At 40.2% G+C, this 72,089-nt stretch overlaps 1 protein-coding gene and 1 pseudogene across 1 annotated transcript; one reads left to right on the forward strand and one right to left on the reverse strand.

The window, feature by feature from the left end:
- Positions 1–1,186: 1,186 nt before the first annotated feature.
- Positions 1,187–7,001, reverse strand: LOC127535516 (cysteine and glycine-rich protein 1-like). The gene is made up of 6 exons (XM_051953755.1): positions 6,858–7,001; positions 5,947–6,056; positions 4,203–4,371; positions 3,119–3,248; positions 2,935–3,028; positions 1,187–2,422 (listed from the first exon to the last, which is right to left on the reverse strand). Exons 2-6 carry the CDS (start codon positions 6,053–6,055, stop codon positions 2,346–2,348), a joined length of 579 nt encoding a protein of 192 aa, XP_051809715.1. The 5' UTR covers position 6,056; positions 6,858–7,001; the 3' UTR covers positions 1,187–2,345.
- Positions 7,002–10,111: 3,110 nt separating this feature from the next.
- On the forward strand, positions 10,112–12,058 carry LOC127535015 (centromere protein P-like; annotated as a pseudogene).
- The last annotated feature ends 60,031 nt before the right edge of the window (positions 12,059–72,089 follow it).

The raw sequence follows: 72,089 nt of genomic DNA on the forward strand, positions 1-72,089 counted from the left end.
CCATGTTTGAAACGTCTCCAGGAAACTCTACACTCATCCAGGCGTCCACATGCCAGAAGATTAGTTTACACCACAGTAGTCTTCAGAACTGACACTTTGCTGTAAGGCGTATTAAAGTGTATTGTTTAAAGATAAGTTCGGCTGAAGAACTTCAAACTCTGAACTGATTATTTAACATGTAGTGTCCGGTATGAAACTAATTTGTGCTTCCACTAAGACTGTGAAGCACAGACAAATTTACCACTTGATTTCAGATAGAGGTAGACAGAAACACACTCTTGTTTTGTCCAATTTGTCAGCTGTCACTGTAACCATGACAACAAGTGAACGCTGCATCAGCTGCCTGCTGATGATCACATGATTGTGATTCTACTGCTGACTTATCAGGAGTTGGACGTCAGAAATGATACAAGAAATGACTGATTATACTGTGGGGGTGTTTCTCAGTTTTCCTTCCATCCTTAAGTGAATTTTCAGACTTTTCGATAGTTTCTTCCTTGTGTCAAGACACCGCTTCTTAGATAAACACTTCCTGTGCTGCGGGAATGCGCCAAAAATAAAAGCCCGTAAATAAAAAAGTACACCTTCAAAATAAAAGCATGGAGGGAACGGTTATTTTAACACTTGCAAAAAAAAGGCTTCCAAAAAAGTGATGCACTGATCAACAGACCTTTATAAGAGTAATTTACACATATGTAGGCCACATGATTCAGTATCCTAACACGCATACAAGGACGCATCTATTTTAAATGAACACATTCTATGTTGAAGTTACTTCTGATCATCAGTAATAACAATAATGATAAAATGCTGCATTTCTGACAACGCCATATGTGGGAATGGACAGCCTCGGAGGAGTGCTGCGCTGTCTGAGGGCTTTTCTTGTTAGTTTTGGATTTTAAAGGTCAAGCTGTGTCACATAGAACATTTAGCATTGGGCTCCAAAGCAAACAGCTGCCCGGCTCTCTGGTCAACGTGCCAACTCCTCGGTGCAGCCAGAGACGGGGCTGAGCACTACGACTCCGTTGTCCACCACAACAGCTGGCAGTTTGCTCAGTTCCGTGATGACCAGGAGGAATAACAAGCACGCCTGAGAAGAGCGTGTAAACAGAGCCGCTGATTTCATCAGATCAGAGCCACAGAAAGAACAACAGCGGTTGCATCACAAGAAATAACAAAACTCCTATTGTGTGCTTTTTGCATGATATTTATTTTGGGTCACAGCAACAAAATAAAGCATATTTCAGGGCAATATATACACCATTTGACATGTAAGGCAGTAAGAATGATTTCCTCCTTCTGTTGTGCTGCGGGTCAAAATTGACCCGTTTTAAAGTTTGAAAATGTGGAAAAAAAATATTTTCACAGTGAAACTTCCGATGTCCACATTTTCAATGTTACTGGGAAATTTTTGAACATTTTTTGGTGGAAAAAAGAAATGTTAAAAATGTTTCTTTAAGAACATTCACATAAAAATCGAAATTCGCTGGATTTTGGTTGGTTTTTATGTGAATGTTCTTAAAGAAAACAACAGAAGTTTTACTGATATACGTATATGTAATCACTTTACATATTTTGGGGTTTTTTTGGAAGATTTTTACTCATTTTTTGAAAATATTTACAAGAATTTTCTTGCCACATTTGGGGGATTTTTTTTTTAAATTAAGGAATTATTGGAATTTTCTTCCTGAAGGTTTTGCAAATTTAAAGTTTGAAAATGTGGGGAAAAATATATTTTCAGAGTGAAACTTCTGAAATAAAATAAATGCTAAAAAATGTTCCTTACCGAAATCCAGCGAATTAAGAAGTTTAGATATTTTTAGGATTTTTTAAAGATTTTTATTAATTTTTTGAAAATATTTACAAGGATTTTCTTGCTACATTTTGGGGATTATTATTAAATTAAAACTTCTCAGGAATTATTGAAATTTTCTTCCTGAAGGTTTTGCAAATTTTCTGAAATTTGAGGAATTTTTTTGCTGAATTTTTAGATTTTCTTCAGACAAGGAAACAATATTTTTCGGTGCCCGTAAATGAAGACAACAGGAGGGTTAAGGTTGTTTTTTTTCCCTCAGCTGTCAGACTGTTTTTTAGATGTTAATCAAACTCAGTATTTGTGTCTCCTTGTGTTGAAAATGGCCGTTTTGTTAAGTGCTTGGTTTAAACACACAAGAAGACAGAGTTAGAGCTCGGCGTTTTTAAATGTTTACACCTGATTCTGAAGCAACAATGTGTTTGGATGAACGTGTGCACAAACCTACATGTGGTGTGGCTGGAGTAAGAAGGGCAGCGCTAAACTTGACAGATATTGACTGAAAGATGCTGGAAGCTGATGGACTCCGGCTTCACTGGGCGTGAGAAAGAGCTCCTGCACCCTGACCGAAGCCAAAGCCCTTTGGACCAAAGTTCTTTGCATAGCAACCTGTGAATGAAATGACAGAGAATAAGAAATGTTTAATGTACAGCTTTTACCTTCACTCACAGAAACATACATTTAAAATGAATAAGAAAGCTTAGGAATATAAAGGCAGACCAAAGCAGGTGTTTAGATGCTCTACAGATGTTAATATTTAATGTAATGATAATATAATGTTAAAAAAGTTCTATATATTTATGTCTTCATGTGTGTACCTGCTGCATCGAACAAAGCTAGACTGATGAGCAACAAAAGAAGAAGAGGTGCCGGGGGGTGTTTGAGTCCCATCAATTCCTGCTACATATTTAGGTCACGTGATTCGGTATCCATACAGAACACACGCCTGTGCTCAGCGCAAGGTCATTTTGTTTGTGGGTACATCTGTATTAAATGGACACATTCTATGTCCCGTGAATTCTCCCGCTAATTTTTTTTTAAGATTTCATCCGTCAGAAATGATCCAACGACTGAGCGGCTGTTTCCGTTCTTTTTTTCAGTTGTAGCTGATGCACACGGACCTTTACAGTAGATCTCTCCGTCTCTGTCAGCGAGGGTCGTCGACTCGAGTCCTTTGCCACATTTGGCACAGCGAAAGCAGCCCTTATGCCATGACTGACGAGAGAGAGGCAGAATTTGTTGAGCAGAGCGCTAAAACTAAACAAAACCTCCTGCTGCAGCGTATTAATACAAACGGTTTCTTACATTGCCTCCGCCGACGACCTTCTCGGCTGCGTACACCGTTTTCTCACATCGAGGACACACGTCTGAGCCTCCTGGCGTCTTGGCAAACTTTGAGGCGTTGCGGTTGTTTGTAGGGCGATGTGGAGCATGTCTGTGGAGAAAAGTGTTGTTTAGATAAAACCAACTGAAGGTCACAGAAGAAACTAAGAAATATCTAAACTTTGCTTTCGTTTACAGAAGTTTTACCTGCAAACGTCCTTCCAGAACTTCAAACTCTTCACTATATGAAAGGCTAATTTTAAACACAAGTGAACTATTCTTCGTCATTCAGTCCCTCCAGGAATTCGCGATGTTGTGATCGCACGAATTCAACCAATCTTCGCGAATTCTGCGCAACCTTTTTCAATCACCGCAATTTTTCTGCAATTTTGGCCCTCCTCAACTGAGTTCCACCAATCATAGCAGTCCCCAGCGTAAACATAATGCACGTACGTCACCGAATTCACTTCCATGTTTTTGTTTTGAAGATGCAGACGTCCCATTCTGATGTCTCTCATTTAGCGCTAGGTCAGGTAATGAACAGTCTTGGTGGAATACTGTGCTCTCTGAATGTGTTTCTTGTTAATTGACGTGACGAGCTGTGAGTGTGTGTGAAATTAACTGTTCAAGCCACTGACAGATATGTCCAAACATGATTCAGATTTTCATTTTGTGCCTTAAATCTACCAACCACTCCATGTTAAACCAGTATCTGGCTGCTGCTAATGTCCCACTGTGGTGTGCCAGCTTTTATGTAAACGGGTTGGAGAATTAGATTCGGAATAAATATCGTTAATTACAATGTTGAAACGTGTTCTAAAAGCTGAAAAAAATGCAACTTCTTAGTAATCGCCTCTGTCTCCCACAATTTCATCGCAACAAATACGCTTAAAACATCGCAATTTTTTTAGAAACGCTGCCGCGAATTCAGGCATTTTAGGACGCAACAATCTGGAAAAACACCCGTGAAATCCTGGAGGGACTGGTCATTCTGCGAGCTAAATGTAACCCAGTGTGGAGCTGAACTGGGAGTTAAAATATCATGAGGACGTGACGTCTCGCTCACTCTTCAGGTTTGATTCCGAGTCCTTCTCCCGTGTCCATGCTCAGGACGCCGGCTCCTCCTCCGAAGCCGTAGCCTTTTGGCCCGTATTTCTTGCCGTAGCATGACTTGCAGTAGATCTCGTCCACGTGGACGGCCACTGTTGTGCTGTCTAAGTTCTTCTTGCAGACCACTAGCAAGAGAATGAAGGTAGAAAAGTTCAGCTCAGGCAGTGTTTCCTCTAGGATTTTCTTCAGCAGCGGCGGCGTAAAGAAATGACACTTGGCTGCATTTTTTTAACTTCTACAACCTATTTATTGAATGGCCAGGTGAAAATAGCCTTTTCAGGGTTTCTGCAGGGCATTAAAAAGCATTAATAGTCATGAAAATTAAGGCCTTAAATGGCATTAAAAATCATTACATTTGTTTCTCAGTGGCATTAAAAATTCTTTCTGCAGTTTTCAATAAAAATATTTGATGGTGATAATTGAATAAAGCATAATTATAGACTGCGATTGGTCAGATATGTGCATCTGCGTAAACATGCCGAAGCACAGCGATAATAGTTCCAGCCGGTCGGGCACAACTGCCAAAAACTGGACGTTTTTAAAGTGGCCTCCAGGCTGGACCAGGTGGGAAACGCGAATGCCAGCAAAAATGGCTAAAAAATGTGGAATTCAGAGAATGACTGCAGCCTGTGGGTGGTCAGGGGTGGGTTCCGGATTCAGAAAAAAAAAACAACAAACAAACCTGTGTAATTTATTCAGTTCACGGTCGTGGCATAAAATTTTTACAGTGTAGCATTAAAATGGCATTAAAAAGCCTTAAATTTGATTGGCTGATTTCTGCAGAAGCCCTGCTTTTAAAGGCCCAATGTAAAAATTAAAAGTAAAAAAAAAAAAAATGAAGAAAAAAAAATTTGAACAAGCTCATCTGAAAACACAGTCTGCAGTTACATCATGGAGTAGATGTTAGCTTAATGCTATCAATAGTTTGCTCACGTTAGGAGACTGAGTTGGCACCGGGCAAATTAACTGAAGCTACCGATATGTTACAGAACGTTAGCGGGACATCAGTACTTTGTGAATGTCCATTTAACTTGTAGAATCTATAATGAGTTATCTACAGCTATTAACTTTTCTCCGCTAAGTCGCTGCCCTGCTTTCCAAGACGACACTCCTCTCACTCTCTGACCCGGTGTCTGGATGCTTGACATGACGTCACTTTCAAGGTTGTATATTAACCTGACATAATAAAGAGTGAACAAGATAGTTATTTGTAGTTTACCTCAGTAGCCATGAGCATACAGTGCAGGACTCTGCTGTGAAGGTGGAGACATGTTGTGGTGTGTTTGCGACAATAAAAATAAAAAGAAGAAATTTGAAGGAGAGGCAGATAGGATTTAGGAATGGCGACCTGCCGCTGCTGAATGAATGTGGAGGAAACACTGGTTCAGGTCTCAAGCTTTCACAGCCAACAAGATGAGCTCATCTCATGACACGACCACAAACTATGTGTGACATTTTACAGAAGCTGCTCCTGATAAATACTCGTCTGGCTCTGGCATTTTCTCTGCATGCACCTTAAAAGGAAGACCCAACATTCGTCACACACTGGATCCAAATAAGGAGTGAGACGTCTGAGTGAAAACCTGCGGATGCTCTCTTTCCTACCCTGCCAAATACTCTGCATTCCTTTCCGGTACTTCCTACGACTTAAAGGAGCCCGCTAACCAAACACGGCGGTACCTGAGAACTTCAATACTTACTGCACAGAAAGCAGGACTTGTGCCAGCTCTTCCCCTCACACTGCACCTCCTCAGCGAAGTAGACAGTTTTCTGGCAGCAGCCGCACTTGTTTCCTCCTCCGAAAGGCATCCTGGACACACACAGAGGACAGCCCACTGTGTACACTTCTCATTTACTGTATATATAACATTCGGAGGGGTGTTGCTCGGCAGACGGAGGCCATCTGCAACACTTGAGGCCAGAAGCAACAATATCTATAAAAGGAGAAGCGCCGGTTTGCTGCGATGTTTCTTGACCTCGCTCAGACCTGCTGCTGGTTGTAAAATGCAAAGTACCTGCTAACCTCAGATAAAATGACTTTGGAAGCTTCTGTTAGGCATGTTTTAATGTCAGCACATCGTTTGGAACACCGTATGCACAAAAATACTGGAATAATCTATGAGATTGCTGTGGATAAACAGGAAATTCCCTTCATGTCGTTTTGTAAGCTCACATCCACTCCAACAAAGTAAGCAGATCTGAGGAGGTTTCTGAACGACATTAAAGACTTAACCATGAATAAAACTGTTGCTAAATTGAAGCCAAGTTTTCTAATATTGTGTATTTTAAAGTTTCCTTGAGGGTGTTCTTCTATACAGAACTCCTCCTGGGAGAGCAGTGGCAGATATCTCCTCTCTGATGCTTTCCCTACTGATGCTCAGGAAGACTTGCAGAAAAAAACCCTTCCCAGACAATAACAGGATATTTTCTTGCTTTAAAATGAGGCCTTTTAACGCTACAGTTAGTTGGTAAACACTGTTTCTTTCATATTATTACACTAAACTCTTGGTTTTAATCATATCTGTAACTTAAATAACTGCAATACAAAACTTAAAAGTTAATTATTAGTGCACAAAGTAGAAATACTCTTAAACGTGACCGTTCCTCTTACCTGAGACAGGTGGCAGGCGACTTTCTGCTCCGTCTCTGAGTCTGTTCGGCGAAACTACGACGGCTGACCTGAGAGGAGACACTTGTTGGATGAAGTGAAGCAGAATGAAGCTGAACTGAGGGAGGAGTCGGGACTCGGAGACAGATGGAGGGTGAGAGAACCAGGGAGGAAAAATCAGAGGAGAGACAGGGGGAGTAGTTGTTGATGGGAGAGACAGAGATAAAGGATGTTAGACTGTCTCATGGAGTAAAAATGAGCGAAAACTCCTCCAGAATACACTCAGAATTAGATGTTTAACCTGTCCTGCGGGTGAAATTGACCCGTTTTAAAGTTTTAAAATGTGGAAAAAAAAAATTTTCACAGAAGCTTCTGATGTCCACATTTTCAACATTTTGGGGAAATTTTTGAACATTTTTTGGTGGAAAAAACAGAAATGTTAAAAGATTTTTTTTTCTTAAAGAACATTCACCAAAAAAAATCTGATTTTTTTGTGAATGTTCTTAAATAAAATATTAGAAGTTTGACCAGGGCTGGAGTGGGACTCATTTTCAGCCCTGGACTTTCATGCCTCAGCCCGGCCCACTTTAGATCACGACCTATTACTATTAAAATCATGTAATTCTAGCCTTGTCTTGTAATTCAGTGTGTTTTTCTAAAATATTTCCAATTCAGTGCAAGTAAGGGTTGCTTCACAATGAGGATTTATTCCAACAAGAGTGCACATCTCCAATATTATTCTTTACAATATCATAATCTATATTCTGTTCAAATAAGTGTTCAAGGATATCCAAACCTTAAAAATGAAATAAAAGAAGAAATAAAAATATTAAATTTAAAAAAATAAAATAAAAGGTGTTGCACTTTCTAACAACACTATCATCTCTTTTTCCTCTGCAAGGAAACAGTTCCATCACTACTTCCATCCATCCATCCATCCTCTATACACCGCTTTATCTCACTAGGGTCGCGGGGAGCTGGAGCCTATCCCAGCTGACTCGGGCGAAGGCAGGGGACACCCTGGACCAGGGCCGGCCCTGAGCATAGGCGAACCAGGCGGTCGCCTCGGGCGCCATCTGCTGGAGGGAGCGCCCATAGACATTAATGTCTATGGGGACGCCAAGTTGCTGTTAAAAAAAATGCTTGCTATTTATGCTTATTTAATATGCCATGAGTTTTCTCGTAAATGATAAACAAATAATGTGAAATGTAAATATATATGAATTTATATATATTCGCAAAACTCTGTGAAAATGACCTCCTGGCGCCCCCTCATCACCTCTTCCTAACCTGACCAGCGGATGCTGCTCTTGTTGTTTACATTGCAAGGTGAGTGGGGCATCATGGGTAGCACATCACAAACGTTTTATTGGAGACAAATGGTCGTCGTCGTGGTTGTATTGACATTGTCAACAAATTTTTATTATGAAAAGGCATCCCAAGCTGTCAGGTGCTGCTTTCAGAAAGCGCAAAAATGAAGAGGAGGAAAAACGGGGGTGGGCCTGGGATCTTTCTGCATGGAGTTTGCATGTTCTCCCTGTGCATGCGTGGGTTTTCTTCGGGTACTCCGGCTTCCTCCCACAGTCCAAAAATATGCTGAGGTTAATTGGTCACTCTAAATTGCCCGTAGGTGTGAATGTGAAAGTGATTGTTTGTCTGTATATGTAGCCCTGTGACAGACTGGTGACCTGTCCAGGGCAGGGCCGGCCCTAGACCATCAGGTGCCCTAGGTGAAAATGTTCAATGACGCCCCCTGTCATTGAACATTTACAACCGGCTGTCTAGGGTCGCCGAGCAGCGACACAAAAACAGGACAAACGCTGGTTTCCAGGGGGTTAGGAGGCTAATTATTTGAAAGAGTAAGTTTACAACAACACAACATGTGAGCAGAAAAATCACAAAGTCTGTCTTTATTTCAGCTAAAAATATTAGTTATTGTCTTTTTTACTGACCAAACTTTTCAGGAAGTAGATGAAGAATAACTAAAGCTCTCATGTAGAAGTCCAGCTTATTTTGGATCCTTGTGGAGAGTTTAAGCTTGGAGTTTGTAAAGCTGTTGAGTTTTTAGAGTCACATGGATTGTTTTGACATTTAAGAGAGAGTTTAGTGTCTGATTGTAATTCTGTTCAGTGAATGGATAATTTAAGTTATTAAGATGTTTAGTTTTTGCTTCAGCACTTTTTATTGTTTAGTTGGCTGATGTGGTCAACTTGAAGCTGTTGAGTGCATTAAAATCCTCCAAGACAAATGTTACAAAGTGGTTGCTGGAGTTATTTCAATTATGCATATATTTATGGAAAATACTGAAATGTGTTGTGCACATCCAGACACAGAACTTTCATCCACATTTTACATGAAGAACCATTTTCAATACTGCCTGCCCTTGCTCTGTTTTTTTCAGATTTTTTTAAGCTCAGTGTTTTTTTTATTTTTATTATTATCCCTTAATGTTATCTCTATAATAAGATTTTAACAGGCAAAATGCTCATAAATTACACCAGAATGCAAGAAATAGGATCAGTAATTTTCAAAATTTTCTGGGGGAGGACCCCCAGACCCCCTGTCAGCATCCCACACAATCCAAATCTAATTCTAAGGTCTGGTCACAAGTTGGCAGCCCTACTCTCCATCCATTCCGCCTGAAGCTCCTCGCGATTACAAACAGAAACACACAGAATCCAAATGAACTCATATCTACATAAATCCACATTTAACTGATCTGATCTCTTGTTATCGTTAAATTACCGGTACACGAACAGAAAAAAAAAAATCAGACAGTCCTCTGTGTCACCGTCATCTCTGTCCGGGTTCGGATGCAGTCCTGCTCATATTTACTTCCGCACTTGTTTCCGCAGAATTGAAACGTTCCTAAGTGATTTGATTTAAAGTGAGTTCAACAAAAAGCTTCATAAAAACTCAAATAAGTGCAGACGCGTGTGTAAATGTAGCTATAGAACTATTTAGGCTAACAAATAAGCTAATATCCCGGTTAGCTTGATTAGCTCTTAATTAGTTACAGCTGCTACTTCCTTTGACTTACTTTGTAGAGGGGGATTCTCACTGATTGTTCTTCCGTTAGCTTTTTAAAAATGCTTTTGTGAAAAAAATAAAGCCCCGATATTAGTTTTCCAAAACTACATTTATATTAATATTTGCTGTATTTTTCCGCCACAGAGGGACATTTTTTGTTAAAATCTTCTTCGTAGAAACAATTGCTTCCCCCCTCCGACTCCTGATAAGTGGTAGATTCCAGAGGCGCGCGAGGCTCCAAACTGTTTAGGTTAAACGGACGTTAAACAGGTAAAAATAAAACGCCGAATTTTATCAATAAAACGGGAATAACGCGTTTTTAAGTCTTACGAATTTATTATTATAAAGCAACTTCTGTTCAAACAATTCGTCGTTTACGTTGAACGAACGCGTAAGTTCACTTTTCACGTGAGTTTGCCGAATTGTTTTGCCAGTTATCGTTGTTTAGCTTGTAGGATGTTCTTGTTGTAAGTTTGACAGCGAGTTTATTTAATATTTTAGACTATTAGCGCTCTTTAAGTGCATTTATACTGCTACCAATGTGAGAAAACTTCATTAAGTCAATGCTGGATGTTCTCATATTAAGTTTGGAACTCAGTCAGTTTCTCATCCTGTTTTTTTTCACGTTTTATAGTCAGCATTTCAGTTTTATAGGCCATAGATGGTGTAAAAAAAAAAATCCAGTTTCATTGTGTTATTTTTCTTAAAGACTTGGAGGTATTAAAGAAAAGCTGCTTTTCCTCTAACGCTCCTCAAAACCAGTCAGCATCCTAGTTTTTTTATAAACAAATCAGAATTTAATTGCTTTCTATGGACTCGCAGGGGTTCTATAATAAAAGATAAATCTGTTAAAAAATAAGGAAATGTGTAGATATAAAGAGGAATAAATAAAATAAATCTGTTAAAAATAAGGATATAAATGTGTAAATATAAAGAGGAATAAATAAAAATAGATGTTATAAATAAGCAAATAAATGTGTAAATAAAAAATGAAATAAGTAAGAGAATAAATAAAAATATAAATATGTTAAAAATGAGGAAACAAGTGTAGATATAGAGGAATAAATAAAATATAAATCTGTTAAAATAAGGAAATAAAGATGTAAATATAAAGAGGAATAAATAAAAAATGTGTTATAAACAAGGAAATAAATGTGTAAATAAAAAATGAAATAACTAAGAGAATAAATAAAAAAATAAATATATTAAAAAATGAGGAAATAAATGTATAGGATAATAAAGCGGAATAAATAAAAAAATAAATATAAAATATAGAAATATCAAGGTAAATTCTGTCTGTGTTTCCCTTTTCCTTTTCTTTTTTCATGTACATTAAGCAGCAGGAATCATCAACAACTCCTACAGTCTGTCTGAATTCTACATTTAAAGATGAGTGAGGAGAACATGGAGGAGGTGCAGATGTTGGAGGCTCAGATCGAGCATCTCCAGGCTGAAGTGGAAGCGTTGCAGCGGCAGCAGCAGAGCCAACCAGAAGGACATCACCTTCCAGTTCAGAGGACAGATGCAGGACGCCATGTCAGTTCAGCTTTCAAACGCCTGATGTGGAATTTTCTGTTTCAGCTCCTTTGAAGCTTTGTCCGTGTTGAATGTTTGTCTCCAGAGCGTCTCTGTGTGGACGAGGACCAGGAGGAGAGAAGGAGCGGGTTCTGTCCAGCCTGAAGGAGGAGGTGGAGGAGATGGAGGAGGATCTGAGGCGGCAGGCGCAGATGAACGGCATCAGTCTGAACGGCTGCAACGCCAGAACTCTGAGGAGCAGTAAGTCCTCTGAAACCACCTGGCTGTCGTCACTTTCTTCTCACATTTTACAAGTTCATTAGTTGGTTTATTCCTTGACAAAAGAGAAGAAACAAAAAACTCTTCAATGCCACACAAAAACAAGTTTCCAAACGTCTGAACGAAAGGGAGCAGAAAGAAGAATTAAACTTCCCCTTTATAACAAACGGTCATTTTAAAATGAGCCTTTAAAAACAAACAAAATGACTCTAAAAGATCAGAGGTTTTCTCCCATAACAAACACTATGATACTGATAATAATTTCTTTGTGTTTTAATAAGAACATGTTTGATCGAAGCACTTTTTCTTTGTTTTCACCATTAACTTTATGTGAAAAACAAATAAACTTGTGTTGTTTGCCAGGTGGCAGTAAAGTGGTGGCAGCAGCTCTGTTTATCCGGTCGCTGCTCTGAACTGGACTTCCAGGTGGAGTTTAAGCTCTCTGAGGTCAAAGTGAGTTCATTTTATTCACTTATATTTTTATTTTCCATCTTGAGTCTGGATTTTAGTGTTTCAGGCTGATGGACTGTTTAACCAGATTCTACTTTTATTTCTGCAACCACATCTCATTTACATCCAGTGTGAGTTTTGGGGGTATTTTGGACATCTTTTGACTCATTTCATAGTTTTTGTCATTTTGGGCAAAATATTGAGCAATTTAGGAGACATTTCTGGTCATTTTGAGTGAGTTTTGGACACTTTTTGCTCAATTTTTTAAGAAACTGGAGACAATGAAAGGATATTTTTACCCACATTTTATATGTTTTTGACAATTTTGGGTCATGTTAGGGAAGTTTTTGTCATTTTGGGCAAAATTTTTTAGCATTTTAGGAGAGGTTTTCTGAGCATTTTGGGTGAGTTTGGGGGTATTTTGAGTCATTTTGCAGAACTTTTGAGTCATTCTGGACACATTTAGGTTAATTTAAGAGACATTTTTGGGATGTTTTGGCCATTTTTGGACAATTTTGAGTCATTCTGGACAAATTCGGGGAAAAAAAACATTCTGGGGTAAACTTTCGAGGCTAATTGCAGCAATTTGGTCATTCTTGACATTTTTGGGTCATTTCTAAGAATTTTTGTCATTTGGGGCAACAATTGAGCAATTTAGGAGCTGTTTCTGATCATTTTGGGTGAGTTTGGGGGGTATTTGGATGTCTTGAGTCATTTTGCAGAACTTTTGAGTTATTTCTGGACACATTTAGGGGAAAAAGTGCATTCTGGGTAAACTTTCAAGGCTCATATCAACATGTGTGATAGGTGGTTGGTCAGAATAACTTGGAGACGATGAAAGGATCATTTTTATTTGACACAGGATCATCATCTGGACACGATTCTTTGCTTAAATTAATTTTTTATCCCCGAAAATGTCGTCACGTGTCTATCTGTTGTACTGATGAAGTTCTCAGAAATGATGGAAAAATAACTAAAAGAGCAAACTCTGGGGCCACCTTTAGTTACTTTAAGGGTCTGTAACTCTGAAAATATTCATAATATGAAGGTTAAACTGAAGTTATTGTAGAAAAGGATCGACTGAACGCTCATGAAGGATGAACATCTTTTTAACCAGCAGAGGGCGACAGAGTTCAATGGTTTCCTGCACAGTTTGGATTGAAGCAGCTTCTTCAGATCTCAGTGGAGCTCCTGATAGTCGAATCAGACATCAGATCAAACTGTGGTTTAAACCTCAGAGAGACAAACTGGTCCAGCAGCATTAAGTCATGTCTGTGCTGCTGACAACAGCAACCTCTGAGCTTTTCTGTGTGATCTCTTTAAAATAACAGCATTTTTTAAACAAGCTTTTTTATATTTATGATCACTTACACTTAAAGAAAGTTCAGAGAGAAGTATTAGATTTAACATGCCCTCTTTTATTCTTTAGTCCATGAAATCCGACAAAAGCCTCCTCCAAGTACCAAGAGAGATCAAACAGGAGATCTGAGGAAATGGATTCAGCAGTTCTAGAGCTGATTTGGTGCCTGGTTGCAGTAATATCATTAAATTTGATCTGTAACTTACTTTGAGAGTTTTTTTTTTTTGTCCACCAAAATGCCAAAATAAAAAGCATCATTTAATCATTTCTGAGCACTATTCCATCAGAAAGCTTAGAATCAATGATATTTCACTTTTATCAATAGATGTCACTTAAAAATTTCCCAAAGTAAACAGTAAAGTTTGCTTGAATCAGATTATGTAAAGTAGCGCAAAATGACCAGAAAATGGTAAAAAAGAAAATTGCCAGAAAGTGATGTAAAATGACTAAAAATTGTAAAACCGTCACAACATGGTGCAAAATGACCAGAAAATTATGCAAATCTACCAGAAAGTGGTTAAAAAATGACCAGAAAGTGTTAAAAAAATGACCCAAAAGTGATGCCATATGATCAGAAAGTGATGCAAAATGACAAAAAAAAGGAAAAACAATCAGAACATGGTGCAAAATGTCCAGAAAGTGACGCAAAATGTACAGAAAGTGATGGAAAATGTCCAGAAAGGGGAAAAAAATTGCCAGAAATGGACACAAATGACCAAAAATATAAAACAATCAGAAAGTGCGCAAAATGTCCAGAAAGTGGGGAAAAAAATCACCAGAAATTTACATAAAATGACCAAAAAATATCAAAAAATCAGAACATGGTGCAAAATGACCAGAAAGTGTTGGAAGAATGACCAGAAAATGATGCAAAATTACTAGGGCTGGACCCGAACATCTGAAATTCGGTCGTGGCGATGGTATCCAAATATTTATTCTGAGATCTGAATATTCGGCTCCCCCACCCCCTGTTGGACGATGTCTCTCGATCGGTGTTCGTCTCATCAATTCGCCTGACGTCGGACGTTACGATATGAACCGATCATATCCTGCTCGTTCCCGTTTATGCTGGGAGGTGGTGTGTTATTGTGATCTAAAACCTGCTTCATGTCAGTTTGTGTTTTTAATTGCGGCTAACGAAGCCCCAGAGCAGCTGGTTCCGTTGAATCGCTCATCAGGCCCGTTAAAACTCCACTTTCTGTGCTGAAGTTTCGACTGTTTTGATTCAGACGTTAATTGTTTGACCCGAGCAATTTGGCGAGAGTCGTTCTGTAACACAAACTCTCCTCCTTCTCTTTGTTACCGTGTGATTATTACCGTCTTTTATGTTGCAACCAATGTGAGCAGCTTTTGAGTTGTAGCCCGTTCAGAGCCAATCTAGAATTTATTTATTCCGTCCCCAAATATGGAACAGATATGAGTGCAGAGGATTAAAGCAGAGCAGCACAGGGTCAGGAACTGTGAGTAAAGTAATCCCAGTGCAGGTTGTTTTTATGAAGTCACTGATGTTGTTTTTCCTTCAGGAGGGTCAGAAATCTCAGAGAACCATCAGTGATCTGAACGTGGTTCTGGACTCCAATGACCTGGAAAACTTCAGCAGCTTTGTGTCGAGGTACGACCCGCAGCTCGCCTGGAAAAAATAACCGCAAAATGTCTTTATCCCTCTGTGAGCTGTCACTAAAAAATATCTCTATAAATTTATTTCAGAATAAAGTCCTGCTTCCTCTCTATGGAAACACGACGACTATAAAAAAAGTAAATAGGACTCAGAAATGTTTGTAATGTAGAAGGAGATGAGTAGAATGAGACAAAGCGATGACGATGCATAAATGGCACAAAGATGCAAAATGACATTAAAATGTGCAAAAACGACACAAATTGCAAAAAAGTGACACAAAACCGAGCTTAGAGGTGCAAAAATGACACAAAAAGGACACGAAAATGACGACAATCAAAAAGTAACAGACAAAAAGACACAGCAATTGGAAAAATATTAGGCAAAAATGAGACAAAAAGACACAAACGACACAATAATTCAAAAATAACAAGCATAAATCACACAAGATGCAACAAGATGCAAAAATGATAAAAAGACACAGAAATTGGAAAAAAATGACACAAATGAGTAAAAATGAGACAAAAAGACACCAAAATGACACACAAGATGCAAAAATCACAAAAAATGAGAATAAGGGCAGAATCCCTCTTCTTCTGTGCCCCGACTTTGCCCCTGAGAGCCTCAAACAATAAATCACATAAAATGATTGAAAAATGAAATGTTCATTACAGTGACCTTGACAGTGAGAGAAAAGCATGAGAGAGTGAGGCAAAATGACTGCATTTAAAAGAGGAGCAAACAGAAAGGGAACACAAATGTTCCCATCAGGGTGAATATCTTCTAATACTGCCTCTGCCGGGGGAAGATTATTGATAGCAAGTGTATGATTGGAGGTGGGGGGGTGGCATTAAAAATACTCTCACCAGTACAGCTTCTGCTGCACCGTCTCTCCTTCATTCCATTAAAGCTCACTGCTATAATATGCATCAGAATTGCTACTATGTGGTCATTCCTGTGCTTCAACAGGCAAGTGAAATCTAAAATCATTTGAACTTGAGGGTTGCGTCCTGGTGAGATATGACTTATTCATGGCATAGTGTACATACCAGGGGATGATTATCTACCCATGAGGCCGACCCTCCTACCAAGGACATTCTAAAGAAATGTTAACCTGTGGTATAGCACTTTATGTGCTGCCTGAAGCTTCTGTTCTCTCAAACATGGGGGGAAATTACATTTTAAAAGATTTTCAGAAGGTATTAAGCTTTGTTACAAGCTGATTCTGTCAAAGTACATTACTTACACACTGTTTGGAATGACACAGCGCAGCACAGCAGCCAAAATGAGTGTTAAAGGGCTACACCGGAAATTCAGAGTAAAGCTGCATGTAGGCACAGCAGTGCTTTGAGCTAAATGCTAACATCAGCGTGCTAAGAGGCTAAAAGTGACAACATGCTAGGACATTGATGTTAAGCAGACATAATGTTTATCATGTTAACCATCTTAGCGTGGAGGATTAGCATGCCCATTAGTGTTTAACAAACAAGGCTGTATAATATCATAGCTATTAAAGGTCCCATACGGTGTCACTTTTCAGTAAATTCATGAAAGTGTCACAGGTTCCCAGAGTAAGTCTTTCCATTTTCAAATTCTTCAATCAAGAGATTGTTAACATCACTGTAACTGTATAACTCCTAGTTTAGTGCTGTTCTAATCGAGTTGTTTCAGCATCTGTGGCACTAAATGCATCTGCACTACTGCTGTCCATGCCCCTTCAGGAAGAAAACTCTCTCTGCATCAGTAACTGACAGCATGGAGCAAAACAGCTGACTTCAGCCAAGTGATACAAGAATAAGTCTGGGAGATCAGGATGTTTTACTGTGTCTTCATGTCTTCAGATTTCCACAGCTTTGATTTTACAGTCTTAAGTTATTCAGACATGAAAAACTCAATAAAAATGAATTTTAAGGCAACATTTAAATTTTTCACAAATGCGATGATGATGCTGAATAAATAATTCTAATGGAATACAATTATTTAGATGGGTACATAAATGTTTAATCACACATTCAGTTTAATTGTTGGGGCTCTAGGGGATCACCAAAGCCATTAGTATACATCTGCATCAACAATATTCTGTACAAAATTCTACTACAGTTCTCCCAATAGTGGAGCTTTACAGACCAGCAGAACAGTGCTAACAACAGAATCATGCTGTTAACTGAATCAATATGATCTAACAAAATTGCTGAACAATACATTTCCCACAATAAACTAAACCGACAAAAAACAAATGCATATTTTTGTTAGATACTCTTTGCCTGGTAAAAAAAAACCACTGTCTCCTTTCTGTACAACTAAACTGCACTCTACATTTTGAAAGGAAAGTGTTTTCTGCCAGATTACATTTATTTGTAAAGCGTCACAAATACATTCCAAACCACCCTAACTTTGCCATTTATTTCATTACTTTACTGTTGATCCTTTTCAGCCAACCAATCCTATATTAGATGGGACCTGACTCATTGCCCAAGGGTAACCCAGAAAATGGAGGAGAAGCTTCAAATATGTTGTAAAAAGGTTTATTTTAACCTAAGCTGTGCTACTTTCAGAAACCTAATGAAGTACTTTTGATGCTTAAACTTAACTGAGATTTTCACAAGTAGTTGTTGTGACAGTGTCAAGGAAGGTGTGATATTTTCCTTAACTTACCAAAGTAGTTTTGGCGCCTTAAACTATCAAAGCATGAATGAAAACTGAAACCCAACAGCTAGTGAAAGCAAAACTTAAATTTAAGAACAATGGCTCACAGGATGGATGAAAGTGTTGTTGCCTCTGTCCTCCCCTTCAATCCTCCGACATTGATTTTATGCCCCTTTTGAATTAGAAACTTTTCCTACTAAATTACAAATGGGGAAATACCTTACCTCCAAAATTAGATTACTTTCAACCTGCAATTGAGAATGCAATTTAGTTCTATTAGGAATATAATTTTTCGGAGACAGAGCTGAAATAATTGACCTTATTCTGCCTCCAAGATACTCAGAATCATTGCTGCTTTCATTTTAGTTGCTCTGTGCCTCCACTTGATTTCTGTTTTGAATTTGCAGAATTGAAACAAAGAATCTCCCTCATAATGGAACTGTGCAAATTCACAGGCTGAGTAGTGCTCCCTGTGATAGCAAACTGGATCTTAGGTGAGTAATCGGCGGAGCAGTCTTTTGAAAAGGTGCAATGGTAATGAAATGCAAAGGAAACGAAATTATTCATTTTTCCAAGATTGAAGTTTAAACATTTCTAAGCCATGATGTCTGCTTTTGCATATTTGGTGTCTCGGAGTGTGAAGAGGTGACAATCCTAATGAATTGCAGATATTGCTGTGGGAAATTCACAAGCAGGGAAACTATCCAACTTTAACATTCACACAGACTCACACAGTGGAAAACATGGCAGAGTGAGACTGATCAGTGTGGAGAACAAGGGATTCACACTATAGCCTCTCTCTACAGTCCAAAGCTCCTCCTCGATGCCTGCTCAACCTCAGATCAAGATGACATGCAAGATCTTTTGAAAGTACACTAGAACTTTACACAGCCTTATCCAAGAAGACATAAGCATTAGTGTAGCTCAGGTACAGGATTGTGCACTCAGCACTCACTAAACATGACAGGAGTTTTTTTTTTTCTTCTAGAGACGACTACATGTGCAGCCTCAGCTAAGAAGACAACTACGCAGATGCATCCATGTGACAGCTATGAGGTGATACAGTTAATTGCACTTAATTGCATTCACCTGGAAACCCCAGGTGTAAAACAATTCCTGAATAGATTAAACTTCATCCTGTTACAATTAAAAGCAGCAGGGCTCTGTGTCCTGAGGCAGGACAAGTACTGCACAGATACTCCAGTTAGGGCTTTCTTGGATAATAACACAAACCTTGCCCGAAACTGCACACAAATACACTCACTCAAGCGCGTCCCTCATCATCGTGACACACTGAAAGTATTATGTATTGTATGTATATCCGTATCTGTGGTAATCCCAGCCAAGCGAGGCCAGGGAAACTGTGGGTAATGGTGGCACCTACTCCGGGGACAGCAACCATTTCATGGCTGGTCACTCTGGCCTCTCCGAGCACACTGGTGTGATCGATCCACACGCAACCCCTCTCTCTCTTCCTGCTTCTCCCAGCTTCCCTCCCTCTCCTCCTAGGACATTTTACGCTGGCTTACGCAGTGATGCATTTGATTGCACAGCACCCCACGAGGGCCAACTCATCAAAAACTTGATCCACCGAGTGGCAGGTGGGGAATAAGTTTGGTGAAGCTATCTCAAGTGGAAACCTGTGGATAAGATAAACTCTGTTTAAAACTTGAGAAACTACTAAGCAGAACATTTTCACAAATGACAAAATGTACTGCCTTACTGTAAGAGTGGTAGTCAGTATGAAATATGTACGGTATGTAGCAAAACATTTCCTACACTACATAAATAATCTTTAAGGAACATTTAAAGCACTGAAAAAGTGGGAGTTAAACACTAAGACACAACTTTATATACGAGCAACTTTTGTAGTTTGGCTTCACAGAAACAGCAGCACTCATGTTACAGTTACAGCCGCTGTACATCCACAACAACCCAACTACCCCATAGAGTCGGTGTCCTTCAGCTAGTCTTGTCACTGCATGAGACCAGCCATTAAATGATTCAGTGGGCTGTCCCAGCTCTTTACTTGTGCTTGTCACAGCTTTACACTTTATTATTGATGAGACACTGAGTGCAAGATACTCAGATATGCAAGATTTGCAAACTTCTGTCAGAGCGAACACTCTCCTGTGCCACTGCCTGTGCCGTCATCTGCTGTTGTCATGAAATTGAGAAACTGGGCATTAGACCATCGTGTGCGTGTGTGTCATGGTCTCCTCCACCCTGTGCTTGGCAAAGATGACACCCAATTATAGTTTGTATATCACCTTGGCTCAACCTCTGGCCTCAGGCGTAGCCAGTGGAACGCTGTACACTCCACAGTGACCATTACGAGCCTCCCCTCACACACTCAGGCAGCAATAGTAATTAGTCGTCCACTTAGGAAGTTTTTCAGGGTAGGTAGACCCTTTCTAAATCTGCTTGTTCACATTCATAACGGCAGGTAAATATAAGGAATCAGCAAGCTGTAAATCTGCCCGTGTTCACACCACAAAACCAGGCAGGGTGCTCTAAGCAGGATTTGGTTGAGCAAACAAGCTCTGTGAAATGAAATCTGTTTGCACAAATGCGAGACACTGTGCTTGAGTGTGTACAGCTCTTGGTGAGAGAGCCAGTGGAAAGTGACAAAATTACCTGTCCAATCCCTTTTGTAAAGGTCCAGTCAATCCTTTTGTGGTGTTCCTTGTCTGTTTTGCACATACTTGCTCTCCTTTCATTTCCTTTATCTTGGGCTCTGAGTGTATCTCAAGTCTTTTCTCTGCATCAAAGCTATTTTGTTTTATCTTGGTATTGAATCTCCTCAGTCACACACATGTATATATACGCATTGTGGCTTTCAGCTTGGAATGGCGGTGTTCCTTGCTTGAGGGAGCAGCCGGTCTAGATAAGGACAGAGACTTGATCCCTGAGATTCAATTCTCACACAGAGTTTTTGTTGAACTTACAGCACCGCACCGAGGTGACCGTCAGCCCCTGAACGGTGTCCCCTTGGTGTTATATACCAACACACAGCAAAAATAGGAAACAAGGGCATATACAAACACATTTTCCACATACAGGCTGGTGACAAATTTAAGGAATACCCAATATACAAGGGTACTTGAGAATGTTCTTGGCCTCATCAGAAAACCTCACAGGAGAATGACTGGTCCTGCATTATTTTTCAACATAGTCTCCTTTAACTTAAAAGCACTTGGGCCATTGATTATCAAGCTTTGTTGTTCCTTTACAGAGGCCAGGAACTATTTGAAGTACCCTTGTAAAGTGTCTTAGTAAAATGTTGGGCCACCATGTGCTGCCAGAACAGCTTCAGTGCACTATGGCATTGATTCTCCAAGTTTCTGGAACTGTACTAGAGGAATGAACAGCATTCTCCCTGCTAATACTCCCTCATTTGTTGTCTCGATGATGGTAGTGGAGTTTAACACATTGGTTCAATAACTCCCAGGACGGGATGAGATCTGGTGACTGTGAAGGAAATCATTCATATTTTCATACTCATGTCCGATGGATGGGAGCATTTTCTTCCTGGACGAAACCACCTCCATCAGGACAGAAATGTTTCATTATCAGATAAAGTTGATCACTGTATTAAACAGCTGGCCCCCATGTGGCTCCACACTATGGCATTAGACACCAGATACTTTCATTGTATGGGTCAGTGGTTCAGGTTTTCCTTTATTTGTCACTGAATACACCATCTCCAAAGAGTTTGTTCTCCCCACCGGACAACGTGTTTGATTGTTTGTCACCAAAATGGGTTCCACCTGGTCACTCAGGTACTGTTTGGTTGTTTGTCTCGTCGAACTGTCAGGTGCCAGTCTATACATTTCTTGCTTGACCAAAATGCATTAAACTCACAACCAAATTTTGAAAGTCTTGTTACCATGGCCAAGTGTAAGGGTGGAAAAGCTACTCTTTCAGAGTCTGAGATTCGTGCACAGGCCATTGCTCTTCAAAATGGAGGAAAAACTCATCACCTAGTAGCTCAAGCCCTTGGGAGAAGTATCTGCTGGGTGCAGAAGTGCTGGCAAAGGAACAACAAAGGAGGATCCTTCAGGACCTGCCTGGCTCAAATACATCCATCTGGCCTAACTGCAAGCACCAAGAATCTGTGAAAAAGGCCAGATCCTTTACACCAGTCAGTCCGGCAACTCAGTCAGAGGCTGAAAAATCTTGGAGAAGATGTTTCTAAGAGCACTGCACATCGTTATTTAACAGAAACATTGGGGCTGACAACTTACAAGAGGCAACACACCCTGCAAGTCACCAAACTGCAAAAAGAGAAGAGACCGGCTTTCGCAAAGTTGCAAACTACATAAGTCTGACTCCAGAAGACTGTGAGAATGCCCTCTCTAGATATTTCCAACACCTAACAGCCAAAATGACCATATCTATACAGATGATCAAGAAAAAGTACCATCTTCTGAGCAAATGAAATTCAGTGCTCATAGTATGGTTTGGGGGGCTTCGTCCGCTTCTGGTCTCTTGGAGCTATACGTTGTGCCTCAAGTTACCACTGTTAATGCACCACATTATAGAAAAGGTACTACTTCCAGTTTTGACTAGAGAGAAAATATTGGGGCCTGTGACCGAATGGAACATGTTTAACAGACACTCAGAACTGGCATTTATACAAGATGGTGCCCCTGCTCAAACTACCCGTATGACTCAGCAATGGTGTTCTGAGCATCTACCTGGCTTTCTGCATAAGGAGGAATGGCTACTAAACTCCCCTGACCTCAACCCAACTGAGAACCGTTGGGAAATCCTGAACAGTCACATCTTTACCAGTCCACCACCATCCACCATTAAACAGCTCAACTCTAGAGATGTGGGGGAGCGGGGGAAGATAGAACCATCCAAACTCAAGAACCTCGTACATTCCATGCCTGAAAGACTGAAAACTGTGATCAAAGTGAAAGGGGGGAACACTGGTTATTGAATAAATTGATCATATTGCATAATCAGTCTTTGAGCTTTGTTTTTCTGGGGAGAATGGATTTTTGGGACATGGCAAAGTCACTGAGTTGGTCCAATTTTGTGCTTTCATGCAGCATTTCTTTGTAACCACACATAGGTACATAGAATGAAAACAAATTATTATTTTCTAGTGTAGAATGCAAGAGAATTCTTATGTGATGACTCCAGCTTCAAGGGTTTACTGTTTTTCTTTGACATTATTGAATCTATACAAATCACAAAAGACATAGCTTAAGTAAAGCAGAAGAGTTCAAGAATTTCAATTGCCTACTTGAGGTCAGTATTAGAATGTCCTTAATGCTTTATTTTGCACATCAATGTATATATTCACAGAGGCTACACATTCATTGGTCATAGTCAGCATTGCTTTTACAAGAATTATTTTCTTTGAGCCTAGAAACAAGCTTGCAGCAACAGTGATGTGAAGTGAGAATCCATGTATCTTAACTCTTTACTGGTTTGTATAGCCAGTGAACTCCTCTTTCATGCTATGTGTATTATATCAGCGTTTTAAATAAAGAGTGAGTAAAGGGCAGAACACTATGAAAAAGCTAAGTGGTGATAGACAGACACCAAATCTGGTTGATGAAAGCTTCACCAAATAAGGTCATGGTCAAGAGAAATCGAAAAAGAAAAGGACTGAAATTCCTGTTTGTCCCTGAGAGAAAAGTTGTATCGATTCCCCAGAGCAGATTATTTGGCACTGGAGTTTTTCTTTTTTACTCGTAGCTGCTGATGTTATAGATGAGCTGGCTGGATAAAGGTTGACTCTGCCCATGATGATCAAATGAGAAGAAAAACAAAAAAAGATTTGCAAAGATGGGGAAAAAATTGCCCTCAAGAAAAGATCAGCTAATAATGGCCCAAGTGCAAATGCTCATACTTGTCAGATCGTACATACACAGTTCAACGAATCCATACATAAATGCACTGTTACACATTCCCTGAACAAACATTTACTCACTCATACATATAAATCCCTCTCATTTATAGCTTTTTAATTTATAAAATCACAAGCCACAAGCAATGAACAAAATACCAACAGAACTTTTCATTTCTCACCGCTGCTGACATTCCCTTCTTTCTCTTCAACTCTCCTTCCTCCCTGTGCGATTATCTCCACTTCTCTTACACCACAGATGAAGAAAATAGACGGTTTGAGCCAGAAAAATTTGACTTTGTGCGGAGGAGAGAATAAATTCGGTGTCTATGCATGTATTCAGATCCTTGTGTCTGTGTGTATATAGTTGTAAAGCCTCTTTTGTAATTTATGCAATTGGATTACAGCAGACCCGCTGTTTTCTGTGTAAGAATCTAGGAGGCTTTTCAGATCCACGGGCCTGTGATTGAATTAACTTTTGTTCTAAGTTGCCGCCTTACATGCTGCGGCAGGATGCAATGTAGGTGTCCAATGCACTGGATGCATATTGAAACACCCCGGCAGACTCCTCGGTGGGCCCGTGTGTTTGCAGCATGCGCAGTGCGGCCAAGCATGTAATTCCCCACTCAGGGTAGCTGCCAAAGGTTTAGCACGCTACCTTGGCTCCTGTAGCGGCGTGGTGTCACAACGCTGCATTTATGTTGATGTGCCATCTCCCTGCACTGCCGCAGAAAATTACTTATACTTCAGACACAAAAATGCCTCGGCAAAAAACGGGCCTAATGAAAACGTACACAAAGAACAGACTTTCCTTCATTTGTGATTCACACTGAATGTGTGTCAGCAACATCCATCAGGTGGATGCAAATTTACTAAATAAATTATAAAAGATAGAGAAAAAAGACTAACGCAAACTATATATAGAAAAACAATTTGGTAGAAAAGAATCTAACTGAAGAAAGTTGACTGCATTCAAACAGGAGGAACTAACCTCAGAATAAAAGTAACAGCACTGCTTTACAACTGAGAAACTACGTACCTGCTGTTAACAGATGAACTTTAAAGAAATGATCAGAAAAACTTAGTTGACATTTCACTTTTGCTTTTCTTTTCCCTGGAACACCTCTACTTTGAAAAAACACGGGACTTGTATAATGAAACATGAATCATCCAATGATGACATAAGAGACACCCTCTTAGCAAAGGTAACAGAAAAAGAATTTCCTTTCCTCTGAACAGTAATTATTCACATAATTACAGCAACAACTGTTACTAAGTGAAGGTTTTTTTTGAGTCTGTCTGGATCACAACTTTGTATCTAAAATTAAACGGTACCAAAGACTGTGTGATCCACAGAACACCACTGAAACAAAGGTGGTTACATAATATGACATTTAATTCTTTTTGCATGGCTCTATATCTCCCTGGTGATTTGGTGTTACGCTACCTACCCCCTGTGGTATGATTTTCCTGACATTAAAGCTATTTTGGAGGCTTTCTAACAGCAATTGCTAAATGAAAAAACAACATATTCCAAAACTGATTGAAGAGAGAGGAAAAAAAATCCTGTAACAGTCACTTCAGTGAGTACATGGTATTAAAAATCCTCAAAACCTTTACTGTAACATTTTTTTTTGTTTACATATGGCCTTGCCGTGATAATAAAGGCCCTTTTAATTGTTAAAAAAAACAACAGTTCCTTGGACTTTACTGTAGGACTTTCAAGTCGACATGTATCTCATCCAAAGAGAACCTAAAACTCATTTTAAAATCCAGCAAACACATTTTCTAACTACAATATTTGATGTCTTGGAAGAAACAGACGAATGAGTTTCAGTCTGCAGGGAAAGCAGATACTCAGAAAGCCTGTGAAATCATCATCATCATTATTTAGGTGTAGGTTCAGTTTGTATGATGATGGTTAAAGGGCTCCCTATATTCTCTACACTACTGCAGCACACGTCTATCCATCTGCAAAAGTTGCCTCACGGGCCCAATTGCTTTAAGTACACTTATCAGTTTTTGCTGAACTACTATCACCCCACTACTGATTTTTCTGTTTTGAATCAATAAATACATTTTACGCTCTCAAAATGATTGACTGGCTTGATGCTGCAACTACTCACAGCATACTGGAAATATGCAACAAGTAAAACACACTCATGTGAGTTATTTTGCTGAAAATATACTGACTGTGTTTCATGTCTTTTCATATTCTCCTCACAACAAAGAAAATTTATTTGCAAAAGACGTCAGGATGACTTTGCCATCTCTCGCCAAGCCGACAATTATTTATTTCACACATATATCTCAAGGCAGATGCTGTTTATTATGTGTTTTCACAAAAAGGGACACTATATCTTTGCATAGGTGACACCCTCACACTGAGGGTAACTAGTTGTAGTGGTGCTGGTGTGTGTGTGTTGAGTATGTGACCATTCTGTTATGGCAGACCCATTGCGGCTGTCCTTCAGTGATGCTGACGGGGGATATAAATTCATTACTCCATGAAGCAGACAAGCCATCATTCTCAACGCAGTGGTTCCACATTCATATACAGTGCACATTTGTGTGTGATAGTGTGCAACACCTCAGTGTGAGTGAATGTGTGCAGCACGCTGTGTGTGGGTGTGTGTTTCTGTTTGCACTCCGTAGTCTGGTGTGTGGGTGACAGAACTGGTGAAGGTCAACCAGATAGGTGGGGTCAGCTGACTGTTATTCAACAGCAATCGTAACAGAACCTGCCAAGAATATTGATTGACAGCATTTACAACAGACAGCTCTACCTGGCATGTCATTGACTCAAAATGTAAGACTTTATCACAGTCAAATAGCTCATAATTATCTGCCTGCATTTATCACACTTCCAGTTTATGCTGTTTTTAAGACTATGAGGTGACCACACAGCACATGTAAACATTGATCTAAATGGGCTATAGTGCGTATGAGTGTGTCCATTTATTGTACGCTCACCCTTTCACAGATGTCCCTGACCTTCCATGCCAAGAAAATGGATTACATGCAGACATCATCATCCACAAAAAATAGAAAAGTGAGAAAAAAACTGTAGCTGCACTAGCTATGCAGTCAGGCAGCTCTTAGACAGAGCACTGCTTTATTTGTTAAATGTCTCCACAATATAATGCTCACAGGCAGAAGACAAATATGTTGCTGCTGATGTATGTTTAGCAGCTATAATGGTCACGTGTCAGTGTAGCATGTTATCATGCTAAAATCTGCTCATTAGGACTAAATGCAAAGTACAGCTGAGGCTGATGAGAAAGCAATTGTCAGGATTTGCAGGATTTTTCATTAACAGAAAGACAAATTACATTTTTCAATCTGATCAGGAAACTGGAGGAAGAGTTTACAGATTGAAATCCTATTCAGACGGGGGATAACACTAACACTGCTGGCTTCACAATTCTGTCTATGTGCGATGAAAATCTAGCTCCTTTATGAAAAGTGAACTAAAAATAAAATAATAAATTAAATAAAAAGCAGCTGTGATGGGGTTTAAGACTCAACCTGAGGATATGAAACAACTGATTACGCTGCTAACTTCTAAACTTTTATTCTATGAAGAAAAGTACATAGTGTGCCTTGCTGTTAGATCCTAAAGGATCCTGTATCCATGTTGGGGACGATTTGTGTATTTATATGCGTTTCTAAATTATAAATGAGTAATTACTGAAGCCCTGCTGTTGTGCTGTGCATAAATACAAGTAGACCTTTCACTTTGGAGTCGCTGTACACAGCTGCTGCTGTTTGATGCTGTAGGTATTTAACAAACTCAGAGGAATGAGTCCTACGAACAGATGGAAGCAACAAACGACACTACAGCTTCCATTAACATTTGTCAAAACTTGAATTACATTTAATTATCTCATGAATGGATCTCTTTTGTCTTCACTGCAGTAAAAGTTTAAATTTTCAGGAATGTTTCGTTGTTTCATTGGTTTGTCATAGATATGAAATTGCAGGGCAAAGTGAGAAAGAAACTTAATTTGTGATTTTGGGACATAAACAGTCTTTTGGGTTCTCTGTGATGTGGCCACACCAATATTAGTGCTGAAATGAGGAAAAAAATCTTACCTAATTCACTTCACATGACTTGTGTGTTCCTGTTTGCTTAAACAGCAGTTTGCAGTACAGACAGACTTGTTAAAAATGTTCTGGATAGTTGTGAGATGGGACCCAGTCATATTGCTATTGTAACGCGGCATGAGTCCATCAGGCAGATGCTGAGATATTTCCATGGATAAATGATAAATTAGGCTTCACTAGTTGTTAGAATACAGTGAGGCTCATAAGTTTTGAGACAGAAACAGTTTTGCAATCTTGGCTCCATACACCACCACGATGGATTTGAAATGAAGCAATCATGTGTGATTGATAGGTTTTAACAAAAATAATGCATTAACTATTTTGGAATTACAGCCATTTTTCCACATAATCCCTCTATTTTCACAAGCTCAAAAGTAATTGGACAGCATATTTATGAATATAAGGATTATTTGTAATACTTGGATGCAAATTCTTTGCAGTCAATGATTGCCTGAAGTTTTTCTTTTATGAGGTTTGCCTTCATTGCAGCTAAATTCAGTTGCTGTTTGTTTGCAGGTCTTTCTGCCTTAAGTTTTTTTTTCTTGTTGGGTTGAGGTTGGTTGACTTTCTAGCTATCTGTTACCACTTGGGATGGTGCCAAAACTATGTGGAACAATGTGGGTTACCTATGCTTGTGTTTGAGTTGTTGTTGGTCCTTTTTGCTTTTTCCACTGCTCCAGAAGACACCAAAAACATAGCAGAGTATTTCGGAGTAAAACTGAGTGATAAAAATAATGGGTTGCCATCGGAAGCATTACTGGCAGGCCTATTGCATCAGCAGTCACAAGCAGTGCTTAGAAACATATATAGTCTTCATCATATCAAAAAGACCCTTTACCCTTTCAGTTTAAGCCAACCTTTCAACCAATTACCAATCGACCTATACATAGTGTTATCAGCCAGAGGCGACGTGTTGCTGGCTTGGTGGAGGGCTGCATGCAAGTGCGTCTCTATGGCCTCTGCATTGGTTGAATTCCCATAATCCTACTCTCTGCGTAGGTGGAGAGCTACGGAAACAGACACCAATGCAGAGCCATAAATCTATCTTGACTCGGCCATTTAAGAACATCACATATCTTCGCCTTAAGCAGCAGGTTGCTTTCATGGTACGTTTTGGGTCATTATCTGTCTGTACTGTGAAGTGCCGTCTTATCAGTTTTGCAGCGTTTGACTGAATCTGAGCAGAAGGTACAGCTCTATGCACTTCAGATTTCATCCGGCTCCTTTTATCAGCTGTCACATCATCAAAAAACACCAGTGACCCAGTTCGGTTGGCAACCATACGTGCCAATGCCATAACGCTGCCTCCACCATGTTTGACAGATGATGTGTTACGCTTTGGATCAAGAGCCGTTTCTTTCCTTCTCCATCCTCTTTTCTTTCTGTCATTCTCCCACAAGTTCTTCTTAGTTTCAAAGATTCTTGTTCCAGGACCAGGCAGCTTTCTTTCTTCTTTTTTACATGTCTTCTAGTAAGGTCTAATCTGGTATTTCAGTTCTTGAGGGTCACCAGTAGTTCCTGTCCATATCTATATTCATGAAGGCATCTCTTGATTGCAGATTTTAACAATAAGAGAGTTCTAGACTTGGCTGGATGTTGTGATGAGGTTGTTTTTCAGAAACAATTCTGCAATCATCCACTTTAGTTGTGTGTTGGGGTCTTCCAGGTCTTTGTGGTGTTGCTAATCTCTGCAGTACATTTCTTCCTTTTAAGAATTTGCCCTTTTCTGAAGTTACTTGAGCTTAATGGTGGTCTCCTTCACTTGCATCAACATTTCTTTGGACCACGTGTTGAGAGTGCCCATGCACAGCTACCAAATGCAAATTCGACACCTGGAATCAACTTGAGATCCTTTTATCTCCTTAATTTGTCATGAAATAATGAGAAAACTGGCCACACGTGCCCATACAACTGCTTATCAGTCAATTGTTAAATTACTTTTTAGCCTGTGAAAATAGAGGAATGATACAAGACAAAAAAAGTGTGTAATTCCTAAATCCGATATTTTTGTTAAACCCCTTGGACTAAAGCCGACAGACTACATTTCAATCACATCTGCACTGCTTCATTTAAAATCCACTGTGGATAATTTCTGAGGCAAAATTATGAAAACTATTCAAAAACTTAGCTGAAATCATGACCAAATAAGTAACTTCCTGGAACCATACTATTGGCTTAACACCAACAAACATATGAAAAAACATATACTGTAAGCACTTTTTAAAACAAACAGTCTCAGAGATATTTTAAAAGGCACCTAATCTTTTTTTTTTTTTTTTTTTTTCTCTTTTTTGTCTGCATTTATTCTCATTGTTTAACTCCATGAAAGGGGTGTCAACACTTTATGAGATTAATGCATATTTTAGTCTTGCAGCCAAATATCTTATTATTTGGTGCATGCGTGTGACCATCACCAGCCCTCCCTGAAAGCTAAGCTGACACTTTTTATTACATTACCCTGTTTAAGAGCCAGGGAGGGCAGTGCTACACCTCAGTGGTGATGTGAGGGGAAACAAAGGGGTGGACAGGACGAGAGGGGATGGACAGGGACAGGGTCTAGCAAGCAATGCTATTACATCTGAAGAATATCAGGTGTTGTGCTATTCCCAACTAATAATTACCCATCAATAAGACAAAAAAGCAAACACATACACAAGAGAACAGAAAACCAAACAAACAATAAATAAATAAATAAATGAAAGAATAATTAGCCAGACAGTACTAAACACCATAGTTGTGGGTGTCATGTTAGTATAGAGTGGAATAGGCCAGATGATACTAGAGGAAGATACTAGAGAAAAGGAGAGAGGGTTTAGTTTGAGATTAGACTCTGGAGAGAGTCTCAGCACATTCCGGCGGGTCCCATCACTGCTCAACAGCGGAACTCGACAGGAGCTGGTGGGACCTGAGCAAACATGCACATGCAAGTGTGAAAGACCCCGAAGCCCAGAACAGCCATCACAGCAGTGCAGTGCCAAGCCGACAGGGCACCCCCCCACAGGCCGAGGAGCCACGGGGCAGCGCCCCCAGAGAGCAACCGGGGCCACCATGTACCACACGGACCCCGAAGACAAGAGGGCGAAGCTACCAACACCCCCAGCACGCCGGAACCGGCCCAGGCAGCCCGGGGCAAGCGGACCCACCCGCCACCCAAACCCCAACCCCGCCCGCCCCAGCCCCCACCAAACCCCCAGTTCTAGACTTGGCTGGATGTTGTGATGAGGTTGTTTTTCAGAAACAATTCTGCAATCATCCACTTTAGTTGTGTGTTGGGGTCTTCCAGGTCTTTGTGGTGTTGCTAATCTCTGCAGTACATTTCTTCCTTTTAAGAATTTGCCCTTTTCTGAAGTTACTTGAGCTTAATGGTGGTCTCCTTCACTTGCATCAACATTTCTTTGGACCACGTGTTGAGAGTGCCCATGCACAGCTACCAAATGCAAATTCGACACCTGGAATCAACTTGAGATCCTTTTATCTCCTTAATTTGTCATGAAATAATGAGAAAACTGGCCACACGTGCCCATACAACTGCTTATCAGTCAATTGTTAAATTACTTTTTAGCCTGTGAAAATAGAGGAATGATACAAGACAAAAAAAGTGTGTAATTCCTAAATCCGATATTTTTGTTAAACCCCTTGGACTAAAGCCGACAGACTACATTTCAATCACATCTGCACTGCTTCATTTAAAATCCACTGTGGATAATTTCTGAGGCAAAATTATGAAAACTATTCAAAAACTTAGCTGAAATCATGACCAAATAAGTAACTTCCTGGAACCATACTATTGGCTTAACACCAACAAACATATGAAAAAACATATACTGTAAGCACTTTTTAAAACAAACAGTCTCAGAGATATTTTAAAAGGCACCTAATCTTAATTCAATCTCAATAAAGAGGGTGGCCACTGTCCCATTTTAGTTATTTGTACATTCTTTTCTTTCTCACCTTTTCCCCTCGTGATTTATGACTGGCTGAGGAATGAAGGAGATCCTTTTAAAAGCACCAAAAATGGCCCTTCCTCATCCACCCAATGAAGTTATTCAATTGCCACCCAATATGGCAGGGACAAATGACAGCCATTAGGGTGCAAAGCTTCCAGTTGCACTTTGGCCCGAGCCTCTCACCTTGTGATTATGCCGGGCATTCATCAGATAGAAGATGAAACTGACTCAAGGAGGTTCTGATCTCCAGCCAGAGTCTCTAAAAAGCTCATTATTTTCCTATTATAGCTACTAGAACAGCATTATAGTCTCTGGTCCTTGAAATTTCACTTCAGGACACGTAGTATAGTTCCTACATTGCACACAGACACACACACAAACATGAAAAAATTGTTTCAAACTTACGAATTTAGTTAGGTGAGTTACAGAAAAGTCCCAAGGTATTCAGGATCTGAAAAAGTTCTAAAAGGTTTGGAGAGGTCAAAGAATTAGGACAGAAACAAAGACACTGTGGTCTTTCCCCAAAATTCCATTGTCTTTGATGCTGCACACGGTCTGAAATGTCGAAAAAAAAAAAAAAACTCACTGGGAACTGGACAAAGAAAAGGAGGACTTTCAATTTCTCTCCGCCTCTGAATGTGAGACAGCAAAAGAGAGATATATAGATGAGGAAATTGGATTGAACATCTGAGTGGAACAGTGGACAAGAGAATAGAGGGTGGCAAGAAATTGAGATGAATGAAGTAAAGGGTATAAAGAGCATGTGAATAGAAGTGGGAGGAAAAGTAAAACTCTATCATCTGATCATCAAAGCCCACTGTCTATGGGAAAAAGGAAAGGCAAACCTTATCATGGCAGACAGACACATTGCTATTTTTATGACAATACATTATGCCCAGTAGAGACATTTTCCATTAATTTGGCATTTGGGCTATGCAGCAAAAGCATGAAGCCAAGAATGATTGGTATTTGTGCTTTTAGGGCTCTTTTTATGCTTTTTTCTCCTTGAACAGATACACAGTAGTGAATTTGATCTATGAGGCTGCTTTGACCATGATATTCTGCATCATGTCAAGCAGGAAAAGTGCCACATTTAGCTGTGATGTTCAACATAGCAGCAAAGAGGTCAAACTCACACATCGTTTGCCTGCACTGGAAGCAAACATTCGAGCGGCAAAGAGAGAACAGTGCCATCAGTAGCTGAAGGAGAAACGGCCTGAAGTCCACTTTCTACTTCAACCTAAAGTTCCACGAACAGGGGTGCTTCAAAAAGACCGTTTAGAGGATTAGATTTTAAATATTAGAATATTACCTGCATGCTTTCTTGGTTTCCAAGATGACATTATTAAAGCAATATTCTCCTTCTGCACCAGCAGATTTAATATGAGGAGCTACTAATGAAAACATCACCCTTTCACAATGATTAATATTTGATGAGTCTTTGTGTTGGTGGTTTGACTTTCTAGAACATTTAAAGCTTATTCATGCTGAATCACTGTGTGCTTTAAAACTGCCATGCAGAGATCTTGCAGTTTCACAACTAGGTCTGTAACAAAGATAACACAACCTTGTGACTGAACAGACTTCAACACATTTTCAGAATCTTCAGGATCATTTCTATGATCCCTGGATGAGAACAGCTGGATGAAATCATTTAAATCACTATCTCCACCTCGTTTTCTACTGCTTGCAAACTCTTCTTCTGCTATGGTGTAACAGCAGCAACAGTTTACCTCTTGGGTTTTAACTTCGAAAATTTGACCAACTGCATCTCAGTGAGCATCTTTTGACAATAATTTCATGAAATTAGTTGCAAACTAAAGCGCCACCATGAGTCATTCCATCTCATTTCAACAAATCTGAGGAAATTTTGTTGCATGACCTCCTCTGATCATCTCCAAACTTTTTTTTTAACTATCCCAACATAAGAATAGATTACTTGCAAAGTTTTAACATCATATGATTGCTATTTGCTAAGTTATAAAATATTTAAATCCCTATTTTTCCACTCGGAAATTGATATGTTAGGTAGAAAGGCTTGATTTAGGAAGATAATACTGGGAACTGACTGATGATATAGACTTACAAGTGATCTGAAGGGTTCAAACACCTTAACAATAGAGCAGGAAAAAAAAATTTGGAATGAATATACCCATTTCTCTGTGGTACAGGGCAATTTAAAAATTTGGCGAAAATGGCATTTTTCAAGAATTTAGGCATTTTTTTCACAAATTTTAATAAGTAACAAGGTTCATATGTTATAAAAATCTCAAAGTACCTTAAAAGTTCTCTCTAACCTAAAAATATCCAAGAGCTAGCTAGTCTCCTTAGACCTCAAAACGATGCCTATTTATGAAACAGACTGAAAAACACCATACATATATTGGCACAGAAACCAATGTGGGACATGGAGTAGAAACATGAAACTTTGTCTGTATAACAATAAACATCCGAATAATTGATATCTGAAGTATCAACATTGTTTCTTGAATCCTTCATGGCCAATTTAACCAAGAAATGCACTATGTTTTATAGGCGTTTTTTTAGGAATTCTAACTAATATATTGCAGTTAAAATGAGTTATATTGCCTTAGGTCCCATGTAAAACATGTAATTTGTCCCCAACTTATCACACCACTATTTCTGTCCTTTGAACTGCTTGAATTTCTCTGAAATCAGGCCATCATCTGCACCAGATATGTGGTACTGTCCACCACGGCGTGTTGAAGGAGCAGTGATTGGACAGAGGATGTGGGCTGTAGGCACCCACACTACGTCATCCTTTCTAGGCCATGTGAACTTCTTGCTGGGACCTTTTGGGTGCATGAATTTCACTTGCAAATCTTCAAATTCAGCTGATAAGTCAAATACGATACCGAGGCTGTCCTGAGAATGCAGTCTGGGAGTGATGCCATTTCTTCTTATTCAGTTACTGTATGAAAGAAAAAACAATGTCTATATAATAATTAACTTCAGATATGCCCTTTGTAACTTATACTACGATGCTGATGCTTCAGATTCATCTTTCATCTTTAGTTGGTCATGTAAATGGTTCCTAAAAACAAAAACGAGGATCAAAATGTATAGTAAATTGATTCAGCAGTTGCTCATCTTTGGCACAAGAAACAAATATGAAAGTAAGTTCACACATACTTCACACATACTAGTTCCTCCAAAAAAAATTTGAACCGCGTACCATGTATCCCACATGCACTTTTTAATGCCTAAAGTTAGGCTATTTTGGGTCTACACCTGAGTTCAACAGCCTATAAATCAATAAATAAGCTTTATTTTAATGTTTTAAAACTTTTACCTTATGCAACTTTCATTAGTAAAGAAGAAAATTCATTCTTTCAATGTCTTTTCACAAGAATAAGTCCTAAAATAGAGGCATGAAAAACCCAAAATAAAGTCGCCCATGAAATAATAAGGATATTTTGGGAAATTCCACAGTCCAGTATTTTTTTATTTTCATTCATTTCTATACTTTTCTCACCAGAAGGGTAAAAGTTTTGGAAGGGGAAAAAATTCTGACCATGTAAAAGGAGTATAAATTGCTTTTTTTAGTAGTTTAAAACCCTAAAATCATAGGCGAGGATTAAGTTTGGACTGACTATGGGTATTAGATTAGATCATTACTGCTTATACTGTATGTTTATAACCATAATACTTTGCATTTGTTCATAAAATTACCCAAATAAAGCCCAAAAAAATTTTTGGGAGGATCTGAGAAAGTGGTGCAACAAGCATTTGTTGAATTGACATGGAATGACTCCCATTTGGTTTCAAGTCAAATGAAAATGGGCAGTCTAGTAACTTGAACAAGGTGATTTTTGCAGCAAACGGGTGCCAATCAAAGGCATTAATATCACTAAATAAAAACTAAAAGCATAAAATACAGAGAAAAGTACAATCAAATCATGAGTCACAATTGTCTGAATGACAATTAATTGTCAACCAATTTTCCATGAGTGTGACAGGCAATAGAGATAAGATCTTTACTTGAACTCTGAATGCAATTTTCTACAGTAAATTTCAAGTAAGTGCTACTTTATTTTAATTTTATACAAACTGAATAGAAATGTCACTGTCTGTACCACAGGAAAAATGCCTTTCAAAACTTACTATTTTCTTTGGCAAATGGTCTCGAATTACAAAAAGCACACGTGATTTGTACTAAGGCGGCTAAGGACATGCATAAAAACCAGTCTAAGTCTTTCAGGTGCTGCATATTTGTGTGTGTAACACACACAAAGGCAAATCACAAAACTGCCTTCAAATAGATGAGCGGCAGGTGGTTTGACTGGCAGGCCCAGACCACACTTACAGGGAGTTCATTGCTCTTAATCTCATCCTATGTCTACCCGTGGCCACTAAATTACAAGATGTCACCTGCCAGGCCTTGTGAATCTACATTTTTAGCTGCAGAGGCACAGCACACAGACTGAGCCCCCCATCTGAGGTGAAATGGTAAAGTCAGTGAGATTCGTGTGCATTTGTGCATCTGCCCGTGTGTCTTTTCACTCAGCCCTATCCTTCAGTCTGCATTACATGGGGAAGGGATAAGGCACGCATTCAGCCAGGAAGAGAAAGCACACAATTAAGAAAGCCATAAAAGAGCACCTGCTTGCTTACCAAAGTGTGGTCAGGCTTCTGGTTTCACATTTGTGAAGCCATAAACCATGAAATATATGTAGCACCAACAAGAAGGGAGATTTTCCATCCACATTTTAAGAGGATTTTTCCTTCATTGCAAGTCAGCTGGGTTTTTGTTACAGCAAATTTGCTCAAGGTACCTGCAAATATCAAACTAGTACATTATTGTTTGTCAGTTTTTTTTTTCTACCTGTGCAGGCATTTAGAATAAAGTTTAAAGTGTGGAAATATGAACTAATATTTGTACAGAAGTCAAGTGAGTCACTCTTGGCACTCTTATTAGCAAAGACAAATGCACAAAGCATTCAGGTAGCAGCTTCAGACTCGTAGCTGGTGATGATCACTGCTGTTGCTGGTTAAAATGACAAACAGCACCTCGTAACAGTTGTTGGCAACGACTGGCTGAAATGAAACTTTTTTTGTTTGTTTTTGAGTTTGTGCCTCTGAAAGCCTCCGGGCCTCAACACAACATGTAATCTAGACTCCAAAGATTGTCTTGAGGGTAAAAGAAGCATCACTCTGTAACACCACGGCGCAGTCATGGCGTTTTTTTGTTTTTCTGTTACACCAACTCCTACAAAGTGAGATGATTTCTCCAGTGAAACTTTCAGCTCACTGCGACACAGTTTCAGCAGTCAGCATCTCCCAGTTAAAATTGCATTCTTGTCTGATCAATAAAAGAAGTGGATCAAACTCTAGTAGTGAACACAACCTGCAGTAATTGGTGTGAGCAGCTATTGGAGAATATCCTGCACCACACTCATTAGGCTGATTTTATCTCATTGTGTAAATGCATACTTGATCAACATTTCATCTCTTCTACTGGTGTGTATATATTCATTTTTACTGTCTATTCTGAGCATCTCTTGCAGAAAAGTTTCTTTAAGGTTCAGTTTTTCCTTCTCGCTTGCCTCCTTTATAGGTTGCAGCTTCAGATTGTGAACATTGATTGGGCTGACACTCAAAACCCAAGCTACGATTCTCCTCTTCATTTCAAATTTGTTAAGAAGCTAAATAAATTTGAATAGTTAAATAGAAGTAGGATCAATGAGAGGATTTAATACATTCAGATTAAATCCTAAAAGTGCATTTTACACCACAGTTAGCCATCACTCCCACCGGACAAAACCTGAGAAAAAGAGAGAGAGAGCAGAAAAAAAAACACAACCTGCCCTACCTACACACAAACACACCAAGGAACATAACTGTGACCGATACTTCACACTTGTGTATGCTACCCTTAGGCAATATTATTTTGAAACAGTGCATAAACTTTTACTGCTATGCAGATGACACTGAGATATATTTTTCTATGAAGCCAGATAAAATGAATTAGTTCCTCAAAAATTAAGCATGTCTTTACAACATAACTGCTTGAAGGATCTGTATTTTTTTTTCTTAATCAAAATTCAAACAGAATCCAGTTATGGTACCTGGCCCTAGACATCTCACAAACACACTGTGTACTCAGATATTTGGGAACGTATTGATCTGGGCTCCAGTACTACTGGGAGGAACCTTTGAGTTTTTGTTTTCTGTTTTGTTTTGTTTTTTTAACCAGGATATGTCCTTTAGCTCACACATAAAACAAGTCTCTAGGACAGCCTTCTTTCACCTGCACAATATTGTCTGGAACATTCTGTCTCAGAGTGATGCTGACAAACTAGTCCATGCATTTGTAACTTCTGGGCTGGATTAGTGCAATGTTTTATCATTAGAATGACTCTCTGGAAAAAACAAAAAACAAAACAGCTGAGTCAAAGTGCTGCACCTTCTCTTTGCTGGCTCCAGGTAAAATCCAGAATAGAATTTAAAATCATTTTCCTTACATACAAAGTTCCCAATCATCAAACTCCAGTGTATCTCAAAGACTTCATTGTACCATATTATCCCAACAAAGCACTTCACTCCCAGACTGCAGGTTTACTTGTGGTTCCCAGAGTTTCCAAAAAGAGAATGAGAAGCAGAGACTTCAGTTTTCAGGTTCTGTTGCTGTGGAATCAACTCCCAGTTCGAGTTCAGGAGGAAGACACCTTCTCTACTTTAAAGTCAGGCGTAAAACTTTTCTTTTCGATAAAGTTTATATTTACAGTTGGCTCAAGTGATCCCAAACTATCCCTTAGTTATGCTGCTTTGGGCCTGGACTGCTATCTGTCTGTCCGTCCGTTCGTTCATCCCCCCTGTGTCTTCTGGATGTTTCTTCTTTTGTTTAAAGGAAAGCAAAGAAAAAACAAATCTTTCTCAAAGGCAGTTGTTTGAATTTTTTTTTTCTCTGTAATATATTATTAGATCTTCATGTTACTATTTGAAGTACCTTGAGATGACCTACGTTATGCATTGGCGCTATATAAATAAAACTGTACCGAATAGAACAGAATTTCTGAATATTTTTAGTTCCCAAGTGCATCTATCTCCAAAATTCTTGTGTGGTCTTTCAGTTAACTCAAATATTAAGACATTATTGTCTATAAAAGTAAATGTAAGCATAGAGCCCTGCTGTGTAAATATATATGGCATGTAAGTGACAAGAAACGCCTCAGATAGCACCTTCACAAATTGGTTTGCAAGAAATATCGGGTACAGTTTCTGTGAAGATGAAGCTCATAACTGTAGGAGGTGGCATGACAGAAATTCTCCTAAAGGTATACAGAACTGGTGGCGTAGGAGGAGCATCAATTGATGGCATTATAGCATAGAGGAAAGGTCCGTTAGAGTTCATCAACAGGCCCCAGACAGTGGCCGTCGGCCAGACTCAGCAGCTTGGCGATGTGTGGCGTAACAACCTCGGATCCTCTGGGATCCCAATCCAGTGTCAGGTTGGATGATGTGCTTGGCTGGGCATGGTTTCCACATATGCCAGGGTAAAATGGGAAACTGCTTTTCAATCCAAAATATTAGGGCTCCAGATAATCAATACAGAATAGGAAAACAGAGCCAGATGGAGAACATTTCATTATCTTCACCCAGTTCTAAATTAAAGGGGATCAAAGGGGATATTTTTGCTCCTAAACTGCCTTCAGTTAAATCTCATTCAACCAAACACACGTGTGATGCATAAAGAACCCTGGATGAATGAATCAAGTATTCTAAAGTGGTTTATTATTTATATTTTTCATCTCTCACTGTTGCCTCTTCTCCTTTGATCCATCCATCATTTTCTCCTAATCTGTTCTCTAAATGTCTTTGTATCAAAAGTCATTCCTAAATTATCTTTCTTTCTGCTACATTGGTTTATGGTCTCATAAAAGAAAATCAAATCTGGAAAAGTCACTTAGGGTGACGCCAGCTACGACGCTACATTACTTGAACACAAATATATTTTAGCCCCATAAAAGCAATAAAACTGACAAAATGTGGGTAAGTAAATTAAGAACCAGAAAATGAATGAAGACAACAAATGGAGACACTGTAATGATGAAGAATTAAGTCTTTGTGTATCTTTTTCTTCTGTGTTGATGCCAAGCACTCTCTGTTTGTGAAGTTTTGTCAGCTCACTTATTTATTCACACTTTTTGTCTCTTGGCTTCTCCCTCTGATTGGCCTTTCTTATCACACTTCCTCTGATCCATCTTCTCCACTCTGTCTTTTCTTTGAGGCGCTTTATCGTCCACTTTCTGTCCCCCAACTCTTCCTGTTCCTTTTACAACTCCCGGCTCCCATAATGCTCAGACTTTTGAAGAGCTTAGCGAGCACAGTGAACAGTAAACATTTTACAACATTTTTGGGAACTATAAAAAGGAGTCGCTTTATCTGAGTCCTAAATATTTTTTTTTTTTATAATGTCAGTGACTCAGTGCAAAGAAGTACACCTCCTCCGTAGTGGGGATATTTACAAAGTCGCCTTGCTCTCTGCTGCATGCTGCACTGAACGATGTGTGTGGGTTGGTGCAGGGTTTACAGTGTGGGAACACTTGATCGCATTTAAAGGTGAAATGTTGAGGGTTTGTCAAGTGTGTGTGTGTGTGTGTGTGTGTGTGTGTGTGTGTGTGTGTGTGTGTGTGTGTGTGTGTGTGTGTGTGTGTGTGTGTGTGTATGTATCACTGTGTATTCATGTGCACGTATATCTATATTTTGAGCCGTATAGGTTTGTCTGCTACCACATCATTATTGTTTTTCTTAGCAATTATAGTATACTATAATTAACGTTCTAATGCTATAAATTATATCAGAGTTTTCACAGAAAACTTTGAATACCATCCACTATTGTTCAAAAATCAGACAGAGCTCTAACACCCCTTAATTAAGAGCTAGGACCATTTTTGAAACCCTCATGCCTCAGAAAATAGTTAGTTCCTTAACTTATAATAAATATAAATGGTTTGTATTAGGAATTTTGGTGTGTTGAAATGCCGGAAGGTAAGTAGCAGTATAGACAGCTGATGTATATTGGTCCTGCTGTTGGTTTTAGTTTTTTGAAACTAGGCCTGGCCGATAAAAAGACAGCAATATGTAATGACTACAGATACTTCAATAGCAATATGTAAATTGTTTGATAGAAGAATTGATAGTCTCAGTTAAATGGATTAGACACAAACTGACATGAAAGCATCAAGCAAAAACACAGAGTGCGGTTGTATGAACAAGCTTCTAAGTGAGTTCCCTCCGTGGCTCATTAACAGCTGATCATATTTTGATAATGGAGGCCCTTCACCCTCTGTTGCTCTCCCTGTGGCTGCTGTGCAGGTCTCCCAAGGGGCGCTAGTCTGTGCCTCTGGGTTTTACTCACTTGTTTTACTTGTATCAAGATGAGACAATTTCTTTATCCCTGTATAGCTTAATTTATGTCAGAAGATTTATTTCAGTGTGTTTTTCATGTTTGTGTAAATAATAAAAGTCCAGTGGCCAAAGAAATTAACTATTAAAAGAAAGGTCATTAAACATGACTCGTTCCTGATAGACAGAAACGGAACATTTTATCCTGATAAATGTTCCAGCTATGTTGCCCACTTACTTCAAACCCTGTGTCGTATAGAGGCACGGTGATAAATGTAAGCCTGGCAGTTCAGCCTCTCCTCTTCATATTTTAAAGGCCTCATTAACATCCCTAAAGACCAATAACAACAACAATTACATATATACAACATATCAGACTCCAGCTGTGAGTGATCTTAGCTGTTTGTGCAGAACGTAGCCCTAGTCTGTTTTGCAAGTAGCCGAATTAACATTGTGATTGTCAGACGATATTTTGCACAGTATTAAAACACACATCAACTCTAATTAGCATTCCATTTTTGCTATAATTGGCTGTAATGTTCTTGCACATCCCACTAAAGGAGCAAAATCAATTTTTTAATTTGTATTTTCAAAGCTCCTTTTTTTCGAGAGAGAGAGAGAAATGCTGAAAAAGGGAGACACCCTTACCACAATGTAAATTTGTTGTCCTGACTGACAATTAATTAATCTGAGTTTTAAAGGTCAGAGGTGGATGCTATAATAAATTACTACTGTCAGCGAGTAATGAAATCAGTGAAGGTTAATGATTAACAGATTTTTTTTTTCCTAATTAATGTGACCACAAATACTGATTTTGACTCCACAAGTGCATTTTACACATCATAAAGTAGAACATAAACGTTACATTTTAAGTAAATACTAGTTTTCAGAGAAGGGAACAGTATGTTCTGCAGGTAGGAATAGACTCTAAAAAGACAAAGACGTGCAGTGTACAGTGCGTTATATCATCGTAAAGTATTTCTCCCCAGACGACTGACCCTCAGCGTCTGTTTGTTTTTTTTTCCTTATCAACACTAATGAAACATCTGTCTGCTGTTTCTCCAACAGAGACGGCACAGTTAATTGCAAATAGATTAGCCTACTAATTATGTCACTTTTCAACGTCCATGTTTGTTGGTGAGAGCTTCTGAATGAAAAAGGGAGGTGGGACGCGTGTCTGCCTTGATTTTTCCTTTATCCACAACCATGTAAATGTGCCTTTGTGAACATTCTTATTCACTTGTGTGTTGGGATATGCAGGGTATGATCATCTGTGCATTAGTGAGTGCGCTCTGGGTGTCAGCTTGCATCCTTGCCCAGTGTGCTCTGCTGTCTGACTGCATTCTTAACTATCAACCTTGGTAAGAAATAATGGGCTTTGAAAGCTTCGTGTGACCCCTGTCTTTCTTGCTATTTTCTTGATAAGTAATGCTGTCTTCCCCGTGGCGCTTTCTTTCATGAAATGTTTTACTTCTTCTTACAAGCTCAAGCTCGTGTCCCTCGTTTAGAGGGCAACACTTTGCCCCAATTGAGGAATCCTCAATAAGGCCATTAAGATCTGCCTCATTCTCATTTTTCTCTTTTTCTCTACGTGTGCGCATGTTTGTTGTGGAGGGACGATCCCTTAAGGCAGGCAGGGCAGGACAGCGGACTGCTTTCAAGGCCTTCACCTTTCACTCCTCCCTCAGCATAAACAGAGGAAAGAAGAAAGAGATCACAGGGAAGCAGAAAAGGTGATTTTGAAATACTTGTTTCCCAAATGTGAAAGAGGCAAAGGTAAAGATGCTACATAGTGGTGGGAAGTGAAGTGACAGAGAACATGAAACAGGAAGAGGTCAAGAGGTCGGGATTGACAAGCTGGGAAAATGAAGGAGCAGATGTAATGAGACACGCAGTGGTTCACAGATTCAGACCTTTCCCGGCTGGAGAAAAAAGTAAGGATGGAAGAGTGAGAATGATGGACAGAGATGCTAATGTAAACTTCAAACAGCACTTCAAATCTGGTAGATAGAGGATGAGCACTAGTACCTACAAACAAAGTAAGTTGAAATACAGTAACGTGAAATGAATGCTAATGAAAGATGATGAAAGAGGGCGAGCAAAGACAAAATAAAAAAGGAACATGAGAGAGGGAAGACGGAGAAGTGGTGGGAGGTGGTGTGACAGAAACATTCCAAACTTGACATAATCAGAAGGGAAAGTGGTTAGTGATTCCATAGTAAGCTATATGGGAAGGTGACCCTGCTGCCCCTGTGGGTATGTAAGTAGGCGTTCATGGAGCAGCCCAGAGGCGCTCAAGGGATGCAAAGCTGTTCCGAGGTCAGCACCAAAGGCACCGGCATGGTGCCTTTGCATTTAAAGGACTGGCAAATCCCCAGGCCCCAGATCAGATGAAATTAAAAATGCAAGCAGGAATACATCCTCCTCCAAGGGTTGGCCTTAGCGTACATGGGAGTAAGACAAAGGAAGGAATGAAGGAAAACTGGAATGAAAAAGGAGACGTGTGGTGAAACAGAGTGCCATCTAAAGGGGATCATGAATATGCTGAGACATAATAACTTTCATACATACACTTTACATCTTTCCAGTTACTTCTAGGATCATTCTGATGGAGAGTGGGAGGCTGGTCTATAAAAAGATAGACGGTAAGATGTGATCACCTCAAGCATCCCTGGCAAGAACAATAATTATCTCTGCTCATAAACATGGTGAGACACCAATAAACATTTATTTTTCTGTTTGAAACTTATAAATTACTGAAACTTTTGCTAGCTGTGAGTGTTTTCTATTTTACAATAACCTGTGAGATATTTCAGGAGGTGAAAGAGCTTAAATTCAGGAAGAGAGTGAACAAAAACAATTGTACATATGTGCAATCAAGTATAAATTTCTTTTTGAGTATGTTTTCCATCCACTCTATTTCCATAAATCAGATTTCATTTGAGAAACAAATTAAAGTGATTGCTGTCAAATACTGTTTTATAAAAACATGACATACAGAACTGATGCTATGAGGAAGGCAAAGAGAGAATCAGAAATGAATGTTAAATTAAATGGTGTGTGCTTGTACGAAACCTTCACTAGAAGTTTAGCAACACAGTTTAAAATTTTCTAAACCACAGACTTACATGGCAGAATAATCACTGCATGTCTACTTTCTAGAGTTTAGGAGATAGTAACATGATATAAATCTCCATCACATGCTAAAATCTGTTCCACGCACAAAATCTTATGAGTGAACCTCGACACATCCTGATTCAAGATTTCAAAGTGGCCGCGAAGCTCTACCTGAAGAAGGCACTAAAGGTCTGAGTTTCTGCATGTAATCTATGATGCACTTATGCATCTGCTTGTAGACAGCCAATCACACCTCTTTTGATTCCCTTGGGAATCAAACGAACAAAAGCTGCTGTTTCCCTCTCCAGCTTGACTGCATAAAAACACTTCAAACACACTGGAGGAAAAGCTGATCGTCACGGCCATCAGCTTTCTGATTGCATACAGCAATCCGCCACAACACTGAAACTGACAGGTGGAGTGAATAATATTGATTATCTTGTTACAGTGGCATGTGTCAAGAAGAGGGCGATATTAAGCAGCAAGTGAATAGACTGTTCTTCAAGTTGATGTGTGGGAAACAGAAAAGAAAAATCGGAAAGTGTAACAATATGAGGGACTTTGACGAGGGCCAAATTGTGATGGCTTGACGACTCGGAGCATCGCGTAGGGTTTTTTTGTCTACATCGGTTTGTACTTGGAGAAAGTACTCCAGGAAAGGGCAACTGGTGAAGAAACGACAGGATGCTCTAAGCTCACTGATGTACAATCCACAGAAGAGCTACTGTATCACAAACTGCTGAAAACCTCATTGCTGCTATAACAGAAAGAAGTCAGAACACAGGTGCAATGCAGTGTTTTGCAAATGGGAATGTCAATTTCAGTATATGCCAACTCTGGTCTATCACCAAAAGTGACTACAACAGAGCAACGAAAGAAGGTTGGCCTGGTCTGAAGAATCGTGTTTTCTTTTACATCATGTGTACATGGGGAAGAAACGGCACTAGGATGAATTTTTGGAAAAGTACAAGGCAGCAGAGGCAGTGTGATTCTCTGGATCATGTAAAGCTGGGAAACTTTGGGTCCTGCATTCATGTGGAAAGGTATTTTTGATAAGTAGTACATACTTAAACATTGCTGCAGATCACATGCACCCCTTTATAGCAATTGTTTTCCTGATGGCAAATAATGCTCCCTGACATACTGCAAACATTGCTCAGGAATGCTTTGAGGACTATGATGAAGAGCTCAAGGTGTTGACTTGGCCTTCATATTCCTTACATCTCAATCCAAAAGCTTAATCTATGGATCCCCGCCTTGCAACGCAAAGGACTTCGAGGATCTGCTGCTATTGGTACCTGATATCATAGGCGTCAGTTTAGGGGGGGACGGTGGGGATGTGTCCCCCCCACTATTTGTCAGGGGTCATTTTGTCTCCAACACATTCAAATTCTTCACATGTAAGCCGTTGTAAACCCAGTTATTTTCAGTAGTATAGAAAATTCCGACGCTCCTGAACGCACCATCCGCACTCGGCCGAGAGTTGCACAGACATGCAGCACACCTTCGTTAAAAAAAAAAAAAACGCGCAGATGTTAAATTTGCGCCTGTGCCAAGTGGAAGCTCCGGCCAGAGGTGTGCAGGGGCAAAATTTCGGCCCGGGAGAATTAGTACTATAGCGGCCCACAGACCCCTCTACCCACATGTACCGATAGCTCAACAGGTTGAGCCTCCGCCTTTGGTACGGTGGTTGTGAGTTCAAGCCCAGCATCTGGCATTTTGCCTCCGTTCTTCGACATTTTCTCAAAGTGCTGTGGTCTCCATCCCCCCCACTTTTAAAAACAAACTGACGCCCTTGCCTGATATCACAGGATGCCTTCAGTAGTCTTCTGGAGTTCATGACTCGATGAGTTAAAGCTGTCTTTGCAGCACAGGGGGAATTACTCAATATTCGGCAGGTGGCTTTAATGTTGTGGTTGATCAACACATCGGTCAGGAAACAAACCACTTTCCTTTGTGCTAGTTTAGAGGCAACAAGAGAATATGACTGCCCACCTGGAGTTGTAAATTACAGGCTCATTGCTAGGCAAGCCTGCAAGCTGTAGGCTCCTGAGAGACAAGAGAGACAAGAGAGAGCGTTCCCTGTATGTATGAACTGAAGGTTAAAAACTGCTATAAAAGCGAGCTGTCAGTGAGGTGCTGACACCTCCAGCAACAAACTTCCATAACACGCTTTTGATACAATCCGTCAGCTAAAGAGGTGTGTGTGTGTAAAATGTGTGAAATACAGAAAAACACGGGATTATGAAATCAACAGAAACATAACGCTTGCTTTCCGAGGCTTGCTTGTAAGAAGATTGTTCCTTTTTATTGGCAGCAGCAGATATATTATATACATTTCGTACCGTGAATGCATTTCGCAAACAGTGTACATAGCGTTTGTGCCCAGAAACTCACTGAGAATTCTAAAAGGTAGCAAAAAGTCGGTGAACTAATGCAGGAGAAAAGCCCAAATGTGTCACTTATACATTCACACTGACAAAAAGAATTCACAGCATCAGCTCTGACACTGAAAAGATGCCTATGAAATTCCATGCATGCTGTTACCAGGTCTGAGCCGTAAATCAGAGAAACCAGCATAGTGAAAGTAGTCACAGAGGCTCTGACTCACAAAATACCTGTATATACAGAGTGACAGTAAAACTCTGCGTCCAGCATACTGTAAGCCTGCAACAAGACATGCGGTAAGCTGCTTAATGTCACTGCAGAACAGAGGAAAGTAGAGCTGAGGAAGGGGAGCAGGATAGAGGAAGGGAGGAGTGTGGATGGACAGACGAAAAGAAAGAGAAGCAGGGATTTGGGCCTGTGATTGGATGTCATAGGATGGGTGAGAAAGGGTGGGGATGACAAGGGAAGAGAAGGATGGGTGTATGTTTGAGAGAGAGTGGGGGCGAAGTAGACAGACAGCGAAATAAAAAAGCCCTTCCAGACAGATTGTGACAGGCCTAAGTAACCCCCCCCCCCGAAGTCAGTTGGCACATAATCCAGGTAACGTGGCACGAATAATGGATGCAACATCAAACGGCACCCCCTCCCCTCCGCCCTGCCAACCTCCCACCTTCAGCTAACCAACTATAGCGTTTGCACCCCTGCCTGCCAGCCAGCCCATCCCATCCAAAATCCCCTTTCATGTTACCGCCGTGCGGCACGCTCCAAAAGCTTATCACCGTTGACAAATCCTCTTCTTTTTTTCCCCCAATATGCTGGGAAAAATAGAACAGAGGAATTCTTTATTGCATACATATTTGTGACACAAAAAAACAGCGATATGTTTAATATTTATTTGTTGCATCTGACGTACATTTCCTTGGGTGGAGGGTGGTGCAGTGAGGGATGTGTGGAGTCCTGATACGTGTCAGGAAGACAGAGTGTTAGTGCTCCCACGGTGAGAATTTGAAGGGATCGTTACATAAACATGGGCCCCATTAAGTATGGGGAATGTAATTTGTGGAAGTGACAGATCATTCTTTCTATGTTGTCTGGTAATTGCAGACGCTGCATCATTGGGGCTGTGAATGAGACAAATACCAAAGCAATGTGGTCAGCAGAGTTATACGCAGGGTGTTGTTTATGTCTGTTCGTATGAGTTTTTGTGCATATACTCGCTCTCTGAGATAGCGTGAAACTTCTGCCTCTGCTTGCAATCTACTATGCTGCATTGCACCTTTTGGGCCCTAGTTAGTGGAAGCTGCTAACACATAATTGAAAGTGGCAGAGAACTGGCTGAGCACCGCTGGAGGCTGAGCGAATGTGCGGTTTCATCAGGAGCTGGGGGTCATAATGGGGCACGAAAAGGAAAGAAGCAAGAAGGGTAGGGTTGGTGTCCACCTCCCTGAAGTTGCAGAATTGTTTTTGATAGACAATGATTGGAGCTCAAGCTTTTTTCTTCCCTTTATTTTTCCTCCCCCTGCCTGCTACACACACACACACACACACACACACACACACACACACACACACACACACACACACACACACACACACACACAAAGTGGGAGCGCACACTGTTTTGGAGAGTCAGAATTTACCTCATCAGAGCAGAATCCTCGGGGCCTGAGGGGGGTCTCCTCTGCCCTCCTTTCCTTCTCTCCTTCCCCTCCTTCTCTTTCTCTTTCCCTCTGACACTTTCTCTTCGCAGAGCCCCAGAGCCGAGACCTTAATGAAGACGAATGCGAGGAATCAATTTGCGGCATCTTCCCTCCATCTGGCTGGGGCTCGTCTCTGCGCCTCAATTAGCACGGCAGCTGGGGGAGAGCTCCTCCAAAACAGCCCTATTACACACACCAGCGTCTTGCGGAGTGGCTACAGGCTACGGGCATTGCTGACAGAGGAATGCATTAAAATGGGAGGAATGTGCTACTTAAAGCTTAGCAGCAAAAATATGTTTTCTTATGAAGCAAGGAATTAAATAATAGCTTTGACAAACTCCACTCCCCGCCGCTAAGTGTCCTCTAACAACCTAGTCGATGCACAGAAAGGAGAATAAGACATTCAAATCAAGTTGTATTACCATGTCTGATTTGTTGTGGAGGCAAATGATTGTGAACAATCTAGTTAAAGTAGCAATTTTCTCACAAATCTCTGACAACAACTGATGCTCTTGGTGGAAATTTCTACAAGAGTTTCCACCTGTTGCATCTACGGAGATAAAGCTGTACAACTGTGCAGAAGTACAATTTGAACTTAAAATATGAAATATGAACAACTACTTAGAAGGCTTATAGCACACATTCATGTATATGGACAAGCTAATGAATGATTAGACTACTTGGAAATGCTTTGTATTACCTGGCAGTGAATTTCAAGGACTTACAGTACATCTCTCTTTCTATTGGCTGATAGGGAGAAGCCACTGGGATCTCAGCTAACTACAGAGAAGATAAAACTTCTTTTATATACCTAGAAAGAGCTGTTTATGAAGATTACGCTGCTCACTGAGCTGAGAATTCCTCCTTGGTCTGTGCTTACTTGTCGATTCAACAGATATTTCAGGACTGGCTGCTTCCCAGACATGAACATGAGTAGCAGCATTTACTGTCGCTACAATCTGCTGTTTCTCTGGATTCTATCAGTCTAAGTGCAGCTTTACACACTGACCAAAACTGACCAAATATTGATATGACGCTATCCAACTGTCCCAGCTCAAACTGTTGGCGTCCATCGTTCTGCATATCATATTAGCATAAAGCGAACAAATAAGGGCACTGCAGCATTCTGCCAATATCTAGTTTAATCTTGGGCATTTACACTGTAAGCTTGTTATGATGACAAGCTTGGCATTGGATGGCTGGGGCAGATTTTAACACCAGACTAAAGAGCTCAGGCAGACAGAAGCTCTGCTCCTCAGAGGGACAGCTCAGTCTAAATGGGCCCACCGAGGCTCCGAAGCTCAAACGGAGCAAACCCACTGCGGCCTGGTGCGAGAGGTGATCAGGGGACTTCTGGAGGCTATTTGGCTGTAGAAGTCCTAATTAACTGAGCAGGAAAGCAAGTAAGCTCACTATTTGCTCATTTGTTTGGCTGTGGCTTGCTCCAGGGTAGATTAATTGCCCTTAAGGTAAAGGAAAATTGAGACCCAGAGGACAACTGAACTTTGGGATGAAGTCAAGCCTATAAACACTTTTAAAAACCCCTGTTTTGTTTGTCCAAATCACGATTAAGTGCTGCTTTTCAAAATCAAGTAACTAGCAAATTTAATTTCCTCAATCACACACACATACACACACACACTGCTAATGGAAGCTGTGCTATCAACAAACACTCTCTCATGCTGAACAGTCCCTTATCAAACGGCGTAGGTGTGCGCACTCACCTAATTGAGTTCCCATGTAGGTCATGCGTGTGATTCACAACATGCCTGCACATTGCTCTTTCTCTTTCTGTCTCTCTACTCCCACTCTCTCGCCCTCCCACTCGGCTTTCTTGATGCTCCGAACTAACAGTCTGCAGATGTGTTAAAGCATAAAAATAAAAGGTGATTTCAGTCTGGCTTTGATATCGTGCAGCCCATGGTTTGCGACAGAAATATGCCACGGAGCTAAGAGTAAATCAGAGAGGCAGAAGCAGAAACAGGGGAGAAGGAGGTTGAAGCAGCATGATATGCACATATACACTGATATACATCAAACATCCACAAATAGTCAGACTCAATCACAAGTGTCGCACTACACATATGGACAACCATACATTGGCATACAGTTTGCCTTCAAGAACCCCTCCCTCCACTATTTTCTAACAGTGTACCCTGCAGCAATTGATACACACTCTGCTGGATGAGCTGTGCTAAGCTCTGGGATCGAAAGATGGGGAAGACCCCGTCATGCCAACATAGAACAGCCTCTGATGTAAGCGGCGATGAGTGTCTGTGTGTCCGTGTGTGTGTACCAGTGCTGATGAGTCAGAGTGAACATTGAGTCCTGCCTCCGGGGCATCACTTCTGCTTTTGTCAGTGGCTTTGTCAGCATCAGAGCCATTTCACCCAAATGTCAAGCATACGACCACCGCTACACATCTGCATTTATATCTGCACTGCACATTTGCATATATGTGTAATTGTTTATAGAAGGAGCGTGGCGGTATGTGCGGCAGTTCAAGTGCTTAATACAACGCAACAGGTCATCTGTAGCTTTATCCAGCAGCTGTGCTTGGGACTAGCTTTTTTTGTTCCAATCTGTCCTGATTTTCACTTTTCTTTGCACTGAGCCCTTTATCACAGAAAAAATACAGGCTTTACTCAGTTTAGAAGGCCATTTATAAGATTAATTGATGTTTCCAATGGTGTGTTTAACCCTATTAGTGAATGAATATATGCAAGAAAGGCCTTGACCCATGTTCAGTGCTCAGTGTATGTAGTACAAGGTTCAGTATGTACACTGATGGTCAGGAAGGCCTTGATAATGCTTTAAAAGGCACGTAAAGAGGTGAAGAAGCCCCCATGTTGCACGACACTTTGACTGTTGCGTACCAAGCTTTCTGGCTTTGACACCTCCTCCAACCACTCAACCACTGAGTGGCTACACCATCTCTGAAGTCAGTCTTCACCAATTAGCCTTTGCTACAAGCTGTGCCTTCACACTGTCAGTGTAGATCACCTGCGAGTTCAACACTGCCTATTAGAGGCGGAGATGACTGAACCTGAAGGTGGTCGTGGAGGCTTTCTCCCAGGAGTGGTGCTTGTTCACTCATTGCGTGTCTGACTCAACTGGAGAGACACAACTGTGCCAATTTTCAAAGTTTCTACATCATTTCAGCCTTTTTGACTCGTTGTTGGATAAGATTTAATGTGAGGAAAGCACGGGAAAGGAAGGGAAAAAACGTGTTTGTGTCAGTGTGTTTGAGAGAAAGAGAAAAGGATGATTAGTCTTTGTTGGTCTGTGTAAATAGGGGCATAGAAAGTGGCCATAAGAAAGCTGCATCTCTGCTGCCTCTCTCAGGTAATGAAGTGCAACTGCACGCTGTCTGCTGGGAGTTCAAAAGGTGTTTTACAGACACTCTCTCCAATCATCTTGCCTCGCCCCCCTCCTCCCGGCAGCTCTTCCTTCTTGCATTTTCACCATCATTTGAGATTTCTCTCCTTTGCTTTCTCATTTTCATGTTGTCTCTTTCATGGCTTCTAATCTCGAGCTCCCTGTCCTCCGCTCTTCTCCCCTCCCCCTCTTTCTGCTGCAGCGCTGTGTAATGGATGCCCATGGGTTATGCGTACGTGCTACAGTGAGCTCAAATAACCTGTCAGCAAAGATAAGATCGAATCTGACATCAACTTGAGCAAAGAAAGATTAAAAAAAAATACAAAACACACTTTCCAGTATCGACAAAATGCAGTACATTGTGTGTTTTGGTAATCTGTGAAGAGTAAATGAACATGCTTTCTCTCGTAATATTTTTCCCACAACTCCATTTAATGGAACTGGTGTCACATTACTTTGGCATGGAAGCCCACAAGAGACCAATAACAAGAAATGCTGGTAACGACACAATTAATTAAATGCTGAAAGCCGATAGAGAACAGGCTTTTTTTCACTGTAGCCTATCATCAAATTTAAGGACAGCAGTCTCTCAAGAAATCCATGATTACATTTTCATTTAATATCATGCTAGCATTCCCAGTGATTAGGTTCAAGATTTCCATCACAAGTTCTAAACCAAACAGTACTGGAACCACAACATTGATTTTTTCCATGTCCCTTCCAAATCAACCCAAATTACCAAATCACAAACGAGTGCATTTTCATTCATTTTGCCTATTTAAAACACTGTCTCAAGCCATTCTGGGAATATAGAGACTTTATTATTCCCCCTTTAACCTCTTATAACGTTGTTGAGCAGAGCAGAGGTCTAACTAACCAGAACAAGTGAAAACACATGAGTGAGTATACAGAGCTTTGTAGTATTATTAGGTTAAACTAAATAAAACCTTATTTGGGCTAAAAATGTGGCTTTAACACCTTCTGTGTAGAGCTTTAAACTTTTTCTCGGCAGCATAACAATGTCATACGACCTCTGCCTTTGCTATCTAAAGAGGACAATCATTACAAGTAGCTGCATGTATGCAGACACAGGCTGCTTTAGGAACTTAAGCCAACAACCAGCACAGCACAGTTGTTGTCCTAATTAGCACAGCATCCATTCAACAAACCAGTCAGGTTTCCAACAGATTAAAATAAATAAATAAATAAATAAAAACTTTCAAATGAAAATTCCTTTGCTGCACAGCTGTAAGGCGAAAGGTTGCAGTGATTCTGCTGCTGAGCTCAGACTGGAGCTGTCTATGGTGCTGAAAGCTGAAGCATAGAATTACAAAGCTCAGACCTTTCAAACACGTATCTAAGATAGGCAATTAAATGTACTGCTTTTAATCTTTGCAATTTTCAGGGTATATTCACCGCAGTCATCTGACAAAACTCACTCTTTGGTTCCACTGTGTTTGCGATAAAGGTAAAAGGTACTGCAAATGTCTGTCGGTGCTGTGCTGTGCTGTGCCGGGGTAGTAGGAGCTTTACAGCAATGCAGTGACAGCACCACAGCTAAGTACAGAGTCTTGGGAAGATGTACTTAGAGCTTTAGTGGCGTATGCTAGACAGCAAAAGCTGACTACAGAGTACTGAGCACCACAGGGATGCCAAAGGGAGACACGAGAGGGAGCAAGACAGAGGGAGAGGGGAGGGAGGGGAGACGGAGGAGGGGAGGAGGAGGGTGACAGAGGAGCCTCCATTACTAAACAGAGGGAACATTAAGAAGATTTAATTTGCCTAATGACAAAGGCAGATCCCTAAATGGGTACGCACTATATTGTAGAGAAGCATATTCCATTAGTGCAATACATCTCTGAATATTTAGGTCTGGCTCCCTCAGCTTTTTTTCCTCTCTCTCTTCCGCTTCTCCCTCCTTCCCTTCAGCTTTTTGCTTATACCCCTCTGTGCCAGTTTATTTATTACATAATATTGCGGACAAAAAGTACATAGAGGCTGGTGCATGTGCACCCATGCTCTCTTTATGTCTCTACTTCTCTATCACTTCAGCCCCCTTTACTCCTTCACCATCCCGAAAACATAGCCAAAGCAAATAAAGCAAATAAGTGATTATTCATGCACACATGCACACTAAAATGCAAAGAGACACACAAATACCATAACTACAACACGAGCAAATAGAAAATTCCTGCCATATTTCACACACGCTCATTCAAAGCAATGCAATATGTGATTAACATCAAAGCAAAGTTTACATACCAAGCTCCGGGGCGTGGTTAAAGCGTAGGCATTCATAATTAATGGCAAAGTACACACACACACACACACACACACACACACACACACACACACACACACACACACACACACACACACACACACACACACACACACACACACACACACACACACACACACACACACACACACACACACACACACACACACACACAAACACAAACAAAGGGGCCCAAAACTTCATACTTCCAAAGTTATTTTACCATTGTCAAAGACCCCAACTAAGCCAAAGGGACAAAACACAACAGAAATCAGCATATGTACCCGCATTTTAAATATTTGAACTCGTGTGCCAAACAAACCGCAACCTGCATGAGCCCTCGAACGCATCCTGTTAGAGCAGATGAAACCTGTTTATCATTACTACACACAAATGAAAGATGAATCACCATGTTTATTAGACCTTGGTCTCTGGGGCTTGTGTTTTTGTTAAGCTTCATTTGTTTTAGGTGGTGCTCCAATTTGTTGCATGTAAGCAGCTAATTTCTCTGCATTAGCAGGCTATTAGTGGCTAATAATTATAAGTCAGAGGACTTGGATTTCTGAGGCCAGAGAGCAGCCTGAGGGCTGCAACTCACTATCCTCATATTCTTTCCTACGCCGCTATACGCTTGCCTTTCTTTTTCGGGGTGTCCCACATGACCTTGCTTACTGCAGCTGCATTGGAGATTAAAGATTAGACAGGGGAAGAATACAACTGGGGGGATTTAGATTGCTAAAGAGAATCTGCCGTTTTAAGCAGGGACGGCGAAGAGAAAAGAAAGGTCTTAAAAGATACATTAAAGTTGAGCCACAGTAGCGCTGGAAGATGAGAAAAAAGGAGGAGGGAAGGGCCTGGTGTGTGCATGCTTGCCTCTTTGTATGCCTTCGGCTAGAAGTGGTGGAGGTCTTTCGTTTTTGTTCCAACATTACTGATAATCCCCTAATTGTCCCTAATTACCTGATGGTTCTAATTAGGGCCCTTGATACTATGAGAGAAACGACCCTCCTGATCATCATGAGAGTCATAAAAGACCCCTGGCTGGCCGAAGAGTTTGTGTATGTGTGTGTAGCTGTGTGTTTGCCTGTGGACAAAGGTAGAAAGGGGTCATGATAAAGACTGCAGGAATGTGAGAATTTGTGAGGAAAGGTCAAAAAATGAGATGATGATTCGCATGTGAGCCAGAGAGAGACAGAGGGAGCTAAAGTGAGTGAGCACATGTTCAGTTCACTTTTGTCCCTCTCCTCTCCTTTTTCTTCTTCTCTCATTTTTTTCTCCCGATAATGATGAGGGGTTGACATGGTGGAGGGCCTGCTCTGTTAACCAGCTTATGTAACCGTGCCCTGGCGGCTCGGAGGATGTGCTGACAGCAAGCTTTCTCAGCGTCATTAGCGGCGTTACACAGCTGGCTCCGAAACAGGGGGAGGAGCGAGGTAGACGGAGAGATGAAGTGGAGGGAGGAAAGGAAAATGGGAAAGAAAGTGTGACTAGGGAAGCTGAGACTGGGGCAGAGGCATCAGTGGGAATGGAGTAGAGAGAGCTAAAGATAGAAGAGGGAGTGTGGGAAGCGAAGGGAGGATGTTGGACTGCCATGAGCTATGGGACCTTCACGAGGTCTATCCCAACTCTCCTAGCTGACTCTCAAACACGATCCACACACCTCCATCTCGCATGGATTTTTACCCTTTTTTCTACACTTACTCAATTCCTACTGCAGCAATGCAGCAGAAGAGCCTCTGTTCCGCCTATTGTTTATTTTTTTTGCCTCAAAAGGAAACAGACATGAAAGTAGGGAAAAAACCAAAAACGAATTGCTTTCCTCCCATCGGGCGCTCATACAGCATGCTATCGTGCCCGACATCAGACGCAACAGAAAAGCAATTCACATACAAATACCAACCTCCCTGTGTACTGAACACAGATTAGGAAAACGGCAACCTTGCATCACAGACCCCGAACAATGTCAGGGAAAGACGTTTCAGATAACACTGATGTAACGCGTCGAAACATCAAACGGAGACGAAAACTGCACGACAGAGGAAGCTGTCAATCAAAATGCCTGAACTCCAGCACCTTGTGAAGATCAAACAGTGCATCAAGATAATATACCGCATGGGCCAAGTCTTCTTTTAATTCCTTATTCTGATTCTGCAGTGAGAACGAGTTGAACAGTGAGCGGTTAGTGCAGTCAACAAACCCTTTCTTGATTTGGCTATGAAGCTGCCTTCTTCATAAAATGAAACATCCCAACAGGGGTTGAATCAGCAGCCAAAATATCTCTGAGGCAGTTATGAGCAGTTTAAATTAAGCTACAGCAGCAATCGCTTCTTGGCCACAGTGCAGGCAGGTGATTTGAGGCACAGAGGTATCATGAGGATGGAGAAAACTGACAAAAAGTTGATGTGAAACACACCTACAGAACTATTTCTACTGTTTTTCTGTGTTTTGAACGTACATAACCCCAAACTCCCATAAAACACAGACGCACACCCATGCACTTTCAGTTTCTCTCCCCTGCGTGGTTTAGCACAAGCAGCTTGGCAGCTGCTGTCTGTTTACATGTTGGTACTCAAGCTGAGAATGATTGGTGGAAGGCCCAGTCCACTGAGAGCTGCGAGCTCAGAGCCTGGATAAACATCCGCTGGGCACACCACAGAGACAGCAGAGGGGGGGGTAAAGAAGGTGGGGATACACTGCACATCTCCAGTACCCTCACCACCAGCAGAAGCAGCCGCAGAAGTAGCACAAAATCCCATTTTCTTAAAACTTTGATGATGAGGGGAGATGCTGCTGCAATTCCAGGGCCCCTCTGCTTCAAATGTTGACAAAACAGAGATGAGTCTGGAGGAAGATTTTTGCAAAGCGTGCTTAAAGAAGTGGGAACAGTTGAGGACAGGAGATGTTTTTAAAGTTTAAGAAGTGCAGTCAGCAAAGAGGAGTGTTGGAGGTCCGCAGGAGGAAGGAGAAGTGTGAGGGAAGAAGAAACAGCATGTGAAGATATGGTATATATGTGGGAGATACACCAATGTATGTTTGGCGCAGTGAATCAGGCTTTAGAGTCATCTTCAGTCAATCGCTTCAGCTCTGACAGCTCTCCTACCTCTTCAGCCTTTTTCACTCTTCATCACGCTCTATCGCAGATGCATGCAAACGCACTCTGTTGTTACTAATTTTGCCTCCCTCTATCTCTCTCACTCCCTCTCACCCCATTTCCTACAGCCTCTGCCTTCTTTTTTTTTTTTTTTGCTAACATTCCCATCCCTGCTCCCTTCTTCCTCCAGAGGGGGATTTCTGTGGGACTAGTGCCATGTCATGGTCTGTGGTTATATAAGTGTGTGTGTATGTGTGTGTGTGAGTGTGTGTGTGTGTGTGTGTGTGTGCGCGTGTACACCTGGGTGTCTGTTTTGCGCACCAGAGTGACGTCACAGACAGATAACAGGCTTAACTTTGACAAGCCCCTCGAATGCCTTGGGGCAGTGCAGTGACACCATTTCACCACAAAACCACAGAAACATCCCACAGCGGCGCTTAACACAGAGAGCGACTGCTCTCGCCTGATGGTGAATCTGAAATCTCCTCGTGCACACATAGGTGCACCAAAATGCACAAATAACAACTAAAACAGGGTGAAATTACACATGGCAGCAGGACAGAGCTTAATTTGTTTATTCATTGAGATTATAAATGAATATCATGTATATGCTGGAAGATAGATGAATAAATACAATTTCAGCATCAACTTTTTGTCAGTGCATAAATCTTTATAAATTGTCCGTAATGTGTTTGTACTGCATATGTGTGCCATTAATGACATTTTAAAGACTTTACAGTGCTTCGTTTATTTATATGCAGGACTTTTTGCTCCAAAAATAATGTTAATACCTGCAAAGGAGCTTATGTTGTCATTAGCATTTGTTTGTCAGCAGGATTACACAAAAACTACAAAGGCGATTTTCACGTGACTTGGTGGAGAGATGGAGCACTGGTAAAAAGAGTTTGGTTTGATGTCTTTTTATTTAATTTTGCACTGTCACTTAAGCTTTTTTGTGGACATTGAGATGCATAAAAATATTTTCTTTTAATATTTAAAAACTTTGTGTGAGATATCATTGCACAAATGCCTGTAGAAACACTCATAGAAGAAGAAGGAAATGCACTGCTACTCAAGAAAATAAGTTAAATTTGTAATTAACCCTAACCCTGCACACTTTCTTAATTCATTTCTCTAACAACAGTCCAACTTGACCAGGCATTGCCACTGTAAACCAAGCTTTGCTGGAAAATTGTCAGTTATGTGACTTGAAAAGTCCTTTTTATATGGAATTGTTGTACAGTGTTGATCTTTAGTAGTTATTTTTATTCCCTACATCCCTAATTATTTAGTTTATAATGTCAGAACCAAAAAAAATGTTGTATTATATAAATTTTTGGCTTGTTTCACTAGGCATTCAAAACCAAAAGCTAAAATATTACCATTTAAGAAACTGGACGAGAGATTTTATTTTATTGGTCATTTTTACTTTAGCAACACATTAACAGATAACCAGTTATCATATATTGAAAATAAATCTTCTGTTGATGGACTGTTTTAGTTTTAAATTTGCTAATGTCAAAGACAACCACACCAATAGGAAGAATAAAATACAAAAAAACACAGAAATGTAACTTCTTGTGACTGCACTTCATGTGGGCATAAACTGTGAGCATTATTTTTTTTTAAATTGCAAACTATCGAATAAAATACTTTTTACTTTGCATTTAAATAGTATTTACAAAATTTTGCAGAAAAAAAAACAAACTTAATCAGCTTTCCACCCCTCTTATCTCTTTTTCTGGTGGGCTGCTGATTTTTCTTTGGATATTCCAGTGAGTCTAACACTATTAAATTCAAATATTTGACCCATTTCTGTGTTATTTTAACGGGAACTCTCAGAGTGAGTTGAAAAGTGGACAATACAGTGATACAGCACAGCCTCGGGGCCACAGTCCTGCCAAACTAAGGCTCCTCATAAGTAGGTTGGTACTCACTGTGCTTTGGCTGCTGAAAGAACATCCCCTTGAAGAGGGCGAGCGAGGGAGAGTGATAGATGTGAGAAATGCTACTGATTTTCCATTCTGTGTGAGGTACGCCGCCTGTGTGCGTGTGTCTCCTGCAAATTTTTGTGTTTTTTCATAGCTGCTTTTAAGTAGCACACTGCGGGCAAACACAAATATCCCTGAGGCTGGGTGGAGGGAGGGCTGGAAGATGGCACAGAGAGAATCGATTAGGACGCATGCACACACACACAGATTCCCCCGACGTTTCCTGGTCGGTACGTGCGCGCTCCCAAATTCCCATACACGCACATGCACGAATTTTACACGGCATCTACTACTTGCTCTCCAAAAACCCCCCTCTCTCCATTTATCATTCACAATTTTTTTCATTTTGTGCCATTTCCCCTGGTCTCTGTTCTCTCCCTCCCCTTTTCTGCACTTCTCAAACCCCCCGTCTCACCATTATTTTTCACAACACATGGGAGAGACTCAACGCTGCTCCTTCACTCACCCCAGTATGGATCCCTCTTCCCTCTCTCTGACTTTGATGAATCATTTCTCCCCCTGAAGAGTCCAATTATATCTGAAGGAATAACGTCTACGCCACTGATGTTTACCAAGCTAACTAGACGCTGCCAGGACTGTGGTGCTGGTTACTGCGCAGCTGTCAATCACCTGTCTGTGCTGAAGTATGAAATGCTAAAGCGAGCTCCAGCTGCCAGTGGAGAAAGTAAACATGACAACGTGAGCCAAACCGGTGACAAAATGTCACTGTCGAGCGACTGGAACAGTAAAATATCCTTTTACAGTTACTTCAGGGCTCCTTTTTAAAGCCAGTCCATGAGGTAAATATTTCTAGACAGGGCTCCAGAGTGCAACCATTTTCATCACACATGCGACTAAAAATCTGTCAAGTGCAACTAAACATTTTCATTGGTCGCACTGGTGCACCAGACATTTTGCAGGTCTGTCTGTGTGTCTTTGGGCGGCCCGCCGAGGTAGATAAAATCACTCTGTTTCAGCTTGGGTAAATCCTACATAAGAGTCCCTCATATCACTCTTTTCAAGCAAATTTGTGCTCACAGTGCACTGCAGTAACTGAGTGTGATCTAGAGGCTTCTCAGTGCTGCCTTATAGCGTGTATCGATGCATGCGAGGCTTTGAAGGAACATCAGTATAATAAATAATGAAACAATTATCTTAATGAGAGTAATTCAGCAGACAGGTAAAAATTATAGCTTCAGAAAACACCGGGTTATGCTCTCCTCTCTGAACTATGAGTCTGTATTTCCACCTACCACCTAAAGTCAATTCTTAACCTGTCGGAAACCCTGAAATATGAAAACCAGCAAAAAATTATGGATCGCATTCATTTCAAAAACTGCTGTCAAAGCACGACAGGGAGCTTTGTTTTTGCTGTTGGAGCATCAGTATTACAAGCATTATATCTCCAAGAAACTTGTTCTGTGCTGTGACAGGTGTGCGGCCACATTTCAGCACCTGGTTGCAGCAAATCTAAGCAGTGAGGAGTCGGAAATGAGAATGAATTCACCACTTTAACACTGCTCGTAAGACAGTGAAAGAAGAGTAGCCTTTTACAACCTTTAAGTCCTAGATAATCTTGAGGAAAACGAAGTACTTAATGTAGAAAAATAAAAGATGACACTTAAAATGCATCGTAAAAGCTTTTGGGTGCGCATAAATGAAAAGTTAGGCACACCAGTGCAGTGTTTGACATTTCCAACAGACTCTAACTGCCAGAAACATTTTAACAGTCTGTTTGTGTGATTTTAATTTAATGAGGATTTCCACTTTGCCAAGGCGTCCAAAGATGAAAGAGAAATAAACAGATTAATAAGAAAACTCGGCGCACTGGCTCTGTGTGGCAGCGCTGGTAAAAAAGATTTGATTCAGTCTGGTGCCAAGCTGCACTTGCCATGTTTGCAAGGCCGCTTTTCAGTGCACTTCGTGTTTTGTAAATCACTTTGGATAAAAGCGGCCGTTAAATTATAGATTAAGCACAAACCAGAATTGCACTTGTGATGAAATTATTTCTCTTTAAGAGTTGTTGGCAGACACACAATTGACGCCGGCTGGCTGACAACTGGGTGCAGGTGGTCAGAGCTCAGCAGTGTTTGATTAGGATTTCTACATAATGAGTGGATACTTGCACTTGCATAGAGGCAGAAATTCAAGCAGAAACAGATACACACACACAGTTTTCTTTCCGTCCTTGTGGGGACTCTCCGCTGGCTACATATTTATCCCGATGTAATAAATTTTAATCCTCATGCTAACCTAAACCATAAAAACCCCCAAAATCAACTAATATAATGTGTATTTGTCACCAGAAAGTTGCCTCCTATAACATGAGTGCACCACCAAGTGTCGGGTCCTCATAAAATGATGAAAGCGCAAGCACACGCATATACTGTATTTGGCATGAAGTCTGCCTATTGGTATTCAACACATACTGCAGGCTTACTTTGATCTTTGTCCCACTCGTGTTCTCCCTGTTCGCCTCTTTTTTTTCGCTGCCTTCTGCCTCCGATCACTCTATTTACCTCAAAGACAGCAGCTTCCATATTTTAGCCTGATTTGCATTGCAATGCAGACTGGGAGCCACCGACAAAAATCTATAAAAGACTGAGGCAGTGACAAACGCTCAAAATCATGTAAATCTCGTGTCTGTTGGATGAGCTGAGGTAAATTCAGAGAGAGCTGAGACGCGGCTTGATAACGTTGTTTGCGATTTAAGTGGCTCGTTTCAGGTTTTGCAATTAGCTCTCAAATTCCAAAAGAGTTCTGTTTTGAGATGCAACACCAAAGATAGGCAAGCTTCCTTGATCAGTGGAATAGCACCTGGTTTAATTATTGCTGTTAATGTAATGAAGGCTGTGTTCTCATGTGTTATAATATGAAATACGAGAGAACAGTAATACTGTAATAAGAGTAAAGGTTAAAATACATTTAATTAAGGTTGACACTGTAAAATACAAATCAGTGATGCAGATTTTTTGCACTGAAGCTTCGTTACAATTATAGATAGTTCCACTGTGTTTGGGGAAGATTGCGGAATGAAGGGGGAAAACAGCAAAGGGTGGCAAGAAGAGACAGGCCAGAGAAAACCACAGAAACCGCTCTAAATTTGGGATCATGTCATGCTGAAAAAAATCTTCAGGGGGTACTTCTGTTCTATAAGTGAAGTAACCAACTACAACACAACGTCAATGGGTCATTCAGTCTAAAATCATCAGGGGCCTTCTGCTTACCCATCACTGATTTGAATCATATCTGTGAAATTTTAGCTTGACATGTATCAAATGCTTTGCAAGATTCATATTTTTTCAATGTTTAGGCTATGCCTGAATGACAATATTAAACATCAAAGCCTGAAACTGTCCCTGTTATTTCTCAACATGTGATTCAGAATCTGCAATATTGGACAGGTAGATGCAATAAATGAGATTTTCTTTTTTAATTTTACAATTTGAGATCCAATCACCTTAATGCTTCAACATTGCACCAGACAGCATCCAGTCAGTGCTAGACTGATACAACAGCAAAGTGGGCCCAACACAAAGCAAAGTTAACATTAGCATTTACCACAATATGATTGCTCAGTAAGTGTAAACTGCACAAGCCTTCAGATTCCTTCAACAACAAGCAACATACTGACGGCTAAGCTAACAAACTGAAGCCATGTTAGCCCTGACATTAATCAACAGTGTGACACTATGTCACCTGTCAGACAATATATACTTATATGGCAGATTTGTTCAACACGTTTCACTAGTTTGCCTCAAACTTCTTTCACTCCAGTCTAGCGCTACCAACTTGCTCTCTAAAAAGCTAACCACTAACTTCAGATATTTTGTGACAGTTGTCATTATTTTCGTATCCCTGCTGGAAATCAATGGATGTCATCAAAGTAACCGTGGAGAATACTTTGGCAGGCCGACATTCTGCCTGTCAGAATATGCTTTGTTATCTCCTCTAACTTTGCCCAGAGAGCTGACAACTTGTCTGAACTCTGTAAAAGGCTCGGTGTAGGTTTAGGGGTATAGAGTTCAAGCATTCCATTCAGTTTTTCACTTGTTTTACTTCATTTTTCAGAAAAGGAAACTAATCATTTCTAAATATTCTCTTTGGTATTTTGACTGATGTTGTTTAATAAAGCAGTAGTGTTTCTTACTTCATTATATATTGATGGAATAATTGGTAAAACTCTCAATTACAAAAGAAATTGACAGCTGCTGTTCCACATTTTAGTGACTTTGGTATGTAAAGCACAGCAGGGAGAAATCAATGCAGCCTTTCCATTACCACCTTCACCACAGGGAATCTTTAAAAAAAAGTCCATAAGTGGAAGCTGGGATTGACCAGACTTAGTACTATGTAGCGCTGGAAGTAGTGATCACGCTAATTATCATAATTGGATGATTTGTTTGTCAATTAATTGATTAATCATTTAGCCCATAAAATGTCACCATATAATGGAACTGCCCATCTCCTTTTCCCATGAGGCACATTTCTAATGACTGGTGAGTCCAACAATTAGTCCTAATTTTAAATGGCATTTTGAGCAAACAGGAAATAAAGGTTGAATCGTAAGGTGCATAAAATTCACAGGTCAGCATGTATTTTGCTTGTCTACAAATTCAGAAAATGCAAAATAAATGCTTACAATGTATAGTAATATATGCAGCAATAAAAAATCATTTTTATTCATTTTGAAATATGTAACTATTTAACAATGGCTCATTAGACAAAATCCTTATTGTAGTAGCTGAGGTGTTAAAATGGTTACATAGTAAGAGTAAGAAAAAATAAAAACTTTAAACATAAGTAATATATATATATATATATATGTATAATAAGTACTACCTAAATAAAATTAAAAATGTCTATTATGACAACTACAATATATTCAGGATTAACCTAACCATTAAAACCAAAGGCTTTAGAATGGTGCAAAGAAATAGTGGCTTTCTCTTTTGTCAAGACTGAAGACAGGAGCTTTGTGTGAATAAAACAGTCAGTGGACAGAACCTTTAGGAGCTGTGTGTTTGTACTCAGTTTAAGCAGGCAGACTGACCCACAGAGTGTGAGCAAAGCTTTCAGGTTCAGATCGTCCAGGAAGGCCAATAGACACAAATAGACTTCTGACAATAATTTTTTGAATCACGGGAAAATAACCAATTAAATACACGCACCCATAACAGAAAGATTAACTAATCCAGTAAAATATTCAAATGTGAGAAGCTTAAACTTGTAACTTTTGTGCTTAATAACTTCAATCAGGTGGGGGACTGCAGATGAAAATTAGCTTAAAGCTATCTCTGGTACAATGCATCGAATGGAAACATTTATGTTTAATATTGTACATGGTCCCTTCTTAAATAAACTCATGATAATAATAATCAAAACAGACATTCACAATTGTTAATTTTCTCGACCAATTAATTGATTAATCAAGCAATTCCACCATCATTAACATTATGGACACACAAATCTACATGAGATGAAAGTCAAGCTAGAGATAACAGAGACGTTGCAGGGGGCTCTTCATCACAATGAGCTCAACTGTGGGTTCTTTCCCTTTGATCCATAACAATAAAAAGGCAATTCTGAAGTCAGACGGGAAGAGCATTGATCTGGCTTTGTGAAATATCAACTACGCATCCAGCCACACTTGGCTGAACCCGCCAATCGAACTCTGCCGATGCACGAGGAGGGGTGTATGCGTGAGTGTGCAGGTAAGCGAGCGGTGAAAAGACCTGAAGCCCAGACCACCACACACAGTATCAGCCATCCAATGAAACTGGGATTATGGGAATACGATTGGTGAGTGAAGTGATGTCTGCTGTCTTTGGTTCAACACTACAGCGTGGAACTAAGGCAATATTTTGGCAGCGTACTCATGCAAACTCTGACAGCCTGGCCCCTGAGTCGCCCATGCCTGGGGAAATGTGCTGAGTTAAGAGTGCTTCATTTAACCCTCTCACACATATATAAGCACACACTACAAACAACCCCCACCCCTGCTTCAGCAGTTATACATGTGCAGGTGCACAAACACACACACACACAGCACAAATGCATGCACAAGCACAAATACATACAGACAGGACCCTTGTCACCTACAGTGGCCTAGCTGGCACATTTCCTCCACCTAACTGTTATTGCATTCGCTGTATAATGTAATGACGGGTAAGGTTTTGACTGTTTGCCATGCTTGAGGCCCTGGAGACACTGTAGGCTTTCACATAGCAGAGAAGGATGTACCAAGGTCAGGAAGGATTCAGGCTGACACACGAGTGTGTAAACGAAATTAAAATTAAGTGTTGAAGCAGCGCATACAATAAAACGGACATGAAAAGAGTGGAGAGGCAGTTTAGTGCTGGCGTGAGCAAGTCAGTGACAGTAAATCTCCGGTGTTGATTTAATCCTGAAGGTTTTTACACAAGCAAAGTCTAAATCTTCAAAAACATATAGAGGATGATGAGCATTTTGCCCAGAGCTATCGCGGCTCAGTGTAATCCAACCATTTGCAAGAAATAATCAAATGTGACTGAAAAATGTGCTGTTCTGGCTTGAGGAAGTGTTCTATACGTTTGCATTAATAGAACGCTGTGCCAGTGTTCACATAGTACTTTTGATGGCATTTAATAATGGACAACAAGATTTTTCGACAGTGAAGCATTTGAAAAAGCTAATGCTAAAATCATACTCCCAGTCCCATATGTCATTAAATCAAGTTATAGTAAGTGGGAAATATCTTCTATTTGTTCTGCACTCAATTGATTAAAAAGCTATGAATACTAGAAATAATAGAAAAGGAAGCATGTGCCGTGTCTAACAAATAAACCCCAAAGACTTCTTTTGAAGAGAAAGGGAATCTTTCAAGCAAGTCGCAGTAGACACTTGCAATGCATTTATCTCAACAACAGCAATAGTTTTGAAAATAAGTGGTGAAAGTCAGTAATAAACAAAATAAACAGATTACCTTGAGAATATAACAACAGAGAGCTACCAAATAAAAAGTGAGTGAGTGGCTGGTTAATCCAAATTAGTGTGTAAAATCGAGGCTTGCCAGCAGTCAGAGAACACCAAGCCAACAGAGAGACATCAGGTGCTGTTAAACTGTGACGATTTGTAAGCTGCATACTATTATTATCATATTGCTGGGCTCCAAACAGAACCAGCAAATCAGAGATGGACTAATGAGTTCACACATTTAGTGTAGCTCTATCTTGCTCCTCAAGACAGAAAAAATATACAATTAAGCATAGTTATACTATTATATAGTGGTAACCATGTTATATCATATATTAAAGAACACCTTTTTAGTGCAAAAGGATTTACATTAACTCCTTCAGTCCCAGACAGTTTTCCACTTGAAAAATCATCCTCAATTCCAGTCAGTAAAAGCTCCACAGCTGTAAGGCCAAATAAACATTACTATGGACAACAGACACTAATCTGAATTTTGAATCACAACACGTCTTCTAGTCCCCATTAGCAGGTTGGAGTGGGAGTTAAAACATCTCTCAAAAAAAAAATCTCTCAAAAATGGTCAAAGGAACAATTAGCGAGTAAATGATAGACTCACAACAATATGCCAGTAAATGCTAATGTTATTGAATCTCTTTGAAGAACTGAAAGCTGCTTCAGTACCAAGTTCAATAAAACTGAAATGAAGCACAACATCCATTTTAGTCATACTGCTCCTCGTCAGTGAACATACACGGCTCATCAACCTACTAAAAACGGCTTTGGATCCGTTTAAATATAGATGCAACCTGGTCCTCGTTCTGGACTTCCAGGGTGAAAAAGGTTAAAATATCAATCCATATTGCTGTGAAACACCACATAGTTCTGGTTAAACAGCTCTAAATTATGTCAAAATCGATTCATTCTTATTCTGCAGCTGGGTAATACAACTTAATATTACTTCCAAACCCAAACCATTACTTCTTACTATATCCTTACAATTTGCTGGAAAACAGTACAAAACCACCAACGTAACAGGTCCATTAATTCACTCACTGCTGTCCTCTACGTTTTTACACATTAAGCTGAATGAACAGTTTGGAATCACAACAGGGCCTGTCAAAAACCGCAGAGAAGCAGTGCACACTACACTGAAGTTTAGAAAAAAAAGTGAAATTAGAATGCGCAGTTGGAGGGTCCACCGGGAGCGTTTTAATACTTAACCAGACCTGGCACGCACCTGTTGGTTACACAACATCAAGAGCGTATTTAGTCTGGGTCACGTAGCTTTCTCAAAGGGTGAATTACCTCAGTGATTAATTAAGGTAGATGCAACTTTGTTCTACGTAAGGCAAGAAGTGCTAATCTTAACTGTAGCTAATAATGATTGCAGCCTTAATTCAAACGCTTTGTTGTGCATCCCAAGAACTGTTTCCACCTGCTAGTCACGGCCGACATTCAATTAATGAATGTACATCTATTATGTACACATGAACAACACGTGTCTCTTACAGACTAACCACTGCGAGTCCTCAGTCTGGTTTTGTGTGAGACTCGCACTAATTTTATTTTTTGGCTACTTTTATTTCAACTCTATAACGGATGGAACTTAGTCTCGCACAGTTAGCGCTGATAGAGTACAGTGCAGAATGTTCTGTCGGCACCTGACTAAGGTTGAGGGAGACAAAGCTCTGGTTTGTTTGAATTCCAAACCAATTACAATCATCTTTGTCCAGGCTAAACCCAGTATGCCACAATGGTGCCTCTAAAATATTGTCTGTGAAATGGCTTTTGTGGAACTAACATGTCATTGAAATGTCTAATTCACCAAAAGAGAAAATGGAAGGGCGGTCTTAGTGCAGGATCCAAACGTTTGACAAACCAAAGCTGTGTCCAGATAAGTTGCTAACTTGGAGGCTGTTGGTGTTTTTGAGAAATAACAGATTTTGAAAACAGTAACACAGAAAAAGCAGAAGGGGAGACGAATGCCACGTGAAATGCACAGCCAAAGGTAGACATGTACCCACAGTCTACATCCAGACAGTCAGGCTAGATATCACTTAAAATGTAAAAAGTACAATACCTAAATGTGCACTTCATGATTGTTAGCAACAGCTGATGGCTGACTCCAGGGCTTTCTCTAGACTCAAAATGAGCCTCAGGGAGGTGTCTATACATGATGTTAAGCAATGCTGATCCACATATAGCAAAGGAACTGAGGCTGTGTGACCTTACCTGGGGCAGTGGAGGAGCAACGGTTAAGTTTATGGCAAACTGCTCAGAGGTCAGAGGTTCGAACCCCGATACAGCCTCTGTCAGGCCCTGGAGCAAGGCCCTTAACCCTTCCTGCTCCAGAGGTGGTGTACCATGGCTAACCCTGTGCTCTGACCCCAATTGGGATATGTGAAAACAACATTTCACAGTGCTTTAAAAATCTATTTGTAACAATAGAGGCTTCTTTCTTTCTTTCTGACTGACAGATAACTATGTCTGTGATCATTTGATACACAATAATTCAAATGAAATTCTAAGTAATAAAAAAATCTGTCATTTTAGTGCAGGAAACTTCCTAAAACCTCATGGGGCAGAGCCAAAGATTCCTCTATGCAACTCTGGACTCAGTCCGGCTTTGTGTGAGGATCTAAAGCCGTGACTGGATTTGTAAATGCTTGGTTGGTTCATTTGCACTTGTTCGACTTTCCAAAATGATTTGACTGAACATCGGAAGCAAATGATATGGTAATATGACTGGACGCTGAGGGTAAAAGAAAATTACATGACATACAATCAAAAATTGGAATTCCATTTTACACCCCAATTCAAAATACCTCATCATCACTAGGCCCTGTGGGAAGGAAAATGCATTTTCTGTTTGCTTTCACAGAGAATGAAGAAGACAATCTGGCAGCTTCATAAATAATTGAAAAAGTTCTGTGTATTGGTAACAAAAGAGGTTGTAATCAGATGGTAAGTGATGCTGACACAATACCGCTACATGCCGCTCTTCTTCCCCACAATCCTCAGGGGACCATATTGATCTGAAGAGCACCGAAGTTGAAACAAAGAACCCTCCTCCACACAACCACCACCTCTATCAGCACCTGTCCTTTAAAGGGTTTCTCCATGCCAGAGCAAGGGCGCTCTTGTTGCTCTTACGTCACCTCTCCTTCATCCCACTAGAATAGAGAGGATGAAGGAAGCTAAAAGCAGAAAAGATGAAAAAGTTGGGCAGTAAGAATAAACGGGATGCTGCTGAGTTTCACCACAGTAAGCGGAAGAAGAGATGACCTCAGAAATCATCTTTTGAGGGAAAATAAATTAAACTATAAATCATGTCAAATCAAATCTGTTCAAGTTATTGTGCTGTAGAGAATAGAGGGCAGACTTCTATATCCATAGAACTTCATTTCAAAACAATAAGCTGGCAGTCTGCTACTTTTAAGATGGAGATTTGCACACTATAGGCATAAATATATGGAAAGTCAAATTGGATTAGGACAATAATACCCATGTCTATTGGGATAAGATTAAAATATGATACTGATGCTATTCTTAGTTATAGCTACGCTGGCTTTCAGAACTCACACACTCTTAAAGACTGATGGCTCAGATAAAAGTGGGTGAGTAAATTAGTGCTCAACCAACTTAAGTATATGAGGAGGAAAATGACTTCATATAGTAATAAACTGTGGCAGTTAAGGGATTCTACCATCTAAAGATGTTAGAATCACGTTATTTATGCTAAGAAGTTTTTGGAACATTAGCTTAATACTCTGTGATGAAGAGACACTTCCCAAGGCAGTGTGCATTGACGAATGATGGCAGCATGCTCTGCTGGAACCCTGTCAGCAGGGTCAATTAGGACATATCGGCTGGGGTTTCAAACAGCACCGAGCTTGGCAATTATTTTGAACTATCAGTAGACCACACATCACCCAGTTGTCGGAGTCCCGACAGGCAATTAAGCTCCCTCAGGTGTCAAAGACCAAAGCTGAATGTATCAATAAACAATGTGAGACAATCAAGCCTGACTACTTCTCATTTTAAGAGTTACAACTGCACAATATTTTGTTTTAGCATTGACATTGTGATGTGTACATGCAAAATAGACATATCCAATGCAATATAAAGTAAAGCAAACCCATTATATTGCATTTTTTTGTTACTTGATACAAAAATAAAGCTCACATGGCTCTCACTTTCTATGACTAATCTGTAAGAGAAGTCAAACTGATAGAACTGCAATTTATTCTTTTATTACTATTATTATACTATTTAGGGATCCTTGGATAGAGTTTTTTTAAACTTAATTTACAGGATGTAGAGTTTGCTGACAGCAGGTTTCATGTGTGCACAGCAAAATGAGTGAGGAACAGGAGACAAACACTAAAACAAACAAACAAACAAAAAAAGATTTGGCTGCAAAAATAAATGCAGTCAGTCAGTTCTATGGAAACATTTCGGCACCAGAAAGGATGATGCTGACCAAAACCATGTGCTCTTTCAACAGCATCTTGAAATTGCTGCCACCACACAACCATTACTGGCGTTGCCAGCATAACTAAATTGTTAAACCATTCAAATCAGCACCACAAAGCTCTGTATGAGCGCAAAGCCAAATCTGACTCTCATTCAAAACAAAAAAAATATTTCAAATACTTTTGCCAGTGTTCCACTATGTGAGAAAAGTTCGAAAGAAAAGTTTTAAAAAGTAAAAACTCACTTTGCAAGATTTATTTTTTTAATTCTTTTTTATTGTCTATGCAGATACTCTTCCTGGGAAAATCACCCCAGGTATTCTTGGATTATTTATTCTTTCTAAATAGTTACTCAAGTTGTCTCATAAAAATTTAATTTTTTTCAAACTGCCACATATATTAGAAACACATTTTTTTCCAACGTTCTGCAAGCAAATTACGAATGGATTTACTATTACTTGCAAGTAAAAGAGACATTAGCACATTATTTCACAGCTGGATGCTGAAGATTACGTCAGCTTGGACCACAGTCTGGTTTCTTCCAAGTTAAAGACAAAAGGCTGCACAGTTGGAATGAAAAATGTCGTGGAGTCTGTGTCCTTACATTTTATTATCAAGTCTGTGCGATAAGGAGGGCAGAAATGCTTTGATGGAGCACGCTAATGGAATGAAGGCTCTCCAGAGGGAGTCCAGGCTAATCCGTCAGATGTGTCTTGTCAGGTTTTGGTCCACTTTTTCATTCACATCATGTCTTAGACTCTTAATGCCTTCAAAGTGCAAGTGAGAGAATGAGGGAGGTGAAATGGTCAAAGTTCTGGCTGTGGGAGTAGAAGGAAAAGTCATGCACTATACATCAGACTTTTGTGTATGCAAGTGTCACTGTAGTTTGTTTGTGTACACACCCACTGAGGCATCTTGACAATTACAGAGTATGGCACTGAAAGCCTGCAGCCACATCCCTGCTAGAGCAGCATCCTGCATCATTCTACTTTCTACATGGAGAGCACAGTTAGAGGACACAGCCACACACACACACACACACACACACACACACACACACACACACACACTGTACAAACACTGTCACAGGAAGTTGTGCTAAAAGTGTAGAGGACAGATGCATACTCAGCTGGGGAGAGCAGCGCGAGGCTAAAAGCATCGAAGGGCACACCTAACACTGCAATCGCAGTGAGAGCGAGGGAGACAGGAACAGGAAAGCAGCAAAATGGGCAGATAATGGCAAGTAAATCAGGTGGCAAAATACAAAGCACAAACATCAGCTTCAACCTTGAGGTTGTGTCACTAAAGTTCCACTTTAAAGCCAATCACATCAGAAAAAACAGCAAAAGAAAAAGAAAGTCCAAGCTAAAGCAGGATGAAATTCAGACCACCTTCGTTGCTTAGTTTGCTAAAGGAAGTAATCTGAAGAGATATGTTTTTAATTTTCAGTTGATTAAGAAAGTAAGCTGAGAAAAAGAGTAAAGGGGAATGGGTAGAAAGAGCTGGTCTGAAACGTCCTTGGTTAAGGACATGGTTGGTATTTGGTGGTGGGTGGCTGTCTGCGAGGATGTTCCCCAGAATATAAATCTGTCATATTTCTGTCATAAGAAAAACTAAAAACACTCTTAACTCTTTTTCCTTCCTTGTAACATTTTATATTTGTTGACAACATAAAG

The sequence above is a fragment of the Acanthochromis polyacanthus genome, chromosome 1 (assembly GCF_021347895.1).
Source record: "Acanthochromis polyacanthus isolate Apoly-LR-REF ecotype Palm Island chromosome 1, KAUST_Apoly_ChrSc, whole genome shotgun sequence".
Classification (NCBI taxonomy): domain Eukaryota; kingdom Metazoa; phylum Chordata; class Actinopteri; family Pomacentridae; genus Acanthochromis; species Acanthochromis polyacanthus.

Bases quoted from the DNA above. Each gene is read 5' to 3' on its own strand.
- LOC127535516 (XM_051953755.1), bottom strand. From the start codon at position 6,055: ATGCCTTTCGGAGGAGGAAACAAGTGCGGCTGCTGCCAGAAAACTGTC. The intron at 3,249-4,202 runs GTGAGCGAGACG...TTTTCTCCACAG, and splicing joins CTCGGAATCAAACCTGAAGA to ACATGCTCCACATCGCCCTA. The intron at 2,423-2,934 runs GTCCGTGTGCAT...TTTCATTCACAG, and splicing joins CGGAGAGATCTACTGTAAAG to GTTGCTATGCAAAGAACTTT.